The following is a 72,089-nucleotide window of genomic DNA, read 5'->3' as shown; positions in this document are numbered from 1 at the left end:
AAAAAAAATACCATGTCGATTTAATTCGAGTACGGTGATAAAATGGTTAAGCACACATATTTTACATTTTTATAAACTATGCTTTTCGAACTTGCAAATCCGACAACGAATATTACTAAATTGTAATTATTCCGAGTCAAGCAAATCATACTTGCAAGTCATTTAAACACAAATACAGTTTTAAACAACCTTTTTAACAACCAGGAGGAACCTCTTGGCTCGCGCCCCAAGAGTCTGCCTATTTCCATCTTTTAAAACCTAGGCAGACCCCTTCCCACGCCAATAGGCTTGCGCCCCAATGGGCCTGCCTGGCACTGTTCTGTCTCGTTTTGGTACTTGTCTAGGATGATCTCGATTACGGTTAATCCGAATATGTGACGGATCAGATTGACGATTTTGCATTTTATACTTTATCTTTTAAACACACTTTTTCAAGTAAATGGATCGTGTTAAGCATCATGACCCGAATTTGGTAAATGGATGTTTAATTTTTGTTTTCACATGCAAATCAATCTAAATCTAACTTTGAAATCAATTTCATGCTATGTGGATAAACAAACCGACTTAGAAAACTTTACCATGTTAGGTTAAACTTTTGGATGCGCATTCATGCATTTAAACCATTTTATCAACTTTTGCACTTAAACCACCACGATCGATCAGTAGAGGCCGCTAACGCGGGCGGGATCGGGTGTCCGATTAAAGGGCTTCCCAATACGTACCCTTACCCCTTACTCAGAACCTTTGGATAGTGGATGGACTTATCCAGGGCGTCCGAGAGTCATTTTAGGCATAGAATGCTAAAAGGGAGACGAGTCCTTATCTTTAGTACCTATGTCAAGCACCGCTTTTTGCCTTGATTGATCTAGGTATAATGTGGATTAGAACGGGTTCCAAGCATCCCATAAATGATTGGTGGCGACTCCGAACATCTCTAACATCGTTTCGAGACCTTTGCCGAGATGAAACCGACCAATCTAAAGTGATCCTGTCGAAAGCATTTTTACGCCGCCGAGCGTGGCTTTCAAAAGACCGCTGTATGTCCACAATTTGGCTTAGCGTGCAGGTGGCTCATGACTACGGACCGGCAGGCGGCATCGCGCCCGCATGCCGGCTTCTGGCCCATGTCCACAGAAACCGAGAAGGTAACATCTCCCAATTACCTTGGCCGGGTGAGAAGTGGGTGTTATAGCTTTGATGTCTTGGATTCATTAGTCCGGGTTTTTTTATGGTCTGGACTCATTGGTCCGGGGCTTTGGTGTTTTGGACTCATTGGTCCGGTGTTTTAGTTTTTTGTACTCATTGGTCCTTGGTTTTGATGTTCTGGACTCATTGGTCTTGGGTTTTAGTGTTCTGGACTCATTGGTCCTCCGGTTTGGCTTTTGCTTTTGCTTTGGTTTTGTTTTAGCATTGACTTTGAGTGAATATCACTTGGCATCGTTTTTGTTTTTTTGCTTTTGTGTTTGCATTTGGAGATCGACAGGCTTGGATGTATTCGTATTTTCCCATCCTTTGTTGTAGGATGGTGAAGGTTGAAGCGAGAACGTGCCTCGAGGTATAAAGTTGGTGCCTTGTGATGAAATATTTTGGTGATGGGATGTTTTTTGTGGGGAATGGGCTTGCTTTCCGTCATTGATCATAAATAAGGAGATGCTCCGAATTTGTTATATGGGTTCGTTATAAAATCCCTTTTTTTAAAAGCTTGTTCTAAATTGGGTGATAATGAAAGGTTTCTATTGCCAGACATGGAATAGGTAAATAAAATGGACACGGAGTTTCGAGTCCTCTGCTTACTCCGTACGGAACTTCACTTGAGTGTACTCACATCGAGTCGGAATGTGTTTGTTTTAAATCAATCTCAAACCAATGGTCGTGGTCAAAAGGAAATGGTAAAGGAAGAGAAAAAGATATATGAAAGTTGTGACTCATGGGGACAGCCCCCAGTTTGTCACTTAGGAATATAAGAACAGACACTAGGATCACAGACTCAGACTCCTAATCATAACTTTCCCTTCAAAGATTTCTTCTTCAACATCCAATGGCTTGATTGTTTAGTCTTGAGCATTGACCCATATTAGCACTTCACTCTCATTGTTGGGGATGATATGAAGACAATAGTCAATAAGATTTCCATGTCTTCTGTTTTAGCAGGGATTTTATTAAATGAAAACGTCCTACCAGGGAAGTTTCGAGGGGGTGATCTAACTCAATCGAATTGCCTGATGACAAGGCAATCGTATACCTATCAAAAATAACTAACAAAACTAAGTATATAGCTAGGGAAGTCAGGTCGATCTCCTCAGGGAGGCAAGATATCTGTAAAGAGTCCGTCTATTTGGTCACAAAATGGGGGGGGGGAGGTTTATAATTGATTTTCTAAACTAAAAGGTGTAAAAGAAAGAGAAGCAAGGAAAGTGCAGTGAAGACAGAAAATAGAGATAAACTATCAATAAAGAAGGGACATGTCACTACTTCGGTTCACTACGGTAGTCCAGTGACTCAACTGCAAATAGTCTAGATAAATTACTGTGAGACGGATATGGAAAGGTCCTTCCGGTCCACTTTCTACCCTAGATTCCCACTAACTTAACTTCCGTCCTCGTCAGGGTAGTCTACTGTTCATAGCAGGTCTATTTAGTCCAATCTTCCGATCCAAGATTAAATTTTACCAGATTCAAGGGTGACTCAGAAGCGTGCACTCAACTAAGTAGGTAAATACAGTTATATCGCTATGGGGACAGAGTCTCACAAATAATTCATCTAACCTATTCACTACATTGTCACATTTCTACCGTAGATCCCCTAATCCTAACATGAAACAATTTAGCTACTCATGCTATTATTATTGTCAAGACTAATAACAACGAAATAACTAATATTAAACATGATAAAACGATAATAAATGTGCATAAATGAATTAGGGTAGAAATTAAAGGGAACAAAACAAGTAATTAAAGTAAATAAATGAAAGATTAATATTAAAGAAGAGAGATAGATTACAATCGCAAGAATCCGGCGTAAAGAACAACTAAATTCGAGCGAGAAATAATCCGAAAGCAAAAGTTACAGTAGAGAGTTTTGAGAGAAGAGAGTGTAAAGCAGTAAACGTAACTCCTAGATGAATAATAGATGAAAAGATGCCTAATGACCTAATTATTGTGCGTTTAAATAGAAATAAGCTAAGTCCATAAGCTAAAAATAAGTTCACGGACTAATTAAAGCCCATTAAAGACCAAACCACTCGATCGAGCAGTTTGAAACAGCTCGATCGAGTACTTCTTCAAGCAATCTACTCGATCGAGTAGAAATACCGCTTAAACGAGTAACTCTAAAATCCAGCACTGTCGATCGAGTAAAAAAAACCACTCGATCGACCAACTCAGCCACAAAAACCACTTGATCGACCAAAATAAGTGGTCGGTCGAGTACTCTTCCTCTGAAACAGCTCAAACTCGAAGCCGACTGCTTCGTAGACCGTTCCTTCAAGCATCCCAATACAAGATCTCACTCTGAAAAATCCCGTCTCCTCAAAATGCATGCAAAGTAGGACGAAAATGGTACGATTCCACTACTTTCACATTCATTCCTACAAAACGGACAAAACGAACCAAAGTAGCCAATTCGGGGCATAATGCAATATAATTAGTAGAAAAGTACATGGAAATACCTGCTAAAATAGGCTAAAAAGACTATATAAAATGCACGTATCAAATCTCCCCAAACCGAACCTTTACTCGTCCTCGAGTAAACTAAAATGTAACTAATGGAACGGAAATGAAAACTCAGAGCTAGCTATAACTTGTCTACTGAAACTAATTTATTGCAACAAAAATCAATAGTTACAGCTATGCAGTCAATACACAAACGAGTTATGAGTTGTTCAGAAATATAGCCGACCTATCGACCTTGCCAGACCAACAAAATCGGACTCTCACGTGGTCACTCTTCTCTCATGAAGCAAAGGGTGAATTATATGTGAAAGAGAGAAAGAGAAACAGTCACTCACCTAACTGCGAGCTACATAGCATACATGCAACAAAAATGAAAGACAGTTCAAGTACTAATGCACACAATCCAACCAATAATGTCCGTCACAGCCGAGGGCTTACAATGATATGGGAATAGTGAGGTCCAGGTGAGAAAAGGTATAACAAATTATGGTAATGTGGAGGTAAAAGCGTCAAGCTAGTTCCAAAACAGAACCGGTTGCTTTCGGTCCAGTTAGTCTAGGTGATACGTGCATTTTTTATTGTCATTTTAGCCTATTTTAGCACGTATTTCCATGTACTTTTGTACTATTTATATTGCATTATGCCCCGAATTGGCTACTTTGGTTCGTTTTGTCCGTTTTGTAGGAATGAACGTTAAAGTAGTGGAATCGTACCATTTTCGTCCTACTTTGCATGCATTTTGAGGAGACGGGATTTTTCAGAGTGAGATCTTGCATTGGGATGCGTGAAGGAACGGTCTACGAAGCAATCGGCTATGAGTTGGAGCTGTTTCTGAGGAAGAGTACTTGATCGACCCCTTTTTTTGGTCGATCGAGTGGTTTTTGTGGCTGAGTTGGTCGATCGAGTGGTTTGTTTTACTCGATCGACAGTGCTGGATTTCAGAGTTACTCGTTCGAGCGGTATTTCTACTCGATCGAGTAGATTGCTTGAAGAAGTACTCGATCGAGCTGTTTCAAACTGCTCGATCGAGTGGTTTGGTCTTTAATGGGCTTTAATTAGTCCGTGAACTTATTTTTAGCTTATGGACTTAGCTTATTTCTATTTAAACGCACAATAATTAGGTCATTAGGCATCTTATCATCTATTATTCATCTAGGAGTTACGTTTACTGCTTTACACTCTCTTCTCTCAAAACTCTCTACTGTAACTTTTTCTTTCGGATTATTTCTCGGTCGGATTTAGTTGTTTTTTTACGCCGGATTATTGCGATTGTAATCTATCTCTCTTCTTTAATATTAATCTTTCATTTGAAAAATCCCTTCTTCTCAAAATGCATGCAAAGTAGGACGAAAATTGTACGATTCCACTACTTTCACATTCATTCCTACAAAACGAACCAAAGTAGCCGATTCGGGGCATAATGCAATATAAACAGTAGAAAAGTACATGGAAATACCTGCTAAAATAGGCTTAAAAGACTATACAAAATGCACGTATCAAATCTCCCCAAACCGAACCTTTACTCGTCCTCGAGTAAACTAAAATGCAACTAATGGAACGGAAATGAAAACTCAGAGCTAGCTATAACTTGTCTACTTGAACCAATTTATTGCAACAAAAATCAACAGTTACAGTTATGCAGTCAATACGCAAACGAGTTATGAGTTGTTCAGAAATATAGCCGACCTATCGACCTTGCCAGACCAACAAAATCGGACTCTCACGTGGTCACTCTTCTCTCATGAAGCAAAGGGTGAATTATATGTGAAAGAGAGAAAGAGAAACAGTCACTCACCTAATTGCGACCTACATAGCATGCATGCAACAAAAATGAAAGACAATTCAAGTACTAATGCACACAATCAAACAAATAATGTCCGTTACAGCCGAGGGCTCACAAATGATATGGGAATAGTGAGGTCCAGGTGAGAAAAGGCATAACAGATTATGGTAATGTGGAGGCAAAAGCGTCAATCTAGTTCCTAAACAGGACCATATAAGACCGCCCGATTCTCAACCGACTAAAAAAAATAAACACAAGTGCCCTTCATTCGGCACACAACTCACTAATCACATACACTATCTCCTAAAAACTATGGAATAAAACGGAGGAGTGAGACCGTCACAAGATAGAAATAGGCACATACGGTCTCAAAATACAAACTAGCTCAAATATTTTTTGATTTTCACTCCCTCGTTTCATGCTGTATACGTGAACTTCATGTTTTTCATTTTTTCGAATTTTTTGTTTTCTATTCACGTTTTCCCTTTTTTTTTCCAATTCTTTTTTTTTTCTTTTCTCCTTCCTTTATTTACACCAAATCCAATCAAAATGATACGGGCCAAACTGTAGACGGAAAACGCATACCACAAAAGACATACTAAACTAGCTTGACTAATAATAATTAAAAAAAAAACACCAAAAACACAGACTAATAGTAGTATTTCCAATAATAATCCATCCGGTTCTAGGTTTCAACATCTTACACCTGAAATTGATGATCCTCAGGTTGATATCCAGCTTGATGATCACGTTTTAGATGCCGATGGTGAAATCAGGCCGTTTCAATTGAGTAATGGCATGGAATCAATTGCGGAGGAAGACTCTGATGATGGGAGTGTATGGACAGAAGTTTCGCGCTCTGGGTCTGCTACATCTGATAGGGTAAGTCCTCTGAAATTGACTAGTGGTGATACTGATGCGGAATTAGATTTTTGGTCAACAGCGGTGTATTGTTACGTGCTGGGTGCTAATCCACCGTTCAAAGTTATTGATGGGTTTGTGAAGCGGGTCTGGGGATATACTGATTATGATCAAATTTCTTTCCATTCGAACGGTATTTTCCTGGTTCGTTTCAAAACCGAAGCTATGAAGCTACGAGTTCTGCAATCTGGGCCTGTGTTTTTTGATAACAAACCTGTAGTAGTTAAGGAGTGGACTCCTACTACTAAATTGGTTCGTGAGGCTGTTGATATGGTACCTATATGGGTTCGATTCTATGGCCTTCCTCTAAAGTTTTGGGGGAATGCGTTGATGAAGATTGCGGGATTGGTAGGGAAGCCAGTGCGTTGTGACAGTAATACTCAGTTAAAAACATTTATTGGTCATGCGAGAGTTATGGTTGAGGTTAAAATGGGTGGAGATTTGCCTGATGTGGTTGAATTTACTGATGAATTAGATGTTACTCATAGGCAAATTGTTCATTATGAATGGAGACCAACGATTTGTTCTGACTGTAAAGGATTTGGACATGTGGCGCGAGATTGCAGGAAGAAACAACAGCCTGGACCTGTGAGGAAAGTCGGGGTGCCTAAAGAAAGGGTGCAGCAACCTGTTGCTGTACCTGCTCCACCTGCACCAAACCCCCCAGTCCGGCAGTTAGTTGTGCAGCCTCGTTCTAAGCCTGTTCTTTCCAGAGGTTTAGTGACTCCACAACCAACTACTTTTACTCCATTTTCACCTATAAGGGTGCTTACTAAATTTTCAAGGCAGGGTGGTATGAGTACTGCAATGGGAGAAGAACTTTTCTGGAAGTATTGGAACATTCAGTTCAGTATAGGAAAGTGGTAGAGGAGGATATGGCTCGTCCTAGCACTTTAATTGAGAATGGGTAGCATAGGGTTTTGGAATGTGCGGGGTCTAAATAGTGTACATAAACATAAGGACATTAGATGGTTTTTACATTCTAATAATATTGGAGTTTTTGGTTTTTTAGAAACTAGAGTAAGAACAACTGCTATCAATAAAGTGCATCAGAGCATTGGGTCTCAATGGAATATGGTGCATAATAATGAGAGTCATGAGGGTGGTCGTATTTGGATTATTTGGGATGCTGGTAACTATGATGTGGTCGTGTTAGGGAGTGAGGCTCAGGTGATCCATACTAAAGTCACTTACCTTCCTACAGGTGTTGTTTGTTGGATGTCAATGGTGTATGGGTTCAATAGGCTGAGTGATCGTGCTACCTTATGGCATTCTATAAAAACTATGAAGAGTTTTATTAATGGGCCATGGGTTGTCATGGGAGATTTCAATAATGTTTTGGCAATGAATGAAAGAATAGGTTCTGAAGTTTCTACTACTGAAGTGAGGGAGTTTCAGGAGTGTGTGGATGTGTGTGGGTTGAATGACATCCCTGCTCAGGGGGCCTTGTTCACTTGGACCAATAAACAGGAGGTTGGGGACTTGAAATTTAGTAGAATTGATAGAGCCCTAGTGACTGATGAGTGGCTCCTTCATTTTCCTAACACCATTACTATGTTTCACCCTGAAGGTTTATTTGATCATTGTCCTTGTACAATGACAATGAACCCTGATATTGCTAGGAAAAAGAGCAATTTCAGATACTTTAATATGTGGGGCAAGGATCCTGGGTTTCTGAAAATTATTCAAGACGTTTGGAGTACTCCTTTGTATGGGTTTAAAATGTTTCAGGTGGCTAAAAAGTTGAAAATGCTTAAGAAACCTCGAAGGAGCCGAACTCGAAGCTTATCTTTGGTATTGAAACTTCTACAAAGGTGGCCTTGCTTCACCTGCATAGTGTGCAAGGTCAGCTGCACCTTGATCCTACTAACATTGGGCTTCAACAGCTAGTAAAGGAGGCTTCTGACCTTTACAGAGATAGGGAGGCTTCACTGAGGAGTTTTATGTCCCAGAAAGCCAAAGTTCTATGGCTCAGTGAAGGAGATGATAATACACACTATTTCCATAGTGCTATCAAGGCAAGGAGGATACAGAATAGGATTTTGGGGATCCATGATATGGAGGGTAACAATCATACTACTCTGGCTGCAATTGAGGAGGCGTTTATAAATTATTACAAGACCTTATTGGGATCTAACAGAAGGGTAACTAAGGTTCATAAGGGCACTGTTCAACAGGGGAAATTGGTAACTAGTGATCACTGTCATATTCTTACCTCAGCTGTAACTGAAAAGGAAATCAAGGATGCTCTTTATTCCATCCCTACCAACAAAGCACCTGGGCCTGATGGATTCTCCTCTCAATTCTTTAGAGATTCTTTTGATATTACTGGGACTGATATTATTGGAGCGGTGCATGAGTTTTTCTCTTCGGGAAAAATGCTCAAGCAGATCAACTCCACTACTATAACTCTTATTCCTAAGAAGAACAGGCCTAATACTGTGGCGGATTTTAGACCCATTGCGTGTTGCAATGTGGTCTATAAAATCATTTCTAAAGTGAATTGCACTAGACTTGCCACAGTTTTACCTGACATTATCAGTGAGACTCAGAGTGCTTTTCTTAAAGGACGGGATATTGTTGATAATATCCTCATTTGTCATGACCTGGTTAGATTGTACAAAAGGAAGGCTTGTTCTCCTAGATGTATGATGAAGGTGGATTTAAAAAAGGCATACGATTCTAGTGAGTGGGAGTTTATCAAGCAGATGCTGAAGGCTCTTAAATTCCCTGATCAAATGGTACATTGGATAATGGAGTGTGTTACTACTCCTTGGTATACCTTGTCTCTTAATGGTTCTAACTTTGGGTATTTACAAGGAAGGAGAGGGATTCGGCAAGGTGATCCTATGTCCCCTCTGCTATTTACTATTTGCATGGAATATCTCAGCCGGATAATGGGTTCTGTTACTAATACCATGGAGTTTACTTATCATCCCCTCTGTAGAGCACTTAGACTGAATCATCTGTGCTTTGCAGATGATCTTCTAATGTTCTGCAGGGGAGACAAGGCATCAATTATAACTATACTTCGAGCATTTGCCACCTTCTCTACAGCATCAGGGTTGGTGATTAATCGTGAGAAGTCTGATATTTACTTCAATGGTATGCGTAGTGATGATGTTCAGTATGTCTTAAGTGTATCTGGGTTCAAAGAGGGCCAGTTTCCTTTCAGATACCTTGGTATACTAATCTCGTATAAAAGAATGGCAGTGGGTGATTGTTCTAGGCTAGTTGAGAAGATTGTGCTGAGAATTCGTGGTTGGGTTGCCAGAAAGTTAAGTTATGCGGGCAGGCTTGTTCTGGTTCAGGCTGTTTAGTCTCAACTTCATAGTTTTTGGACTCGTATTTTTATCATACCTGCTACTGTGATGGACAGGATTAACCACATATGCAGGAACTACCTTTGGTGTGGGTCTGATGAGTTCCACAAGACACCACCAGTTGCTTGGGATAGAGTTTGTACAGCAAAAAAGTATGGAGGTCTTGGCATTGTTAATGGGAAAAACTAGAACATGGCTATGTTAGGAAAGTATGTATGGTGGTTAGCTGAGAAAACTGATCATTTATGGATAAGATGGGTTAATCACATGTACATCAAAGGCCAAAACTGGTTGGATTATTCTCCTACGGTTAGTTCCAGTTGGACTTGGAGGAAAATTTGCCAAGTGAAAGATATACTTAAACCTGGGTATTGTCAAGGCAAATGGAGTACTAATGCTGGGGTTTATACTGTTTCGGTTGGGTATACTTGGTTGCAGGGTAATCCTTTACCTGTACCATGGTATCCTGTTATCTGGAATATGCTTAACCTTCCCAAGAACTCCATCATAGGTTGGCTGGCTAATCAATGTCGTCTGTTAACAAAGGATAGGTTACTCAGATTTAACATCATTTCAGATGGATATTGTGATATGTGCTTAGATCATTTGGAGGATCATAATCATTTGCTCTATAAGTGTAGATTTAGTGCTTGCTGCTAGAGGCTGCTGGCAGATTGGTTGAATATTACTCTCCCTGATACTGATATTCTTAACTGGTGCATAAGGTGAAGGTGTCGATCCTTGATGAAAAAACATATCGTTATCACTGCTATCATGGCTATGGTTTATCAAATATGGACTGCCCGCAACATTTGCAGAGTGGACAACAAAATGGTCCATCCAAAGTTTGCGGTTAATAATGCTGCTGCTGTGGTGAAGAGTAGAGGACAAGCATGGAACTGGACGTCTAAATTTCAACGTTTGCATTGGATGCCTTGGATGTAATTCTAGCTAGTTTTATTTTCTGTCGGTATCAATGCTCTTGCACTTGGTGATTTTGTACTGTAAAATTCTAATTATTAATATAATTTTCACATTTCACCAAAAAAAAACTAGCTTGACTAGGCAGGCTCAGTTTGGGATGTAGCTAATGGGTCAAAAAGGCAAGTTTTGGCTTAAGTGGAGCTAAGTGGGTGAAAAGTATAAGAAAAGGAGATTTGCAAGCACCTCCCTGCATTTGACACCGACCACAAACCCGAATGTGTGCATTTACAAGAAATGGAATGTCATAAAAGTGCAAAAATGATAAACATACTATGTTGATGAATTGGCCACTTTTTAGAAACAGAAATGCTTAAGACAGTTCGAATAGTAGTCGGTTTGACCACGGGACTAAACGTTTCATCACAATCAACTCCCACCTGTTGAGACCTGCCATTGACAACAACTCGAGCTCAACATGGCATATTTAAACCGAAGACCCACCTTGATTTATGTGTCACAACCGAACCCTCACCCGTTCCCAAAAATCCAGTAGTCGCCCTCTAAGATCCTCATTGGAATCAAGCCATGAAGGATGAATTTGACGCATTACTTAAGAATGAGACTTGGGTTCTTGTGCCTCGACCACCTAATGTTAATATAACACGTTTTCTATGGTTGTTTAAGCATAAATTCAAGGCTAACGGTGATTTAGAGCGATACAAAGCTCGACTTGTTGTCAATGGCAGGTCTCAACAGGTGGGAGTTGATTGTGATGAAACGTTTAGTCCCGTGGTCAAACCGACTACTATTCCTACTGTCTTAAGCATTGCTGTTTCTAAAAAGTGGCCAATTCATCAACTAGACGTAAAAAATGCCTTTCTTCACGGAAAATTAGAAGAGACCGTCTATATGCATCAGCCACCGGGTTTTAGAGACCATAATCTTCCCGACCATGTTTTCCTACTCAAAAAGTCCCTCTACGGACTCAAGCAAGCTCCTCGGGCATGGTACCAGAGGTTTGCTAATTATGTCTCTAGTATCGGTTTCACTCATAGCAAGACGGACAATTCGTTATTTATTTATCACAAAAATGGAGATGTGGCCTATATTTTGCTTTATGTGGATGACATAATACTCACTACTTCAACTGTCAAATTTCGCGATGATGTACTTGCTCTCCTCCGGTCAGAATTTGCTATGACCGACCTCAGTCCTCTTAATTATTTCCTTGGGGTTTCAGCCATTCGACATGATTAAGGCTTGTTTTTACATCAAAGAAAATATGCTGAGGAGATAATTAATAGAGCTAATATGGCCTCCTGTAAACCAGCTCGTACGCCAGTCGACACGAATCCCAAGTTGGGAGCTAATTCGGGTAAACCCGTATCTGACCCTACTCTGTTTCGGAGTCTTGAAGGGGCCTTGCAATATTTGACATTCACATGCCCCGACATCTCTTATGCCGTTCAACAAATATGCTTATACATGCACGACCCTCGCGAAGCTAATTTTGGTGCTCTAAAACGTATTATTCGGTATTTGCGAGGGACCTCACACAATGGCCTGCACTTCAACGTGTCTTCTCCTACCACTATTACCGCCTATAGTGATGCCGACTGGGGTGGGTGTCCCGACACCCGACGGTCTACTTCTGGGTATTGCGTGTATCTCGGTGACAATCTCATCTCATGGTCATCTAAACGTCAAGCCACCATCTCCAAGTCTAGTGCCGAAGCTGAATATCGCGGAGTGGCCAACGTCGTAGCTGAGACTTGTTGGGTTCGAAATTTACTCCTTGAGCTACAATGTCCAATTCAAAAAGCAACGGTGGTTTATTGTGACAATGTCTCAGCTATTTATTTATCCGGAAATCCCGTAAACCATCAACGAACCAAGCACATAGAGATCGACATTCATTTCGTTCGTGAAAAGGTTGCCGTGGGTCAAGTCCAAGTCCGCCATGTTCCTTCACGTTATCAATACGCGGACATCTTCACCAAAGGGCTACCTAAAATTCTTTTTGATGACTTTCGGTCCAATCTCAGCATCCGTCCTCCTCTCGCTTCGATTGAGGGAGCATATTAGAATATCCTATGCTCATAATTGGGATATTCTTAGTAAATATCTTTACTGTTTCTTAGTCAATATTCTTTGCATATAACTAGGATATTATGTTACCTTAGTTAGTCCATGATAGCATAATCAAAGGAGATTTACACGGCTGATTGCTAGCAGCCTTGAGGAGATTGTTTGTATATTGTGTAAACTTTGTTATTGAATTAATCAAGGGAAATCACTTTCTTATACAGGGAGTACTACTCTCAATTCCTAATGAACTGGTCATGAATGTCACCAGTTATGGGCTCTAAATCTCAGAAGTTGTAAGTAGGTTGCCGATTTATCAGGTTAAGTCTAAACAGTCAGCTACATTTAAACAAAAACTCGTAGATTATGCGTATGACAAAGCTAATAACCGTTAATGAAAGTGAAAGGCTCAAGTAAAATGACAAATTAAAGTGCAATATCATCACGGAAATCAACCGTTCTGAGTCAACCTATATGCAAAAATAAACGTGAATATTTTTGGATTTTTGAAATTTTCTAATTTTTTGGTTTTTATGATTTTATGAAATAAATAAATACAATGCAAGCTGAAAAAAATAGAAACGTGAATGCAAAACAAATGCAAATGCAGACTCAAAAGGATGCAATACCCTCCCAAAACCAAAACGGACAACGCCCTCGTTGTCCTCCAGCATACATCAGTAGATATATACAGGGGAATGGGAATATACAACCAATAAAGAATGAAAAAACAATAAAATAAAAAGGAGACAGAAGAAATAAAAGAGCGAGAATAGACATACAAAACACGAACTTCCCCAAACGAGCCTGAAAACTGGGGAAGTGAGTAGACCAGCAGCTACTCGCCAGTCTCCTCTGTCACGTCCTCCACCGTCACAGTGTAGTCCGGATCCACCTCCTGCTATCTCCTCCTCCTCTGCTCAGCTCGAGCTCTCTCCGCCCCCGCCACTGCGTCCTCGTCCTCCTCCTCCTCGTTGTCACTAGCAGGCTCTGGGTACCCCTCAGCTGGGTACCGGTAAAGGGAAGGGTGTGGCCAACCCTCTGGGATCGGATGGTGTCGCCACATATGATACTCATATAGAGGGAACAAAGTCAAAGCTAAGTCCCGCTCCATACGAGCCTGTCTCTCTGCAATCTCAATCAACAAACTGTCACGGCGCCCTTGGTCCATGAACGAGGACGCCTCAAAGGGTGGAGGAGGTACAAAATTAGCCAATAGGATCGGCTATATCTGTGTCTGGTCAGCAGGCGCGGGAGTAGGAGTAGGAGTAGGAGTAGGGATCGGGGTAGGTGTGGCCATGGAAGTCTGGCCACCCGTGGAAGGTGTGGATCCCTCTCAGGTCTCAGGTCTACGCCGCTTCTTAGAAGTGGGTAAGGTAATAGGTGGTTGGATCGGTAGTTGGTACTCGAGTTAAGGTGGTGGTCGGGCCCCCCGTGCAACAGTAAGCAAAGGGACTAGACGAGGGAGAGTGGTGCAAGGTAGGTCTACGAACAAAGAACCACCAATCTTCCAGGTCCGGTAATCAGAAGTCAGCCAGGTCTGAAAGTGCATAGATGCTAGGCTCAGGTACCTATCTCTGTCTATGTACGGTAGGTCACGAGGTAAGGCATGGAGGAGAGAGCGGGCATGAACGGTGGCTATGCCACCGCAGACGATAGTGCCCGTGATCTTCTCTCCCTAAGCCTGTAAGTACTGGGCGGTCAAGTATGCGATGTTGAGGGTAAAGGGACCCTCGCAGTCGATGTTCAGGTAACCGCCTAAAATAGAGAGCTCGTTGTTTTTTATGTTGTTTGGCTCCTTTCGGCCAAAAATAGTACTTCCCATCAGTCGGAGGAAGTAACGAGCAGGGGGAAGATGGACTTGAGCGAGCTTTCGCTCGGGAAAGTTGGTCTGGGCCAAGGTCCGCCAAAGCTGACGGAGGACCTTCCTAGGGGAAACGGTGGCGCCTGTAAAAGGAAAGTCTGAGTCTAGTACCAAACTCCTCCAATGTCATAGAAAAAGTCAGGTTGAACAACCGGAAGGACACAGAAAAACTAGTGGGGGCAGCATCGTGTGCTCCGGAGGAGAAGGTGAAGGAGCTAAAGAACTCAAGACTCAGCTCCCAAAAGATATGGCCACTCATAGTGATAAGTCCGGCCATCCCCGTGCCTCGTAAAAGCTCACAAACCGGCTTATAGAAACCGAGCCTCTCAAGTGACGTACGGCAAAGGAAATGCGTAGGGACTAACTCGCAGTCAACTAAGTTATAAAATCTAACACGATGTACACCATTAACAAAAGTTACCTGCGGGTACTCAGGGTAAGAGTCAAGGGTTTCGTCCACTCGAATAGTGACCGTGACAGAAGAAACGCTTGGAGCAGGTGTAGCACGACCACGACCACGACCGCGACCCCGGCCTCTAGAACCTGAAGTAGAAGACCGTCCACTGACGGTACGAGGTACTAGGGCCGCTCTGAAAGCAGCAGGTGAGAACGCAACAGAGGTGCTCACCGTACCTGAGGTAGATGGTGTAGCTGCAGCAGAGACCGCCACTGAGGAAGAAAGGCTAGCAGAAGTGCTAGCAGTTGTGGCTGAAACGGGGCTAGCAGGAGCAAAGACAGTACCGGCAGGACTAACAAGGAAAATAGAAGCAGTGGCTGTGGTACTAGCAGATGCGGAGACGGTGGTGGCCGCAGGGACCACCGTCTCAGACAAGGATGGACTGACGGTCGAGCTAGTAGAAGGCATAGAGCTAGAGTCCATCCTAGTCAAACAGGGCAGGGGAAAATGATAAGAAATCAGCAATGAAACAGCAGAAATAATTGGTAATTTTTGACAGCAGAAAGTTACCCATAGACAGTCGGAAATATCGACTGAACAGCCCATATTTCCCAAATTTTTCCTCAAAATTTCGAGCTTAGGAGATAAAAAGTGATAGGGTGAAGGGTAACAGACAACAAATGAAGCGATAACAGCAGAAACAACCCAATGACAGGGCTGACGTATACCTATCAAAAATAACTAACTAAATATATAGCTAGGGAAGTCAGGTCGATCTCCTCAGGGAGGCAAGATATATGTAAAGGTTCGTTTATTCGGTCACAAAATGGGGGGTTTGTAAATTGATTTCTAAACTAATTACGACTGTAAAGGAAGAGAAATAAAGAAGAACAATAAAGGCAGAAAATAAGAATAAAGTGATCAATAAAGAAGGGACATGTCAAGATTTCGGTTCACTATGGTAGTCTTGTGACTCAACTGCAAATAGTCTAGATAAATTACTGTGAGAAGGATATGGAAATGTCCTTCCGGTCCACTTTCTACCCCAGATTCCTACTAACTTAACTTCCGTCCTCGTCAGGGTAGTCTACTGTTCATAGCAGGTCTATTTAGTCCAATCTTCCGATCCAGGATTAAATTTAACCAGATTAAAGGGTGACTCAGAAGCGTGCACTCAACTAAGTAGGTAAATACAGTTATATCGCTATGGGGACAGAGTCTCACAAATAATTCATCTAACCTATTCACTACATTGTCACATTTCTACCGTAGATCCCCTAATCCTAACATGAAACAATTTAGCTACTCATGCTATTATTATTGTCAAGACTAATAACAACGAAATAACTAATATTAAACATGATAAAACGATAATAAATTAGCATAAATAAATTAGGGCAGAAATTAAAGGGAACAAAACAAGTAATTAAAGTAAATAAATGAAAGATTAATATTAAAGAAGAGAGATAAATTACAATTGCAAGAATCCGGCGTAAAGAACAACTAAATCCGAGCGAGAAATAATCCGAAAGCAAAAGTTACAGTAGAGAGTTTTGAGAGAAGAGAGTTTAAAGCAGTAAACGTAACTTCTAGATGAATAATAGATGATAAGATTCCTAATGACCTAATTATTGTGCGTTTAAATAGAAATAAGCTAAGTCCATAAGCTAAAAATAAGTTCACGGACTAATTAAAGCCCATTAAAGACCAAACCACTCGATCGAGCAGTTTGAAACAGCTCGATCGAGTACTTCTTCAAGAAATCTACTCGATCGAGTAGAAATACCGCTCGAACGAGTAACTCTGAAATCCAGCATTGTCGATCGAGTAAAACAAACCACTCGATCAACCAACTCAGCCACAAAAACCACTCGATCGACCAAAAAAAGGGGTCGATCGAGTACTCTTCCTCTGAAGCAGCTCCAACTCGTAGCCGACTGCTTCGTAGACCGTTCCGTCACGGATCCCAATGCAAGATCTCACTCTGAAAAATCCCGTCTCCTCAAAATGCATGCAAAGTGATACGTGCATATTCTATACACTTTATTTGCAATTTTGGCACGTATTTCCATGCATAATTGTTAGCTTAAGGCTACTATTCCTTCGGAGGCAACTTCAGGGAAACTTGGAAGAAGGGAGTTCGGATTCACTCACCTTCGAATGCGTGCATTGGAGTGAACAGCTGATTTGAAGAGAGAAAGAAGCCACTACACAGCTCAGTCCAGTCGATCGACCATGCTATACAGTCGATCGACCGTTGAAGTTCAGCAGGAGCTACTATTCTGAATTGACCAGTCAATCGACCGTGCTCTTCAGTCGATCGACCAGTCTCCGAGCTGAGATTATTTCTTCGTGTTAGACTTTTAAAAGCCCAATTTGTAATTAACTTTTGGCATCGCTTATCAGTAGAACGCAGCTACACTTTTAGGTTATACTTTTCATTATTCAAGAACTCAGTTTTAGATCTAGTCTAGAGGCAAGAAAGAGGAACGACGGATCCCGAATTCAATTACTTTGTTCATCATTTTATTTTGTAAGTTTTATGCAAATTCTTCCTTCTTTAATTTCTTGTTATTTCAATTCTTGTTTTTACCAATTTAATTTCAGCAATTAAATTCTTACCTTTTGTCTTAAATTCAATTCAATCATGTCAAACTTGTTCCTTGTTATCAATTTTGCAATTGTTTTAGTTTTGATTATGCATAGCTAATTTCATTGATTGGGAACGAGGTGAACCATGGCGTAAATTAGGATTGCTTTGTTAGTATAAATTCCTCCGTATCGATCTTGTTGTCTTTTGATAAACCTTTTTACTAGATTGAAATATTAGTAATTAAAATTATCATTAGATTGGAATTTCCTTTGAGCGAAAGCTTTGAGAAATTCTTTGGAATTAGAAGACCGTAAGGTAATTTTGAGCATTGATCGAAAGGCTTGCTCATACTCCCTGAGACCGTATTATAGGACCTCTGCTACTTTACTGACCTGATCTTAGCCATGGTGAACCGAAGTTCCCGATCTTCTTTTTATCTTGTTGAGAAATTCTTATTTTAGCAATTAGGCAAATTAGTCAACCAATTTCAAAACCCCCCCATTAATTGTTACTTTTATAGACTGAAATATGCAAATAGAATTGATCTTGTCTCTCTGTGGTTCGACCCTTACTATCACTAGCTATAGTTTTAGTTTGGAATTATAAATTTAATTTTGATACAAAACGACGGTATCAAATTTTGGCGCCGTTGCCGGGGAGACGGTGTAATTCTGTTTGCTTTATTTTTAATTTATTTTTCTTGTCTCAAGGAACTTTGGTTCCTTGAGGCCGTTGCTTACCTTTGCTTCTAGTTTTTCTTTTGCACAGTTAGAAGACAGTTTTTTGAGAGGAAGGCTTGAGTACTCTCAGCTTTTCCAATATGGCTACGATATATGATAATCTTCAGCCAAAGGAGCACCACCTTCCAAAGGGGCACGTGTTACCTACCCCTACTACTGGTCAGTTCGAGTTTCGTTCCTCTTATATCGATTTAGTGGAGCGAAATCAGTTTGCTGGTCTACCAGATGAGGACCCCTTGAAGCATATGGAAATTTTCACAGACTACTGCTGTTCCATACCTATACCGACTGGGGTGACTCAGGATGAAGTAACGGGGGTAATGTTTTTATACTCCTTGAAGGATTCGGTGCGAGTTTGGTACCGTTACCTTGATAGGGTAGTAGCTGGAGTCACAGATTGGACATCTCTCGCATTGGCCATCTACACAAAATACTTCCCACTTGCAAAGACTGATGCTTTGAGAAGTAAAATCACAAACTTCCAGCAAGGACCTAATGAGGAATTTTGTGAAGCATGGGGACGTTTCAAGAATTTGGTTCGGTCTGTCCCTCACCACGGTTTTCAGCAATGGTACCTTTGCAATTTATTCTATAATGCTCTATATGATGATTACAAGGTCATCCTGGATGCAGCTGCTAATGGTAGGTTCCAAAACAACACCGGTCAAAATAAAGGTTGGAACACTATTGAGGAGATGGCAGTCCATAGAGCTGAGTTTGGAAGTTCACGTGGAAAGTCGCGGAAGCAAAGTGATGAAATGAGTGCCGTTGTGACACTCATAACTTCTATTACTGCTCATCTCGAGAAGCTCGAGGCCTCTGAAGCTTCCAAGGAAAGAGTTGAAATTCCTGTCCATAACTCAGACAAGACCGAGAAATTGAGAGAGACAATCCAAGTTCTTTTACTTCAAGTGGCGAAAATAGAAGCAGCTGGGATTGAGTCTACAAAGAATTTTGTCAAGCAATTGGAGAATATAGAGGCTAAGAAAGTCGCCAATTCTTTGAGCAAATGTGAAGGGCCAATTGAAACGATTAATGCCATTAATCTCAGAAGTGGCCTCTCTTATGAAGGTCCCGACAAGCCAAGAGGAGACTCGGGAAATGACGAAGAGACTAGTTTAATTTCTGGTGCAAAAATGAGCTCAATTGTCAGTACCTCTGGTCGATCGACCAACAACAACAGTCGATCGACTGGAGTGTCAGATAAAAAAGTTTCTGATCAGAAACTATTCACACCCAGCACAAGCAGTCGATCGACCAACATTATCAGTCGATCGACTGAAGCTCCTGACGAAATTAATTCTGATCAGGAACTATTCACGCCCAGCCAGGTTGGTCGATCGACCACTCCTATCAGTCGATCGACCGGGTCTCCAGTACAGGACGCAATTCCGTCAACTAATTTGCATGATTCTACACTCATTGATGATTTGACGGAGGTTTTAAATTTACGGAAGCCGAAGGTTACTGATCCTACGGCCAGTGTTGCAGTCCCGTATCCGGAGCGTTTAAAGAATACTAAGCTGGAGCGCAAGTTTGGTATGTTTTTGGAGATGGTCCAGAATCTCGAGGTAACGATTCCTTTCACTAATCTAATTACCCAGGTACCCTCTTACGTTAAATTTATGAAAGAAATTTTAAATCGCAAGAGAAATTTTCGTGATGATGGTAATGTTGCTTTTGTGGAAGAATGCAATGATCTTTCACAAATTAATATACCACCTAAATTAAAGGATCCGGGTAGTTTTTCAATTCCTTGCACTATAGGTAACCACGAAATTGGAAAGGCCCTTTGTGATTTAGGGGCCAGTGTCAGTGTCATGCCATATTCTATTTGCGAAAGGTTAAATATTGGTAGACTCAAGGTGACCGATATTACCGTTCAAATGGCAAATAGATCGACTCAGAGACCTATAGGAGTTCTAGAGGATGTACCCGTTCGAGTGGGTAAGTTTTTTATTCCTGTCGATTTCGTTGTTTTAGACATTGCTGAGGACAGTCAGATACCTATTATTTTAGGTAGACCATTTTTATATACAGCTGGGGCTGTAATAGATGTCAAACGTGGAATCATAACCTTAGAGGTAGGGAATGACACCATTGAGTTCAGTCTTACTCGCAAGGCGACTGAACCTGCTGATGATGATACGTGTTATTCCATTGATATTGTTGACAGGGCTGTTACTCGTAATTGGAGGGAATCCTTAGCCAAGGATCCCTTAGCTGATCTAACCCATTTAGATGAGTTTGCAGGTAATATAGCGGAGAATGCTGAGGAGCCAAATGCTTTGGTAGCCTCAATGGAAAGCTACGAGCTCACAGAGGAAGAAGATGAGATGCTCTTGAGCCTAGCCAACGAGAACTTGGTAAACACTTGCTATACCATTGAAGCTGATTCTGTCTGTGTTGTAGAGGTAAAGGTGCCTGAGCGTAAGCCACTTCCTCCCAATCTTAAGTATGTTTTTCTAGATGATACGGAGGAGTACCCAACTATTGTTAGTGCTAAGCTTAATGATGACCAGCTGTCTGCTTTGATGTGTGTGCTTAAGAAAAACAGAAAGGCTCTAGGTTACTCTTTGGATGACATTAAGGGCATCAGCCCTGATGTTTGTATGCACAGGATAGAGCTGGAGGAAGGCCACAAGCCTTACAGACAAGGTCAACGCAAGTTGAACCAAAGATGCAGGAAGTTGTTATGGTTGAGGTGATGAAACTACTCGATGCAGGTATTATTTATACAGTTGGCAACTTCAAGTGGGTTAGCCCAGTTCAGGTAGTTCCGAAGAAAGGAGGGACTACTGTGGTTAAAAATGAGAAAAATGAATTAATACCGACACGAGTTGTGACAGGGTGGCGGATGTGCTTTGATTATAGACAGTTAAATGCCGCCACCAAGAAAGACCACTTCCCCCTCCCTTTTGTTGACCAAATGACTGAAAGACTTGTCTCTAACAAATTTTTCTGTTTTCTAGACGGATATTCAGGGTTCTTTCAGATCCCTATTCATCCGGATGATCAGAGTAAGACCACTTTTACCTGTCCACAGGGTGTTTTTGCATATCGTAGAATGCCTTTCGGATTGTGTAACGCCCCTGCTACCTTTCAGAGGTGCATGATGGGGATTTTTTCTGATTACATAGAGAACATTATGGAGGTATTTATGGATGATTTCTCAGTTTATGGTAGTGACTTTGATCGTTGTTTAGCTAACCTTGATAAAGTCATGCAGCGTTGTATTGATGTTAATCTTGTTTTAAACTGGGAAAAGTGTCAGTTTATGGTCAATGAGGGAGTTGTGTTAGGGCATCTGATTTCTGATAAAGGTATACATGTTGACAAAGCAAAAGTGCAGGTGATTGAGCAATTGCCTCCTCCCGTGAATGTTAAAGGAGTGAGGAGTTTCCTTGGTCACGCTGGTTTCTATCGGCGTTTCATTAAGGATTTTTCAAAATTTGCTAAACCACTTACACAATTGCTCCTTAAGGATGCTGTCTTTGAGTTTACTGATGAGTGCCTTTTAGATTTTAACAGGTTGAAGGAGGCTCTAGTTTCTGCACCAATCATTCAAATTACTGATTGGGATCTCCCATTTGAGATTATGTGTGATGCCGTGATTATGCGATCGGTGCGCTTTTGGGACAAATGGAAGAATAAAGCTTTGAATGCCATATACTATGCGAGCCGAACTCTGGATGAGGCTCAAGTCAACTATTATACCACTGAGAAAGAGTTTCTAGCTGTAGTTTTTGCCTTAGACAAATTTCGGTCTTATTTGTTAGGTTCTAAGGTTACTGTTTATACTGACCATGCAGCGTTGAAGACTCTCTTACTTAAGAAAGATGCGAAGCCGAGGCTTTTGAGGTGGATACTCCTTTTGCAGGAGTTTGATTTGGAGATCAAAGATAAGAAAGGGGCAGAGAATGTGGTGGCCGACCATTTATCTCGCCTGCAGCTGACAGAAAGGGAGGATTCGTTACCTATTAATGATTATTTTCCTAATGAGAGTCTATTAGCTATTACTACTTTAGGGTCTTATCCACCTCCGTGGTTTGCTGATTTTGCTAACTTTGCTGTGACAGGTAAGATACCACCCGAGCTTTCTTGGCAGCAGAAGAAGCGGTTTGCTTATTATGCTAGACAATACTTTTGGGATGATCCTTATGTTTTCAAGGAATGCGCAGACGGTCTCATTCGGAGATGCGTGCCTCAATGGGAGGTGAAGGATATCCTAGAAGCTTGCCACTCTTCTGCCTATGGTGGTCACCATGGTCCGTCCAGGACTGTAGCTAAGGTACTCCAATCTGGTTTCTATTGGCCAACTTTGCATGCAGATAGTCGCAATTTTGTTGCTGAGTGCGATGCTTGTCAAAGATCGGGGAATACTTCCAAGAGACGAGATGCCACAGGTAGGCATTCTTGAGGTTGAGATTTTCGATGTCTGGGGCATTGATTATCAAGGAATTTTTCCGAGCAGTCAAGGTAATAAATATATCCTCGTAGCTGTAGATTATGTGTCCAAATGGGTAGAAGCTATTGCTACTCCCCATTGCCATGCGAAGGCCGTGATTAAGCTGTTTAAAAAGATTATTTTCCCTCGTTTTGGAGTCCCTAGGGTTGTCATTAGCGATGGGGGAATGCATTTCAAAGAGAAACAACTTAGTGCTTTATTGACTAAATTCGGTGTCCAACATCGTAGAGGTTTGGGGTATTGATGCGTGTCTAAAATATGATGTTTCACACTTTATTCTACACGCATTTCAGAGCTCAAATGTGCAATATATGCCAATATTTCTCTATTTTTCTCTACTTTCGTGTTTTTGTACTTTATTGCAGAAATGTGAAGAATTCAACGGGAAATCAAGCCAAGTCCGCCCCCGAGTAATCTGCATTGCAAATGACGTAAAGGAACTGCTTAAGGAACGAGCTTGGTGCGCAATCCAAGGCCCAAAAGACAAGTCCACGAGTTAAAAAAGTCAAGTAGCAGCTCATCCAGTCGATCGACCATTACCCTCAGTCGATCGACCAATGCTCGGTTCCGTGGTTCTTTTGTTTTTGAGGAGCAATCGATCGACCAAAGATTATCGGTCGATCGACCAGATTTCTATTCCAGACGTGAATTGAAAGACCGTGAATCTTGAAGCCCGTGAAGTTTAGGTTTAGGAAATAAGATGTTGCGTTGATTGCTATATAACGTAACATAAAACCATCAGTTTAGATATCAAGTTTTTATCCAAGTTCTTATCACAATACAGTACTTTCAGTTCTAGTTTATTTCGAGTATCTAGGGTTTGGGATATCGATTTTAGCATTGGATTTCTACCCTTGTTCTTAATCTTTCCTCTTAAATCTCGGTATTCATTTTGCCCTAATTTTAATTTATTGTTTTACTTTCATTATTGGTATAAAATTGATAGCTAGTGTCCCGAAAAGCCAATTATCGTATTGTCATTGTTGTTATTTACCTTAAGCATGAATTCAGTAATCGTTATGAGTTTTATTGTTGTTTTCATCTTTAGCATGAGTAGCTAATTCTTTAGTGCTAGGATGTAGGCGATTTATGGCGTAGGTGGCATTAGATTAGGGAGAACTGTCTCGCGTGTTGGTCGATCGACTGACATTGCCAGTCGATCGACTGACCTCGTAGGGTTTTATATTCGTTTTAATTGTTTTAATCTTGTATTTAACGAATCGAATGCATGCGACCAGTTAGATACCTATTTCGTGACTGACCCATTAGATCGAAAGGTAGGGGAGGTTATTAGACCATCAATTAATTCGACTAAACTGTGCTTAGATCGAAAGATAGGTATAGTTCGGACCATTAGTCACTTTTCAGGACGAAAGTCGGTATTAGTGGCATTAGGGACCTATAGCGAGATCGAGAGATGCTATTTGTTAAGAGTGGACCGAGAGGACCTCTTTATTTCCCGCCTTACCAGTGTTTGATTCAGACCGACTTAGTTTGCTGCCGCCGAAGCTATAAAGAACCGACCATCCTAGTACCCTTCTTTTATCTGTTTTAATCGTATTTTTAGTTTATTATCTTTGTTTGCTCTTAGTCTTAGATTAATTCAAATCAACCCCATAATAGTTACCTCAGACTGAACATAAATCAACTAAAGTTTACAACTGCCTCCTTGTGGTTCGACCCTGTTACCACTAGCCTAGGTTAGTCTTAATAGGAGATTATAAATTTTATCTTTGGTGCTCACAACGACGGGTATCAAATTTTGGCGCCGTTGCCGGGGAGGCAATAGTCCTAATTTTAGTTGTTTTTATTTTTAGTCTCTCTTAGTTTAAGGTACATCCGTTCCTTAAACTTTTCTTATATTCTTTTTGTAGTTTCTTCTTATGCGCAGGTCACAGGGTGGAGAATTAGTGCCATTGAACCCTGAGCTTGAGAGATCCTTGCGCGATTTGAGGCGAACACAAAGAGTATTACCGACAGAGGAAGAGCTGAGTACTCTGTCAAGCTATTACGAGAACGAACTGTTCAAGAAGACCCACGATCTTCACCCGTTTCCACTTCTTCAGCCGAGACAGTTACTTCTCCGGAAATTCCAGTCATGGCCGAGGAAGCAAGTACAGCTAGTTATTCTGAGTCGACAGCCGATAACTTATACAAGGGGTTTGAATTACCGGGAGATGCCAGGAAGTTCGAACCAAAGCCTGCCTATATTACTATGGTAGAGAAAAACCAGTTCGGGGGAGCCGCAAATGAAGATGCAGCTAAGCACATGGAGACCTTTATTGACTCTCGCTTGCTCCATTCCCCCACCACCGGGCGTGACCCAGGATCAAATTAAGGAGACCATGTTCATCTTCTCCTTCGTGATGCTTTGCAAGGGAGTGGTATAGAGACTTGGACCGGACTGCTCTAGGGATCACTGATTGGAATACACTGGCATTAGCATTCTACAAGAAGTACTTTTCTGCTTCAAGGACGATTGCTATTAGAGCTCAAATCACGGGCTTTAAACAAGGGCCAGATGAGAACTTCTACGAGGCATGGGTCCGATTTAAGAAATTGGTGCGAACTATACCGCACCATGGGTTCGAAAAGTGGAGTTTGTGCAATCATTTCTACAATGGGTTGTACGATGATCAGAGGGCCATTTTGGATGTTGCAGCTAATGGCCGATTTGCTGACAATTTGGGAGCAACAAAGGGGTGGAAGATCATTGACGATCTAGCTACCCACAAGGCCGAGTATGGGAATTCGAGAGGGAACCGGAGGAGAGAGCTGTTGAATCTTCCTCTGTTCTTTGCACTTGAGGCTCTCACCGCGAGATTTGACAAGTATGAGCTAGGAGGAGCTTCTAAAGGTGGGATATACCAAGTCAATGCTTTGTGCCGACGGTCCTTTCGTCTCGTGAAAGGTGTGGAGTTGAGGGCCATGTCTCGAAAAACCGCCTAGTCCCTTTGAATCTTGTGTTGCCTTTCAACACTATAGGCAGACAAACACCTACTACGAGCCACCGCATCCAAACTTGAGTTGGAGAAGCCGAATGTTTTGAATCCAACTCAACCTCCGCCACAAAAAGACCATATGTGCCTCCTCATCAAAAGCAACAAAGAATATCAAAAGCCTCCTTATGTGCCGCAAAGAAAGAACAATCACAAAATTCCGAATTTTCCGAGCTAAAGAATCTGTTGCTAAAGGAGTCCCAAGCAAGAGAGGCCGGGATGAAGTTACTAGAGAGCCAAATTGCTCAACTGGCTAGTAAAAGTAACACTCGAGCTCCCGGACACTTACCCACTCAACCCGAACAAAAGGAGACCCTAAATGCCATCACTTTGAGGAGCGGGTCCACCCTTGATGGTCCTGCCATGGTTGAAGATGCTGTGTTGAGAAAGATGAGCCGGAAACAAGTCAAGAGAAAGCTTCAACGAACAAATCAAAGAAAAAGACGTCCCAGGTATTCCAGTCGATCGACTGACATACCTAGTCGATCGACTGAAACACGAGTTACGGAGCTTAGAATCGTACATCTCAGTCGATCGACTGAGGAGAGTGGTCGATCGACTGAGATCGTTGTTGATGCTGAAGAATTTCGTCCTTTAATGCCAAATAACCTACGAGACCACTTGTTTCGGGTACCACAGATCCCAAAGATTTTAGGGGCGGACCGAGTGTTGATGGGTCGATCCCGCTCCGAGTTCGATCCGATGACGGTTAATGGGTCTCATTTGAGACGGTCTGAGGAGGGGTCTAGCTTCAACAAAGAAAAGGTGACGGACTTTCAGCCTAAGTCCAAGGATACCGGCATACGCGATTTAGAGGAGAGGGCTAAGGTACTCCTTACAGCCCCATATCCGGAGAGACTCGTGCCGACGAAGGAACAGGTATCTTTTAGTAAATTTGAGAAAGTTATTCGTAGCTTGAATGTTCGGGTACCCTTCCTTGAGTTAGTTAACCAAGTGCCAAAGATATACTAAATTTATGAAACAGTTGTTGTCAAAGAAAAAATCTCTTGAACATGTTCACATTGTTGCGTTAACTAAAGAGTCTTGCTCCTACTTGTCTCACACTCGCGCCCATAAGTTAGAAGACCCGGCAGTTTTTCGTTCCTTGCAAAGATAGGTACCTTTTTCTATCGAAAAGGCATTATGTGACTTAGGAGCTAGCATAAGTGTCATGCCTTTGAGTCTAGCTAGGAAGCTTAAGTTGACCAGGTTTGCAATAACTGAGATGACAGTTCAGATGGCTGACCGATCTGCGGTCGAGCCTATAGGAGTCCTAGAGGACATACCCGTCCAAATAGGGAAGTTTTTCTTCCCTGTTGTCTTTGTTGTCCTTGACATGCCTGAAGATGCCCATATACCGATCATCTTAGGTAGGCCGTTTCTGCACACTGCTGGTGCAGTTATTGATGTCGGTTTAGGAACCTTGACCTTCAAGGTTGGGAAACATTCTATCATTTTTGCCCAACCTGCTAAAAAGAAGGACGCCATGTGGCCTGTTACTTGTAATACGGTCTCTGAAAAGAGATCGTACTTTGTTCTTCCTGAATCGACTGTCCCTATTACTACTGCTGTGTTAACCACTTCGCCCCGGATTGGGAGCAAGAAGGAGGAAGAATCTGTTATTTTAGATAATGCAGGAGCTGGTTTGGGGAAGGAAGAGCCGTTGGATGCTCCAGCTGCGACAAAGCCTATCATTCAAAGAGGAGGTCTTGGATGCCTAAGCTATGGAACTGATGAGGAAGTGGAAGATGAGCCAGCCAAGGTGAGATGGTCTGATTTGAAGTCCGATGATTCCAAGGAAATCCTTGATTGGGGAGATAACGAAGTTGATCCATTAAGCTCTCCGACTGTCGAAGCTAAGAAGGGTGCAGCTGCTGAGATGAGCACCATTGAGGCTACCTCTAGTAGCCAGAAGCCGACGAAGTGGGCCATACCGTGGTCCTTCTTGATCAACTATTAGTTGATCAATCTCGTTACAAACTTCTCTTTATTTGCTTTGTTAAGACAATTTTATTGTTTTTTGTGTGCGCGAAAACTTCGCTTTTATTTTATTTGCTTAGGATTTTTAAGTACTTTAGACTTCGTTCTGGGTTTTGCGCAATTTTGGCGCGTACTATTGTGCATTTGCAGGTATTTAGAGCTTGTTAGCTCAAATCATTGAGCAATTACGAAGAAATAAGCATTTGCAGCAGTGTTTTCAGTCGATCGACTGGCCTATATGATCGATCGACTGAATTGCAGGTTCACAGGAGCTACTGTTCACGCCCACCTGGTCGATCGACTGATCTCCGTGGTCGATCGACCACTGCTGCTGCTATATTCGTTCACGACCTCTCCCCTGCTGTGTTTGGTCGATATGCGAACCTAAGGGAGTCTTCTACTCTACTTTATTTTCTGTCGAATTATCTATTTATTCTATTGCCTCATTTGTGCACAATTTTTACGCTTCAAAATTCTTTTCTTCGGTCTTATGCGTGTTTTTTAATTGCCTTTTCAGGTCCTTATTGGTAGCACTGCTGGCTACTGAAACCTCCTAGCTCACGCTGGTTTGGGGAGGTTTCCTTTGCTGCGCTTAGAATCTTGTGAGTTCCATATCTTTCCTTTATGTGTTGCTTCTTTATTTTCTCGCAAATTCCCATTTCTCTTTTCTTCACTACATGATTTTGCACAATGGGGACATTGTGCGATTTGGTTTGGGGAAGGGTTTTGCGTCGCATATCATTTGCTTGCATTCACGTTTAATTTTGTTTTGCATTGTTTATTTCATTTCTTTTATATATACAGAAAAATTCAAAAAAAAAAATTGAAAAATTTCAAAAATTCCCATAAAATGCACGTTTATTTTAGCATATAGATTGAGTCGGAACGGTAGTATTTCCATGATGATTTTGCATTTGCAACTGTTTTGCCTGAGCCTTGCTAGATTAACATGTTATTAGTAGAATCGTATAAGTGCATACCTACGAGTTTTCGTTGAATTACTTGCTGGACTTGAGACTTGACTTTGAAAATTGGCAAACTACTTATATTTCTGAGATTTAGAGCCTATAACTGGTGTCATCTATGACCGGTTTATTTAAGAATGTGAGTAGTACTCCTTATGAGACATGTTTCCTTAATTTGCATGAATATGAACTTGATCTACTTAATACCTGTATGCATTCGGTCTGTGGTTTGTTGACACATGTGGAAGAGGTTTCCTTTTCTCATTTTACCCATAAGCTTCACACTGCCAAAAATACCCCTTTTTGTCCCATTACTACATCCTACATTTAGCCTGTCCCTTGTCAAGCTAGTAGTCTGTGTTTTCGGATTTGTTACTCAATTTTGGTGGCTTATGCTCTGTTGAGACGATGGTTGGGAAATGAAATGAAAAAAAGGGAAGAAAGAAACAAAAGAAGAAAAAAAAGAGATGAAAAAAATGATTCGAAAAAAAAGAGAGGTTCTGTACTGTTCAAATGGGTCGATCGACTGCCACACCTGGTCGATCGACTGAGATTCGAGAAAAGAGATCAATTCGCATAATTTAATCCTTATCTTTTGGCGATTTTTGCTCCCATGTTCCATTTATATCCTATGGGGAGTTTTATTGATTTAATAGTTTGGAGATTGTGAGTTTTGTGCTTGCTATAGCACTGCTTCATTTGTTTATGAGAAAGAAGTTGGATGTTGTCACTTGGTTCCGTTTTGGTACTAGCTTGATCACCTGTACCTCCACTTTACCATAAAATGTTTTGCCTCTTCTCACCCATACCTCACATATCCCATATATACCTCGGCATGTGTCATTGGTCATCTGTTCGGTTGGAATGCATATGTACGGTTGTAGAGGTAATTTTCATATTTTATTGCTGGCATGTCCTCATAGGTCGTAGTTAGGTGAGAGTCACTACAAAATTACCTCTTTCTATCTTACAAATATATCACCTGTGCTTAATTGAGTGATTTGAGCGACCCGCGAGAGTCCAATTTGATGAGTCTCTATAGTCAAAGGTGCAGGGGTTTTTGACGACTTTATATTTCGTTTGCATGATTCACATCACTAATTGATTGTTGGTTGCGCATTAAATCGGTTTAGGCTTAACAGTTTGCATTTCGCTCTGAGATTAAACGCGTTCCATTAGGTCATTAGATCGAGTCTAGTTCTTGCTTGGGGACAAGCAAGGTTTGGTTTGGGGAGATTTGAAGCGTGTCTAAAATATGATGTTTCACACTTTATTCTACACGCATTTTAGAGCTCAAATGTGCAATATATGCCAATATTTCTCTATTTTCCTCTACTTTCGTGTTTTTGTACTTTATTGCATAAATGTGAAGAATTCAACGGGAAATCAAGCCAAGTCCGCCCCCGAGTAATCTGCATTGCAAATGACGTAAAGGAACTGCTTAAGGAACGAGCTTGGTGCGCAATCCAAGGCCCAAAAGACAAGTCCACGAGTTAAAAAAGTCAAGTAGCAGCTCATCCAGTCGATCGACCATTACCCTCAGTCGATCGACCAATGCTCGGGTTCCGAAAGCTACTTGTTTGAGAGGAGCAAGCGATCGATCGACCATTATCGATCGATCGACGATTTCTATTCCAGACGTGAATTGAAAGACCGTGAATCTTGAAGCCCGTGAAGTTTAGGTTTAGGAAATAAGATGTTGCGTTGATTGCTATATAACGTAACATAAAACCATCAGTTTAGATATCAAATTTTTATCCAAGTTCTTATCCCAATACAGTACTTTCAGTTCTAGTTTATTTCGAGTATCTAGGGTTTGGGATATCGATTTTAGCATTGGATTTCTGCCCTTGTTCTTAATCTTTCCTCTTAAATCTCGGTATTCATTCTGCCCTATTTTAATTTATTGTTTTACTTTCATTATTGGTATAGATTTGATAGCTAGTGTCCCGAAAAGCCAATTATCGTATTGTCATTGTTGTTATTTACCTTAAGCATGAATTCGATGTCGTTATGAGTTTTATTGTTGTTTTCATCTTTAGCATGAGTAGCTAATTCTTTAGTGCTAGGATGTAGGCGATTTATGGCGTAGGCGGCATTAGATTAGGGAGAACTGTCTCGCGTGTTGGTCGATCGATCGACATTGCATTGCCGATCGATCGACCTCGTAGGGTTTATATTCGTTTTAATTGTTTTAATCTTGTATTTAACGAATCGAATGCATGCGACCAGTTAGATACCTATTTCGTGACTGACCCATTAGATCGAAAGGTAGGGGAGGTTATTAGACCATCAATTAATTCGACTAAACTGTGCTTAGATCGAAAGATAGGTATAGTTCGGACCATTAGTCACTTTTCAGGACGAAAGTCGGTATTAGTGGCATTAGGGACCTATAGCGAGATCGAGAGATGCTATTTGTTAAGAGTGGACCGAGAGGACCTCTTTATTTCCCGCCTTACCTGTGTTTGATTCAGACCGACTTAGTTTGCTGCCGCCGAAGCTATAAAGAACCGACCATCCTAGTACCATTCTTTTATCTGTTTTAATCGTATTTTTAGTTTATTATCTTTGTTTGCTCTTAGTCTTAGATTAATTCAAATCAACCCCATAATAGTTACCTCAGACTGAACATAAATCAACTAAAGTTTACAACTGCCTCCTTGTGGTTCGACCCTGTTACCACTAGCCTAGGTTAGTCTTAATAGGAGATTATAAATTTTATCTTTGGTGCTCACAACGACGGGTATCAGGTATCATCCCAAAACTAGTGGTCAGGGTGAGATTTCTAACAGAGAATTGAAAGAAGTCTTAGCTAAAGTTGTTTCTAAATCACGGAAAGATTAGAGTCTTAAGTTAGATGATGTCTTATGGGCTTATAGGACCGCGTTTAAAACGCCAATCGGGATGTCACCATACCGACTGATTTATGATAAGACATGTCATTTGCCTATTGAGTTAGAGCGTAAGTCTTGGTGGGCTATTTGTGATTGGAATTTGGATCATAACCTCTCTCGTGAGAAACGCATGACACAGCTGAATGAGTTGGAGGAATTTAGGCTACTGGCCTATGACAATGCAAGGATCTACAAAGAGAAAACAAAGCGCTGGCACGACAAGAGAATCATCAAGCGCGAGTTCCATATTGGCGATAAGGTACTTCTTTTTAACGCTCGTATCCGTTTATTTCCTGGTAAGCTGAAATCCAGGTGGACCGGCCCCTATACGGTCACAGCAGTTACAAAGTTCGGATCAGTTGAATTGGAGACCTCTGTTGGAGAAAAGTTCAAAGTTAATGGCCAATATGTGAAGCACTATCACGGACCAGTTATCGGATAATGCAAAGTGAGGTAAAAAGGTCGTGCGGGACCTCTTAAACCAGCGCTAACCGGGAGGCAACCCGGATTGTAATTAATTGTAATTAGGAATTTTATTTTGTTAGTTCATTTAATTTGCATTTTGAGTTTTTTGTATTATTTATTTTCTTTTAATTTGCAATTTCTTGGTTTGGAAAATATGTGCGCCTTTGATAATTTTTGCAGGAATTTATTTTATGCAAAGTGCGTAGGTGGTTTACTGGATGTTTGTGAGAGAAAGACGGGAAATTATGATGGCAAAATGAATTTCTGACGATATTAAGTTTAATTGCCAGCGTTGGCAGTCGATCGACTAAGTTACTCAGTCGATCGACGACAAAAGGAACAGTCGAAGCTACGTATGCGGGCTTGGTCGATCGACTTGGCAATACAGTCAATCGACTGAAGGGAAAAGTCCAGAAGCTGTCTTAAACGAAGACTGGTCGATCGACCGTGTTAGGTGGTCGATCGACCACAGCGCGGGTTCAAAATGCATTCTAATAAGGGGAGTTTTCTTTCTTATCTCATTCATTCATTCATATTCCCAAAATCAGAAAATCAAAGGCAAACCCTGTTTTCTTCCCTTTTCTCGCGATTTCCCTGCAAATCCCGTCTTATTCTCGAATTTTCTTGCTTAAATCTTCAAGTTCTCGTCAAAGGTATGCTCTAATCTCATTTCCATCCTTTATTTTCGATTTGTATTGAAGTTTCATGCCAAATTTTCGAGCATTGTGCCTTTGAGACGGAAAAATCGATTTGGGAAAATCGATTTTGGGGATTGATTTCTTGTCATTTTTATGCTTTAATTGCTTGTTCTACCCTTTCCCCCTTGATTTTCGAAACTAATTAGCAACTAGGAGGTGTTTAATGCCGTTTTCCCCAAAATTTTGAAACCCTAATTTGATTTTCAATTTCTGATTTTGTTTCGGGTTTTCATAAATTGACATTGTTATGGGAAGCTTGTTGCTAATTTGTTGTTTGCAGGTAACAAAGATGACAAAAGGAAAGCAGCAAATGTACGAAGGGCAGTCGTGTCAAGGAGCTGCCAAACGACCTCGGGGTCCGCCGCTGATGATTGAGGACACCACGGATAGTCTACCTGACTATCCGCAGGTTATCTTTTCCACTTCTACTCAGCGTGCTAAGTTTGCTCTTTTTGCTGCGAAAATAAAAGTTACTGCCACCCGTTTTCTACACAAGCCTACTTTAGAAAAATTAGGCTATTTTAAGTCTGTTGTGTCCCTGCTAAATGGGACAGGAATGACGGGTCTTGTGGACATGGCTGAATTCACATATTACATTCTGACCCTCGAGTTCTTTTCGTCTTATGCTTTTGACTCAGCCTCTTTTGAGGAAAATAAGACTAGTGCTTGCATCTCTTTTTGGCTATTCAATGTCAACTACTCCCTGACATTAGCCGACTTTGCTGGATTTTTGGGTCTTTATTTCGAGGGTAGAACCTCGGAAACTTCTGATGTTCACTGAGTCATGTGGTCATGTATTAGTGACTTTTACGGGCCTAAGAGGATGGGCACTTCCGTCCACTTACCCCCTCTTCGTTATTTTCTACGGCTAATGGGTAACACCATTTTCGGCCGTAAGGATTCGAATAATGTGAATACTATTGAATTGTCGATTTTAGCGGGCTATCTGAACATTGAAAGTCGGACAGCCCGTATCTATAACATAGCTTATTTGACTGCCGCTCACTTTCAGACTGTAAGTGAGGGCACTTTGGCCACTATTGCTTGTGGCGGGTTGGTGACGCGTATCGCCAACCATCTTGTTCTACTCTTCCCTCGAGAGGAGGCCCCTCTGGACCCTGACCTACGCTTCATGGATCTTGCCTACGCGCAGTCCGTGAAGTGGATCGATAGTAGGAGTCAGTGGAAGATTGATTCTTTCATCTGCGACCCCATCCCTGTCCTAGGCAACCCTCCTATCCTGCCCCTCACCACTGTTTCGGGGGCAGCTCGCCCGCCCTTGCCTAGTTTTAGGCTCCCTATTGGGGCGGGTACTGCTACTACTAGCACTTCGAGGAGAGCTCGTGCCTCCTCTTCACAGGCACCCACTTCCTCCACTCCTGCTCCCTTCGGCTTCCCGGTCACTTTCCGTCCCCCTCCACCTACTGTTATCCCTCCGGTCATGGACCAAAGGGGGATGTCACGTGTGTTGAGTGACTTTTGCAGGAGCTTTGACCAGCACCGACTTGACACGGCCTTGGCCCTGTACCCAATTTAAGAGGAGTACGCCCGGGGAGGGATGCTCCCACAGGGTGCCTGGACTCACCCGTCCTTCTTTGTCCCTCCGGTGGGCGGTTACCCTCGACCTGCCAGGAGACCTCCTACTACTACTACTGCCGCTGCTGCTGCAGAGGAGGAGAGCGACTCGCGGTCCGGAGAGTCTAGTGGTGAAGTGTACGACGGTCGCAGTTAGATGCTTGTGACCTCCCCTGTTTTTGGCTGGTTTGGGGAGGTCGTCTTTTGTGAGTTTCCGAACCTTCTTTATTAGTTTCCTTTTTATTTTATTATGCTTTTATTTTTCCCTATTTCTGCTGGTGATTTGCTGCTGAGCACAATGAGGGCATTGTGCGTTTTGGTTTGGGGAGGGTATTTGCATATGTCTTTTGCATCTGCATTTGTTTTTATTGCATTTCAGCCACACGTTTACTGCATTTTAGCTTGCATTTGTGTCATTTCAAAAAACAAAACAAAGTAAAAATTGAAAAAATTCATAAAAAAATCAAAAATATCACGTTTACTTTTGCATATAGTTGAGTCGGATTGGAGTTTCTTAATGATGATGTTGCACTATTAGTCAAATATGTCATTCCTTGCCTTTTCACAGCTGCTTAGCAAGAATTAAAAGTGATTTATCAAATTTTGTTATGGAACTCATTTCGGGTAATTAGACTTGACTCATTACTTTTGGCAAACTACTTATACTTTCTGAGATATAGAGCCTTTAACTGGTGACATTCATGACCGGTTAATTTAGGATTGAGAGTAGTACTCCCTTCATTTCATGTTTTGCACGTGTATGAGTTTTGATTGCTTATTGCCTATACGCATTGGTTTGTGGTCGGTATTGCATGTTTTGAGAACTATTGTATCTTCCCCTTTCTCATTTTACCCCATTAACTCCACTATAAGCCATATCTGCCAGTTGCCCTTAACTACATCCCATACTTAGCCTACCATTGTGCCAAGCTAGGAAGTAGTAGAGGAATTTGTCGAATCATAAGCAGTTTTGGTTCATTTTTCTAATGTTGGAGTGAGTATTTATGAGAAGTGGAGGAATTGCAGGAGTGTCAGCCTGAAGAAAAACAAAGGAGAAAATCAGAAAAATGAAAAAAAAAGAGGATGTTCACCTGGGCAGAGAGCACTGGAATGCACAGGGTGGTCGATCGACTGCCATCACTGGTCGATCGACCACAGCTCAGAAGTTGAAAACAAAAAAGAATGAAAAGAAAGAAAGAAAAAATAATAATAAGAAATTTGAAAAAATAATAATTTGGTTGAATTGAGAACACGCCTCATGTGCTTATTTCATGAATTGGAGGTGTTTGTTTTGGGATATTGTGTTGCTTAATCTTTTAAAGGCATGGTTTATATTTCGAGTTGGAGGAACGGGATACGGTTTTTAATGGTTTGTTAGGTACTAGCTTGGCTCTTACCTTCACATTTCCATACTTGTTTTCCCCTTTCCTTCCCACTTAGCCTCACATATCCAAATTTTGCAATAATTCGGCATGTAATAGTCCTTGATGGTGGTTATGCGTGTGTACGGTAGCTAGAATCATTATTCATACTAGTAAAGCATACATGTTTTGTCGGTCGCAGTCTAGGTGAGAGTCTGTAATTTTATTCCCTCTCTTTTACATATATTCTTACCATTTGCCTTGCTGAGGGAAGAGTGACCCGGGAGAGTCCGAATTTATGAGTCTTTCAAGGTCGAACGCCCGATTTAATTCCATGATATGCATAAGTTTGTTCACTTGATTTGAGCTTTCCGGTAGTTGACTATGTGCATTAAACGGTTTGGCATTGACTTGTAGCTAACTCTGAGATATACTCCTTTCCATTAGGTTTTTATATGGGTCATAGTGCTTGCTTGGGGACAAGCAAGGTTTGGTTTGGGGAGATTTGATACGTGCATATTCTATACACTTTATTTGCAATTTTGGCACGTATTTCAATGCATAATTGTTACCTTAAGGCTACTATTTCTCCCGAAATGGTTTACTTTGCATTTTCTATGATTTATTGTAGGAATGAGTGGAAGTGAGCTCAATCAAGCCTAAACCGTCCTCCGGAGGCAACTTCGGGGAAACTTGGAAGAAGGGAGTTCGGATTCACTCACCTTAGGATGCGTGCATTGGAGTGAAGAGCTGATTTGAAGAGATAAAGAAGCCACTACACAGCTCAGTCCAGTCGATCGACCATGCTATACAGTCGATCGACCGTTGAAGTTCAGCAGGAGCTACTGTTCTGAATTGACCAGTCGATCGACCGTGCTCTTCAGTCGATCGACCAGTCTGCGAGCTGAGATTATTTCTTCGTGTTAGACTTTTAAAAGCCCAATTTGTAATTAACTTTTGGCATCGCTTATCAGTAGAACGCAGCTACACTTTTAGGTTATGCTTTTCATTATTCAAGAACTCAGTTTTAGATCGAGTCTAGAGGCAAGAAAGAGGGACGACGGATCCCGAATTCAATTACTCTGTTCATCATTTTATTTAGTAAGTTTTATGCAAATTCTTCCTTCTTTAATTTCTTGTTATTTCAATTCTTGTTTTTACCAATTTAATTTCAGCAATTAAGTTCTTACCTTTTGTCTTAAATTCAATTCAATCATGTCAAACTTGTTCCTTGTTATCAATTTTGCAATTGTTTTAGTTTTGATTATGCATAGCTATTTTCATTGATTGGGAACGAAGTGAACCATGGCGTAAATTAGGATTGCTTTGTTAGTATGAATTCCTCCGTATCGATCTTGTTGTCTTTTGATAAACCTTTTTACTAGATTGAAAGATTAGTAATTAAAATTATCATTAGATTGGAATTTCCTTTGAGCGAAAGCTTTGAGAAATTCTTGGGAATTAGAAGACCGTAAGGTAATTTTGAGCATTGATCGAAAGGCTTGCTCATACTCCCTGAGACCGTATTATAGGACCTATGCTACTTTACTGACCTGATCTTAGCCATGGTGAACCGAAGTTGCCGATCTTCTTTTTATCTTGTTGAGAAATTCTTATTTTAGCAATTAGTCAAATTAGTCAACCAATTTCAAACCTCCCCCCCCCCCCATTAATTGTTACTTTTATAGACTGAAATAAGCAAATAGAATTGATCTTGTCTCTCTGTGGTTCGACCCTTACTATCACTAGCTATAGTTTTAGTTTGGAATTATAAATTTAATTTTGATACAAAACGACGGTATCACAAAGTAGGACGAAAATGGTACGATTCCACTATTTCACGTTCATTCCTACAAAACGAACAAAGTAGCCAATTCGGGGCATAATGCAATATAAACAGTACAAAAGTACATGGAAATACGTGCTAAAATAGGCTAAAAAGACTATACAAAATGCACGTATCAAATCTCCCAAAACCGAACCTTTACTCGTCCTTGAGTAAACTAAAATGCAACTAATGGAATGGAAATGAAAACTCAGAGCTAGTTATAACTTGTCTACTTGAACTAATTTAATGCAACAAAAATCAACAATTACAGCTATGCAGTCAATACGCAAACGAGTTATGAGTTGTTGAGAAATATAGCCGACCTATCGACCTTGCCAGACCAAAAAAATAGGACTCTCATGTGGTCACTCTTCTCTGATGAAGCAAAGAGTGAATTATATGTGAAAGAGAGAAAGAGAAACAGTCACTCAACTAACTGCGACCTATATAGCATGCATGTAACAAAAATGAAAGACAATTCAAGTACTAATGCACACCATCCAACCAATAATGTCCGTCACAGCCGAGGGCTCACAAATGATTTGGGAACAGTGAGGTCCAGGTGAGAAAAGGCATAACAGATTATGGTAATGTGGAGGTAAAAGCGTCAAACTAGTTCCTAAACAGGACCATATAAGACCGCCCAATTCTCAACCGACTGAAAAAATAAACACAAGTGCCCTTCATTCGGCACACAACTCACTAATCACATACACTATCTCCTCAAAAATATGGAATAAAAGGGAGGAGTGAGACCGTCACAAGATAGAAATAGGCACATACGGTCTCAAAATACAAACCAGCTCAAATATTTTTTGATTTTCACTCCCTGGTTTCATGCTGTATACGTGAACTTCATGTTTTTTATTTTTTCAATTTTTTTTTCTTTTTTTCTCTATTCACGTTTTTCCTTTCTTTTTTTTCCAATTCTCTTTTTTTTTCTTTTCTCCTTCTTTTATTTACACCAACTCCAATAAAAATGATACGGGCCAAACTGCAGACGGAAAACGCATACCACAAAAGGCATACTAAACTAGTTTGACTAGGCAGGCTCAGTTTGGGATGTAGCTAATGGGTCAAAAAGACAAGTGTTGGCTTAAGTGGAGCTAAGTGGGTGAAAAGTATAAGAAAAGGAGAAAATTTGCAAGCACCTCCCTGCATGTGACACCAACCACAAACCCGAATGCGTGCATTTGATAAGAAATCGAATGTCATTAAAGTGTAAAAATCATAAACATACTATGCAAGGAGTACTACTCTCAATTCCTAATGAACTGGTCATGAATGTCACCAGTTATGGGCTCTAAATCTCAGAAATTGTAAGTAGGTTGCCGATTTATCAGGTCAAGTCTAAACAGTCAGCTACATTTGAACAAAAACTCGTACATTATGCGTATGACAAAGCTAATAACCGTTGACACGTGCATTTTATATTGTCTTTTTAGGCCATTTATGCACGCATTTCGATGCTATTATAATAGTTATTTCTACGAATATGTCCCCGAATTGCGTACTCTGGGATTTCTTGTATTAATTGCAGGAATATGCTTAAAGATGCGGAATTGAGCGTAAAACCGTCTTCCAAGCTTGAATTTAGGAGATAAGTATATTTGGAGCTTAGGAACTTGTTGGAGCTTGTGTCCTCCACAAATTAATGTGATAACATTTATAAAACTCTTATAGGTTCACAAGAGTATACTTCGTATTTTATCAGTTGATTAACGATTACTTAATAACGGTTGGCTTGCTAGAAAGTTTGACGTTATTATCATACAGATGGCGGCGATCAACTGGTCCCTAAAAGTCACACCTAAAGGATGTGTTTGAGAGATGTGATTGTATGAAAATATAATAACATTGATGCCTGGCTAAAAGGTTAGTCCATGTATTTGACTAAACAGTTAGTCAATGTGTTGATAAGACGATTATTTAATTTAATTAAATAATATTAGCTGAGACGAATTAACTGTCAATTCGTAAATTGAATATAATATGTTATATTTAATTAATGTATATAATGTTGGCTTGAACGAATTAAGATATTAATTCGTAAATAAACGTAACCAGTTATATTTAATTAGCTAATTATAAATATGCGATATTTATAGTTAAAGTATATATTATACGATATTGTCATAATAAATTATTACAGACCGGCATTAATAAATCGACTGCAAGCTGTTGTATGTAGACTTATTAATACGGAATAAATTAAATGACAATTTATAAATTATACACTTTATATACATTTTGTAAACTACCAAAAATAAGAAGATATAATCACCTCATTTTGGTAGTTGAAAAAAACCGAAAATAAGGAGATTATTCTCCTCATTATTTCGGTTGATTTGGCCGAAAATTAGGAGAAAAATATCTCCTCTTTACTTCTCTTATTTCGGTTATAATAAGAGAGGGGGATATCATTTTTCCTTAACCTATTTTTTTAACCTAGGATTCTCTCATCAAAACAAAAACACAAAAACCCTAATTAATTAGTAAATTGGGGATCGATTCTAGCAAAAATCAAAAGGGCATTTCTCATATCATCTTGGGTGCAACGATTAGGCGAATATCAATTTTGATATTGTTCTTAGGCCGAATTTGCAAGGACCAAAGGTTGATTATTTATCCTCTACTATTTTGTTTATGTAATTTATTTTATGACTCGTATTCATTATAATAATTTCGTTATAATCCTTATAATTAAAGGAAAGTATACCGATAATTCCCACAAGTGGTATCAGAGCCAAGGCCACGAAATTATTTTTTGATAATTTTCATAATTGAATTAAACAAAATTTCGAGAAAAGAAAAAAAAAATCGGTCGTGTAAAAAAAAAAAAATTGTCGTGTAAAATTTTTTTAGCCGATTGTTTTTGTTTTTTTTTTTATGATTATTTCCATTTTGATTCATTCATTTTGTTGTTTTAATAAGTTAAAATGATTATATCATGAATTTGTAGATGTTTGATTTAATGAGGATTAAATTAAAATGTAAATTGAAAATTTTCATTGTTGATAAATTGTTTTTGCTATATAGTTTTGGCATAGAAATTAATTTAATGATATTCAAATCAATTGTGATGAATCATATATATACAGATAATCGATTTTGTCATAATTTGGATATTCATTTTAAGAGGTTAAATTGAATTATGAAGTTTGAATCCATGTTTAAATTAATAGATGATGTTTATGTTAATCATGTTATATTAGCAACATTAAACAATTTGTTCATCTTATTTTTTTTTCGATGAAAAGGGGCTGCTGTTTTTAGCCGAGAGCTTTACAAGAAAAAAAAATTCTGTTTTTAGGGCTTTATGCCGCAAAATGCCGAGAGCTGGAAAAATAAAAATAAAATTGTTTTTTTTATTCGGTTTCTGAGGAATTACCGAGAAGAAAAAAAAAATTTCTGTTTTTGTTTTTTTTTTTCTTTTGCCGAGACCATAAAAAAAGGAGGATTTTTTTGTTTTGTTTTGGCCAATATTGATTATACATTAAATTAATAATGTATGATTAATTGTTGTGAAGAAGTTCACAATTTTAGATACCTAATTATTTTAAAGAAGTTTAAAATAATGTTGAATAATTCATATTACAAGTTTAATGTGAATTAAGATTAAAATTAATGTGAGTAATTGAGGAATTGTCACTTAATTTGATCATTTAAATAGGTGGTTTGGATAAATTAATCTACATAATTAAGGAATTATGTCTTCAATGTTTAATTTTTAGTTGATGCATTTTTTTTTTGTTGAATGAATCGTTGAATGGTTTTATTTACGTATTTTTGCAATCGGTTGTAATTTGTAATACCTAGTGTGGCCTTAGTTAAATTATGTTTTCGTAATGATGAAAACATAATTTTTAATGTAATTTGAGATCTCGAATCTCCTTTTATTTTCTTTAAGTATTATGTTTTGAAATTAGAATGTAAATAGGTTTATTTTGTAATTTTAATTATAATTTTAAAGAAGACTAAAGATGGAGATTGGAGCTCACTCCCGCTACATGGACCAAGATGGAACATCAAGACAAGCTTCTCGGGTCCAAGGATGGATTCCAAAATTGTATTTAATGTTCAATTTGGTAGATAGGCCACACTAGGACTTTATTTTTGTTTTACGTTTTACCGTTCTTATTGCTTTTCATTCACATGATAGTTAGTGCATCATATTTCGCCTAAACCAAACCACCTACTAAAATGCATGAAAATTGACTCATATAGGTTGAATGTTAGTTTTCATCGACATACAGATGTCACACTTTTAAGCCATCACCTTAGTTTGTTCATTCTCGCATGCTAGATTATTAGTTCACTTAAAATGAATTAAAATAAAGTTGATGGGATCTTCCTCTAAAACTGAAATTGAGACTAGTCTTTATAAGGGCAAACAACTATGAATCCCTTCTTCGTCGGTAGGCATATAGGACCTTACTCTCCATATGACCCCTTCTACGTTGGGTAAGTAGTTTGTGTTGACTTAGTTTACCTCAACATTATAATCCGAAGAGTTTCTCGTGATTATGATGGACTAAAGATAGAATTTACAGAAATTTATCAACCAAGAATTCTAACAGTAGAATTATCCAAAAGGTTAGCTTATCAATTTACAGATAATTGAGTCTTGGGATCATTTATATAATTCTTGAGGGAGGTCAATTGTATAAATGCTTGAGTCTTCGCGTTATAACAGTATTGCATTAGACTTAAATCATAACGATGAGTATGCTTATTATATTTATTCTTCTTTTCCAAGTGTAGAATACGTTTATTTTGATAATACTGTTACAACAAATGGTTAGAAATAACAAAATCCCAATGCCAAGTGCCACACTTGGACACGAGTCCTAGCTGAAAGCTTTTATGGACCACATGAATCAGTTCACACGTCTGAAAAATGACGGGTCCAACTTTGCGGACTGGGAGGCATCATTGCGGAATGTTGCCATTGCTGACGGTAAGCTCAAGTGCTTAGCTGAGCCAATACCGGTAAACCCAGGCCCCAATGCAGGAGTTAACGAGTCACTTGCCTATAGTGACTTCGTCATGGAAGCGGGTGCGATAAAGAACGTACTCATCTTTGCAATGGAAACCAATTTTGAGAAACGCTTCATTGCCAAGGTGCAAACAAGATTTTCACCACGCTCACTAATGAGTTCTCAAAAGCACCAAGAATCATTATTTATGAGCATACCTGTCGCTTCTTTGATACGAAACTCCAGAAGGGCCAACCGATTAGCCCACACATTCTCAACATGATTGAGAATGTCGAGAAATTGGAGGCACTTGATTGCAAAATCAGTGAGAGCATAGTCATTGACCGTATGCTTCATTCACTTCATGATGGTTTTGCCCTTTTCAGGGCAAATTACTACATGAATGACATGAAGAAAAGTCCTCATGAGCTACACTCACTTCTCGTACAGACCGAGAAGGATATGAAATTGAGTGGGAGCCTGAAACAAGATGTTCTCATGATCTCCAACAAGAATAAGGGTAAGGGCAAAGCTCGCGGGGACCTAACTGTAGGTAAGCCAAAGTTTAAGAAGCCAGGAAATGGTAAGAGTGGGCCTGGTGAGATAAGTGGCTCACAAGGCAAGGCAAAGAGCAAGGGCGGTGACATTGAGTGCCACCATTGTCACAAGACTGAACATTGGAGGAGGAACTGTCCCGTATACCGTGAGGACATAAAAGCAGGCCGCGTCACTCCTGTTGGTATGTCATCTTATATTCATATGATTGAGATTAACCATGCAAGTTTCGGAACTTGGGTACTTGATACTGGTTATGGTTCTCATCTGTGTAATCATTTGCAGGGCCTAAAAAACATCACACCTCTCGGAAAGGGTGATGTGGACCTGCGAGTCGGGAATGGCGCTAGAGTTGCTGCAGTCTCGAAGGGAACATACGTAATCCAACTCCCTAGTGGTTTTGAGTTATTTTTATATAACTGTTACTATGTACCCAGTTTGTCTACGAACATTATTTCTGTTTCCGTACTCGATAAAGACGGTTTTGCATTTTCAATAAAGGATAATAGCTGTATTTTCTCTTTTAATAAAATGATTTATGGCAAAGCAGTTTCCATGAATGGAATTTACATCTTAGATCAAACTACAGATATATTACACGTGAATAATAAGAAATTAAAGATTGGTGACAAAGATCAAACCTATCTATGGCATTGTCGAATGGGACACATAAATGAAAAACGTGTAAAGAAACTCGTCGAGAATGGGACTATTCCCGCATTCGATTTTTCTACTTTTGCCACGTGTGAATCATATCTCATTGGCAAAATGACTCGAATTTCCTTCAAAAGTGTTGGAATGCGCGCAAGTGACCTATTAGGACTCATACATACTGACGTATGTGGACCTATGTCAATTACCGCTAGAGATGGCTATAGATATTTTATCACTTTCACGGACGATTTGAGTAGATACGGATATGTCTACTTAATGAAGCATAAAAGTGAGTCCTTTGAGAAATTCAAGGAATACCAGAACAAGGTTGAGAACCAACTGGGTAGAAAGGCTAAAGCACTCCGTTCAGATCGGGGTGGCGAATATCTTTCAAATGAGTTTGATCAACACCTTCAAGACTGTGGAATCGTTTTACAGTTAACTCCACCTGAAACACCTTAATTAAATGGTGTGTCCAAACGGAGAAATTGAACTTTTATTGATATGGTTCGATCCATGATGAGTCACACGGTAGTACCTGATTCATTATGGGGTTTTGCTCTTTTGTCAGCTGCTCTTATACTTAACCGAAGTCCGACTAAAGCTGTCGACAAGACTCCATATGAAATGTGGAAGGGAACGGTCCCTAACTTGTCCTTTATTCGGGTTTGGGGCTGCGAGGCTTATATCAAGCGGAGACACGAGGATAAGCTCGGCCCGCGATCGGTCAAGATATACTTTATTGGTTATCCAAAAGGAACGTTTGGTCATTACTTCTATTCGCCTACCGAACAACGAGTTTTTGTTGCGGCTAGTGCAAAGTTCTTAGAGAAAGAATTTCTCGAGAACAAGATAAGTAATAGAACCTTCGAGTTGTCGGAGATTCAAGAACCAACAACCGAGGAACAGATAGAGGAAGTTGTTCCTCCAACTGATGATATGGTTAATATTCCTCAGGAACCCAAGAGGTCGGGTAGAGTCTCTAATCCTCCAGACAGATACATTGGTATGGTCGAGGAAAATGACGTTTTGCTCCTAGAGAGTAATGAACCCGCTACCTATAAAGGTGCCATGACCTGTTCCGACTCAAAGATATGGCTTGAAGCCATGCAGTCCGAGATGGACTCCATGTATGACAATGACGTATGGGATCTAGTTGATTTACCTAATAAGGTAAAACCTCTACAGTGCAAATGGCTTTACAAAATAAAGCGTTTTGTAGACGGGCAACCAGATACCTATAAGGCACGACTAGTGGCAAAAGGTTTCACTCAAGTGCACGGATTGCATTATGATGAAATTTTTGCACCCGTTGTTATGCTGCGTTCCATTCGGATTATCTTAGCGATTGCCGCTTTTCATGACTATAAAATTTGGCAAATGGATGTGAAAACCTCCTTCTTAAACGGTTATTTGGAGGAGGAGTTGTACATGGTGCAACCTAAAGGTTTCATAGATCCTGAAAATCCTAAGAAAGTGTGCAAGCTTAAGCGTTCCATTTATGGACTTAAGCAAGCTTCTCGGAGTTAGAATCATCGTTTCGACCAGGTGATAAAAGAGTATGGTTTCACTCGATCGGTCGAGGAACCATGCTTATATATCAAGTCGAGTGGGAGCAAGATTGTTTTCTTGATATTGTATGTCGATGACATACTCTTGATTGGGAATGACATTCCTCTCTTATCTTCGGTTAAAGGATGGTTGAAGAACCATTTCCAGATGAAAGATCTGGGTGAGGCACAACGCATTTTGGGAATCCGCATCTACCGAGATAGATCATGACAGATGTTATCACTGAGTCACGAGTCTTATTTGGATAAGATTCTTGAAAAGTTCAGCATGACCAACTCCAAGAAGGGGAACCTTCCAATGACGTCTGGGATGCAGTTGAGCAAGTCTCAGTCACCCACGACGCCTGAAGGAATTGAGTGCATGAGTCGTGTTCCTTATGCATCAACAATAGGATCAATCATGTATGCCATGATATGCACACGTCCAGACGTGGCATATGCATTGAGTATGACGAGTCGGTACCAAAAGAGTCCAGCTGAAACACACTGGATTGCTGTTAAAAACATCCTTAAGTACCTACGGAGGACTAAGGATAGGGTATTGACTTATGGAGGAGATACTAAGCTATGCGCAATCGGTTACGCAGATGCTAACTTCCAAACGGATCGAGATGACTCAAAATCTCAGTCCGGGTTCGTCTTTACTCTTAATGGTGCTGCGGTCAGCTGGAAGAGTTCCAAACAGAGTGTTGTAGCATATTCTACTACTGAATTCGAGTACTATGCCGCTTCAGAAGCAGCAAAGGAAGCTATATGGATGCGTCAATTCTTAAAAGGACTTACGATAGTTCCTAGTTCGAATGACCCGATCACCATCTATTGTGACAATAGAGGTTCCATCTTCCAGGCTAAGGAGCCTAAGTCTAGCAACAAGTCTAGACATGTACATCAGAAGGCTCACCTGATCCGTGACTACGTGGAGCAAGAGGAGATAGTGATTGACAAGATAGCTTCGGATGATAACATCGCGGACCCTCTCACTAAACAGTTGAATTATGATAAGCATGAAGGGCACGTTATTTCCATGGGAATTAAACGTGTTCCTGAGTTGTAGTAGTTGATTATGGATTTAATACATTATCTTTTTCATATACTATTTATAACTTCATCGTTTTAATATAATATTTTTTTTTTCATGTGGATTGTACTAACAACATTGAACGCCACAAAGTGAACTGAATTACATTATATTTTTTTTGGTCCGTTATCACCCATATGAGCTGATAACTCTGGCTATTATATTGTGCAGTCGATTGATGGTGGGTTCAACGAGCCATATGTCAATAAGTTGGCTGATCGATCACAAATATGGGTTATAACGATACCTCGCAGGACAATTTTTGTGACAACGTAATGGAGTCCTAAATGTTAAAAACATTCGGTGCTAGGTCGTGGATTGGACGTTCATTGTGTTCCTCGAGTCGATTCTTTTGACTATCGACTGTCTCTTGAGATTAAGGCAGTTTTTGGGTGACTTTGGTTTCTTTCTCATGGTCTGCCGTAACAGGAGACTAAGTAGATTTTTTCTGGGTCATTTCATACTGTGCTTACATCTGCAGGATTCGAGTTGAAGAAAATATCCAACCTCTATCAGGTTTAGTTATTTCTCAGGGCCACTCGAGGAGTTGTAACTGAAATGCATGGCCATGCTCGAATGATGATTCGTTTATCAGTTAAGTTACTCTCTAGTCGGGGAAACCACTCTTGATAAAGATCACTTGTAAAATACGACCTTTGTGAATACGGATTTTGCAAATTGTTTTACATTGAGTGGGAGAAATTTTAGGATATGAGAATCGGTTATCGCACGTACACTTGTGAGGAAAAGTGGGAGTCTGTTGGAGCTTGTGTCCTCCACAAATTAGTGTGATAACATTTATAAATCTCTTATAGGTTCACAAGGGTATACTTCATATTTTATCAGTTGATTAACGATTACTTAATAAAGGTTGGCTTGCTAGAAAGTTTGACATTAATATCATACAGATGGCGGTGATCAACTGGTCCCTAAAAGTCACACCTAAAGGAAGTGTTTGAGAGATGTGATTGTATGAAAATATAATCACATTGATGCCTGACTAAAAGGTTAGTCCATGTATTTGACTAAACAGTTAGTCAATGTGTTGATGAGACGATTATTTAATTTAATTAAATAATATTAGCTGAGACGAATTAATTGTCAATTCGTAAATTGAATATAATAGGTTATATTTAATTAATGTATATAATGTTGGCTTGAACGAATTAAGATGTTAATTCGTAATTAAACGTAACCAGTTATATTTAATTAGCTAATTATAAATATGTGATATTTATAGTTAAAATATATATATTCTACGATATTGTCATAATAAATTATTACAGACCGGCATTCATAAATCGACTGCAAGCTGTTGTATGTAGACTTATTAATACGGAATAAATTAAATGACAATTTATAAATTATACACTTTATATACATTTTGTAAACTACCAAAAATAAGAAGATATAATCACCTCATTTTGGTAGTTGAAAAAAACCGAAAATAAGGAGATTATTCTCCTCATTATTTCGGTTGATTTGGCCGAAAATTAGGGGAAAAATATCTCCCCTTTACTTCTCTTATTTAAGTTATAATAAGAGAGGGGGAGATCATTTTTCCTTAACCTAATTTTTTAACCTAGGATTTTCTCATCAAAACAAAAACACAAAAACCCTAATTAATTAGTAAATTGGGGATCGATTCTAGCAAAAATCAAAAGGGCATTTCTCATATCATCTTGGGTACAACGATTAGGCGAATATCAATTTTGATATTGTTCTTAGGCCGAATTTGCAAGGACCAAAGGTTGATTATTTATCCTCTACTATTTTGTTTATGTAATTTATTTTATGACTCGTATTCATTATAATAATTTAATTATAATCCTTATAATTAATAGGAAGTATACCAATAATTCCCACGGAACTACCGTTTTGGTGATGCGCATAGGAGTAAGGAAGTTTAGCGGACAAAGGAAGAGCTTCAAACTATTACGCCTAATTTGAAGAGCCATATCTCGAGTTATATAACTTATAATCAGGTGATTCTAAATGGAGGTGAAATCTTATCCTCTTAGCTTTCCAACACCGTGAAAATCACTTGATTCGGACAAGTAACGAAGGAATGGCAGCCGTTTGAAGTTCAGTGCGCAAAGCAGGAATTACGCGCTGAGCTCCATCGAGAACTGTACCTATTCGATCGACCCCTTTAACCTCTCGATCGAACACCCCAAGTGCTCGATTGACTACACTACTTCTTGATCGACCACTTTAAGTTCTTGATCGACCAACTTATACAAAAGACCACTCGATCGAAAACCTTTGATGGAGAAACTACTCGATAGAATAATTCTAAGTTGTTCGATCGACTAAACCAAGTCTGACGCAGCATGGACAAGTCGAGAATCTTAATTATCTTATGTTAGCTTATCTTAGAATAATATCTCTACTATAAAAAGAGATAATTAGGTCATTAACTGTATCTCTTCCCTGTTACTTTAAACATCCCCTTTACTCAGTTTAGCAGTTATTCTCTCTTATTTCCGGATCTGAACTATGTAACATTCTTCTCCTTTCTCTCTATCTTAATTCTAGTTTTATTATTCTTTGCATCTTTTTAATATCTACTCTTTTATCATCTTATTCCCTTAATCCTTGTTGTTAATTTAGTTCATGTTATTTAATTTCTCTTATCCTAATATCATGATTTCGTTAATTATTGCTTTAGTTATTATTAGTTTCATTATTAATAGCATGTGTAGATAATACCTTTGCTAGGATTAGGGGAATAAATGAATAAATGATTTTTGCTAATTAGGTTTGTGGATCCGACGCTAAATCATGTCTATGTTGTTAATCACTGCATATAATAGCAATTAGTTGTTGAGTCGATGCAATTAGCTAATTGATTTGGTAAACCATGACTTAGATCGGAAGATTGGAAGAGGTGAGACCTGTAGTGAACATTAGGATACTTTAGTGAGGGCGGAAGCTAAGCTAATAGTGTTTTAGGGTGAATTGAGACTGGAAGGAGATATTCATTACCCCTTAGACTGATTTTATGACCTGTCTGTGACCTTAACTGCATTTATCTGATATTCATTGAGGACCCGACATCCTAGTACCTTCCTCCTATTGTTTTTCCTCATATCTTTCCCTTGCCTTTACTTAGTTTAGTTAGTAATCAATCTAAACCCCCAACTGTGACACCTAACAAACTCAAATTAGCAAGTAGAAACAATAGCCTCCCTGTGGAGATCGACCCTATTTACCGCTAGCTTCAGTTAGTAGTATTAGGTTTTATTTTTGATACTAAACGACGACATCAAAATTTGGCGCTGTTCCCGGGGAGGCGACGCTTTTTGCTTGCTTTATTTTTGTTTGTCTTTAGCCTCAAGGGATTTATTCCTTGAGGCAGTTCTTATCTTTTTCTTTAGTGCTGTTTTGATAGGTGTATAGGTCTATAAGACAGATTTCTGAGAAAGATTATCCGAGGGAAGGCTTGGGTACCTTCGATTCTTTAGCGAAGATGACGTCCGTCTCCCAACTTATAGCCCGTTTTGAAGCTCCAACCGCCAGAACTGACAATTGGGAGAGGAAAGAGTCTTGGGGTTGTGGAAGTCACCAAAGTTTTGCTCTTCCTAAACCGGTGCCACCACAACCGCTGCAACAACAAGGTCGTCAACAACCTTGTTATGCTAACCCACCGCAACACATCCCTCCTGCTGAAAAGAATGATGGGTTCGAGAAATTGTTCCCAATTGCAAATATCTTGGTTTCGAGTGTGGAAAATCCAAAGCTCAAGACATCCGTCTTGAGAAGTTGTAGGCCCAAGTAAATGTACTGATCGAAAAGGTTGAGCTTATTGAACTGAATTCAATGATAGGGGCATTTGCACTAACGGCACGGAAGTCTTATGCGGAAACTTAAATCCATATAGAGAAGCTACAGACTTAGCTGAATCAAATAGCTGCCGAGCAAGCGTATGGGCGACAGGAAATGGTATATGTAGTTCATACCGAGGGCATCTCGTCTTATGAGGTACCCAATACGCCTATTAGCGCCGATATTGAAAATACAAGGGTCAATTCCATTGTTCCAGAAGCTTATTGCGTTAATTTAAGAGCTGATATAAGTAAAGAGCTCGATCGAGACCCTGCCAGCGCTCGATCGAGAGAATATGGAGGGAATGTGTTCGATCGACACACTGCTGGAGGTCGATCGAACGAAGCTGGAAGGGATTATCTCGATCGAACAGACACACATATTGTTCGATCGATCACTGCTGGGTCTCGATCGAACAGTCACAAAGTCTGTCCGTTCGAGCACTGCTGAAATAGAAGATCTGGATCGAACAATCGAAGTGACTGTTCGATCGAGCAATATGAGTGAAGAAAGATCTCGATTGAGTACTCTGCTACCTCAATCGAATTGCCTAGCCATGGACAACACTGATACGTCAATAATGCCTATTCCGAATGACGATATGAAGGAGGATACGGTCAAATCCTATCCTATTCAAGTTCCTTTTCCACGAAGGTTGTTACTGCACCGCGAATTCCTGGATCTTATATGGGTTTTTAACGTCGGTGAGCATTATAATGAGCTTATGGCCCAGGTACCCTCTTATGCTAAATTTATTAAGCAGACTTTATGTTGTTAGAGGGATGCTAGTGTTATTGAGACTGTAGCTATGACTGAAGAGTGTTGCACACTTCTTCAGATTGGGACCCCTTCTAAGTTGTCTGACCCAGGTAGTTTTTTCATACAATGTCATATAGGGACCCAATTAATCGACAATGCTTTATGTGACCTTGGTGCTAGTGTCAGTGTGTTACCTTTGTCTCTTTCTAAGAGATTAGGTTTGACTAAGTTTAAGCGTACTAGCATTACTGTACAGATGACCGATCGTTCTTTATCACGGCCTAAAAGAGTTTTGGATGATGTACCTGTCAGGATAGGGAAATTCTTTATTCCCATTGATTTTGTTGTTTTAGATATACCAGAAGACCGTCACACTCCCATTATTTTGGGAAGACCATTTTTGCACACCGCTGGTGCAATTATAGATGTCGGGGCTAAGACACTTACCTTTCAGGTAGGGGGAGAGGATTTGGTTTTTGCTAAGTCTAATGCATATAGGGAACCCATGCGAGCCATACCCTATGATGCTACCCCTCCTATAGAGTCCGTCGAGATACCATATGATATTCCTTATGAGTCACATATTGCTGCTGTTATAACACCTCCGCCCCAGTTTGGGAGCAAATTGGAGGAACATTACTTTGTTTCTCTTTTTACAGGTATTGACAGGTTCGAGGACCCGGGAGGTGAGATGGGTGCTCTCATGTTGAAGTCTGGAACTGCCCAGATAGATGACCCAGGAGGAGGCTTTGATAAAGTTATGCCGTCTAGGAAGCTGCTGTGTGCCAATGTCAAAGATTGGGATCCTGATGATTTGGGAAGCTATTGTTCTTCCGTTGCCATGCTGTGGAGGCCGGAAGTAGATTTGACGATTGCTGAGGCTACCGCTTTGAGTCAGAGGCCTAGTAGGGGCAATTGATTTGTGCTATTGGTTGATCTAAAAGAGGGTCGAGCTGGGACCTTCTAAACTAGCGCTACCGGGAGGCAACCCTGTAACACCCCCATTTATTCAGGAGCCTTTAGCTAGACATTCCCAAATAAATAGAACTGTTACCATCTCGGTTTCCCGAGGTAGTGAATAACAAAGTCCAACTCACCAAAGTACTTTAAATTAAAACTTAATGATTACATGTTTATTACAACTTAACCAACTAAAACTTAATATAAAATAATTACAACTCGCAGCGGAAATAAATAAAGTGATTAAATATTCTATGTGGTATAGACTTCTAGATAGATGGGCCATTCCTCACGCATTCCCATAAGCTCCCAAGTCAGCTAATCTTTAGTACCTGTCAAATCTACTCCCCATTAAGGTTCACCACAGGTGTTCACGAATACACTGTCAACCACGAGGTTGAGTAGGAATAACCAACAACAAGTCAAAGTGAAATGATATGATATATAATGCCAAAACAACTGAGCTCATCACCCGAAACACCCATTCATCCCGCCAATCCCTGGCCCGGGGTATTCATCATTCCAACCGAAGTTGAAGTATTCACCATCCCAACCAAAGTTGAGGTATTCACCATCCCAACCGAAGTTGAGGTATTCATTTATACACCATGCCAGTTATAAAAACCATCTCAGACACGAGCCGAGGTATCCAATGCAAACGAAATTCCAATATAAATAATCAATAATAAACAATCCAACGATATATAATCCACATCCATTAATCCATCCAATTTCACAATACTTTTATAAATTCTACAAACCAACAAAGACAATACGAGTTGGGTAGTTATCCTACCTAATCATCAATCCAATAATCCAACAAAAGCAATCAACTAGAATTATTATAATTTTATATTTTCAATTTAATTATTTACTTCCAATGAATCCGTTCAACCAATTCCGTCACCTATACAAAATATTATAATTTTCAATTTAATTATTTCCTTCCATTTTTATTTAATAATTATAAATTATATTCATTATTCAAATTAATTAATTATTATTATTAAAGGTCTATGATATTAAAACCCGATTCAAATTCAATCCCGAGTCATCCAAATAAAACCCGTCTTAAACAAATAACCAAATACCCAAAACACGTGAAAAACACAAACTACCAATGACAAACCACGTTAATACAAAAACCCACATACGCACTTATTACAGACGACAAAACCGCATCCGACACCCATCCTTTAACCGCCTTCTCCCGGCACTACCAACCACCAATGACACCACCATCGCCTGACTCCTCTTGCCTGCACTAAGACGAATCCCGACATCCTCCTACCACCAGCTAAACCGCCCAGAACAGACCACACAACCTCGCCCTAAACACTACCACGAAGCTACCTATACCGAAAACCCGACATATACAAACTCACGTATAACTACTATTTACGACAACCACCACCACACTAAAGACGACCACCGACCTCAAAAGTGTCCTATAACCAACCACCAGCAGCCACCCATGACACAACCACACTACCCCAACCACGTCATATCCACGCAACAACAAAACCCCATACACGATTGAAACCGTGTTCAACCAACCTCTTCAACCCGCCGCTAAAACAACCCATTACCGGCCTCCACACAAACCTACACCACATATGACCACCACCACTACCACAAATGGTCCACGGGGATCCCAGAGGCAGCCCCACACTCCCCTCGACCCATCTAACCGCCACCAAAAACACCCAACAACGACAACAGCACACACGCATACCCCTTCCCCTGTTTTCCCCTGTTTCTCGTTCCTCCGGCCACCAACCGCACAAACCACCACCAACGACCATCCCAAAGTGGTCGACTAACCACCCTGAAACCAACCCTAGCCACGCCTAGGTCAGTCACCACTGAAAAAAGGGTTTTTAAACTATATAAAACGTGTTAACCACCACCCACAACAACCTATTTATAGTCGGTCAAACACCCATCCCTATCGGTCAACGACGGTCAAACTGACGTCCGGTCAACCCCCTTGTGATCCACGGTCATAGTGACGGTCTTAGCTAGTCTAGAGGTGGTCTAAATTGCGATTTATATAAGTTATAAAATCGATACATTAAACTATAAGACGGTCTTACCTTTATCGCTTAATTGCTCCTTCCGTCTCTTAAATCTCCTCCTTCTTCTTTTATGAATTACTTTTCAGATTTATTAAGTATTTATAGACTAGGTTTAGGGAGTATATGAGACCAATTAGGAAATTACTGTCTTTTTTAACTATTATAGGAACTACCAATTTATTATTATTTTATTATTAAATCCCGCTTTAATTCCCGACTACTACTCATAATAGGCCTAATATATTAAGCCCATTTATTCACAACACACGGCCCAAGACTTATTACTAGCTAAACCCAATTCCCGATCTGCTTATTTATTTATTATTTAATTAACGTCTTTCTCACAACTATTATTAGAAATCTTATTAATTAATTATTTAAATTACATAAATTATTCTCATTAATTATTAAATTACGGGGTATTACAGTCTTCCCCCCTTAAAATGAACTTCGTCCCGAAGTTCACCCACAACTACTATCGCAATACTACGCATCATTCAACATAATCAATTATAAAATAAACTAATTATTAAACTCACTTAATTATTATAAAATCGTATCATACTTATTAGAATGTATCACAAAACTAATTTCCAAAACATAAGAATGTATTGTAAGAATAAACTTAAAATATGAGGTGTCACATTCTACCCTCCTAAAAATAAACTTCGTCCCGAAGTTTCGGAACTAATATTACTTTATTAAAACTACTAACAACTTAATACTTATATAAATAACAAGAGTCTAATCCTCTCACATAAATACTAGTTACCCTTCTCCCCATTCCCTTGCACCGTACTAGCTGTTCCAAATGTTTTTCCACCATTACTCTAATCACCTCCATTGCCTTGTCTATTGTTAAAACTTCTCTGGTTACTCCACTGTCCCGAATTCCTATTACTTCCAATACTTGGCACTGGGGTTTGATAAAGCCTTTGGTTTCCCACTCCATAACCTCTATTTTCGTTTCCATAACTGTTATTTTGATTACCCTTAAATAACCTACAAGACACGGCCTTATGACCCATCCTTCCACACCTGAAACATTCACCTCCACTCAGCCCACTGAAATAAGATTGGTCTCCTCTACCACTGAAGTTTCCCCCAAACGACGCTCCTCCTGATGCATAGGACCGAAACTGATTTGTATTCTGCTTCTTACTTTCTCCTACACTCCCACCCGTAGTCTCTGTCTTTCTTTTCTCACCCTTCTTGATGCGTGTCATTTATATGATGTTTTACATCTCTTTTTACACGCATTTCAGAGCTCATTTGTTTAGTTTATGCTACATTTCTCCCTATTTCCGTCTACTTCTGTATTTTGTGCTTTATTGCAGAAATGTGAAGAATTCGACGGGAAATCAAGCCAAATCCGCCCCCGAGTAATCTGCATTGCAAATGACATAAAGGAATCACTTAAGGAACGAGCTTGGTGCGCGATCCAAGGCCCAAAAGACAAGTCCACGAGAATAAAGAAGTCAAGTAGCAGCTCATCCGGTCGATCGACTAGTCCCATCAGTCGATCGACCAACTATCGGATCCCAGAAGCTACTGTTGCTGAGGAGCAGTCGATCGACCAGCCTGAGTAGTCGATCGACCAGATTTCTTTACCAGACGAGAATTAGAAAGTCGTGAATCTCAAGGCCCGTGAAGTTTAGGTTTTAGAAATAAGTTGTTGCGTCTATTGCTATATAACGTAACACCAACATCAAGTCTATTATTGAGAATTTTAGATCAGAGAATTTTACATCAAGTTTTAGCATTAGGTTTTCATTCAAAGTTCTTTATCGAATAATTAGGGTTTGGAATTATCGTGAGCATCGAAATTCGGTTCTTATTAATCAACCTTTCCCCTGCAATTCGGTATTTCTCCTGTTTACTTTCAGTTCACGTATTTTGCTAATAGATTAGAATTGATAGTTAGTGTTCCCAAGCCAATTATCGTTTCATCATCATTGTTATTTACTTTAAGCATGAATACAGTAATCGTTGTTAGTTTTATTGTTGTTTTTACCTTCATCATGAGTAGCTAAATAGTTAGTGCTAGGATGTAGGTGATTTATGGCTAGGCGGCATTAGATTAGACACGGACTGAACCCGCGTGTCAGTCGATCGACTGACATTGTTGGTCGATCGACTGACCTTGTAAGGTTATCTTTCGTTTTAATTGTTTTTAATCTTGTATTTAACGAATCGAATGCATGCGACCAGTTAGATACCTATTTTGTGACTGACCCATTAGACCGAAAGGTAGGGTAGGTTGCTTGACCGTCAATTAATTCGACTAAACTGTGCTAAGATCGAAAGATAGGTATAGTTTAGACCATTAGTCGCTTTTCAGGACGAAAGTTAGTATTAGTGACATTAGGGACCTATAGCGAGATCGAGAGATGCTATTTGTTAGGAGTGGACCGAGAGGACCTCCTATTTCCCGCCTTACCTGTGTTTATTTCAGACCGACTTAGTTTGCTGCCGCCGAAGCTATAATGACCTGATCATCCTAGTACCCTTCTTTTATCTGTTTAAATTCGTATTTTAGTTTATTTTCCTTTTATTGCCATTAGCTATAGAACAATTCAAATCAACCCCCATAATTGTTACCTTAGACTTTCATTAGACAACTAAAGTTTACAACGCCTCCTTGCCGGATCGACCCTGTTACCACTAGCCTAGGTTAGTCTTAATAGGAATTATAAATTTTATCTTTGGTACTCACAGCGACGGGTATCAAATTTTGGCGCCGTTGCCGGGGAGGCAATAGTCCTAATTTTAGTTGTTTAATTTTCAGTCTTTCTTAGTTTAAGGAACATCCGTTCCTTAAACAGTTCTTATATTTTGTTGTAGTTTCCTCTTATGCGCAGTCACGGGGTGGAGAATTAGTACCATTGAACCCCGAGATTGAGAGATCCTTGCGCCAGTTGAGGCGAACACGACGAGTATTACCGACAGAGGAAGAGCTGAGTACTCTGTCAAGCTATCACGAGAACAAACTGTTCGAAGAAGACCCACAATCTTCACCCGTTTCCACTTCTTCAGCCGAGACAGTCACTTCTCCGGAAATTCCAGTCATGGCCGAGGAAGCGAGTATAGTTAGTTTTTCTGAGCCGACAGCCGACAATTTATACAAGGGGTTCGAGTTACCGGGCGATGCCAGGAAATTCGAACCAAAACCTGCTTACATCACTATGGTTGAGAGAAATCAGTTTGGGGGAGCTGCAAATGAAGATGCAGCTAGACATATGGAGACCTTTATCGACTACTGCTGCTCCATTCCCCCACCAGCTGGCGTGACCCAGGATCAAATCAAAGAGACCATGTTCATCTTCTCCCTTCGTGATGCTTTGCAAGGGAGTGGTATAGAGATCCTGGACCGAGCCGCTCAGGAAATCACTGATTGGAATACATTGGCGTTCTACAAGAAGTACTTTTCTGCTTCAAGGACGATCGCTATTAGAGCCCAAATCACGGGTTTTAAACAAGGGCCGGATGAGAATTTCCATGAGGCATGGGTCCGATTCAAGAAGTTAGTGCGAACCATACCGCACCATGGATTTGAAAAATGGAGCTTGTGCAATCATTTTTACAATGGGTTGTACGACGATCGAGGGCCATTTTGGATCTTTGCACCAATGGGAGATTTGCTGAAAATTTGGGAGCAACCAAGGGGTGGAAGATCATTGACGATCTAGCTACCCACAAGGCCGAGTATGGGAATTCGAGAGGGAACCGAGAGGAGAGCTGCTTTGAATCTTCCTCTGTTCTTGCACTTGAGGCTCTCACCGCAAGATTTGACAAGTATGAGCTAGGAGGAGCCTCTAAGGGTGGGATATACCAAGTCAACGCTATTTCAGATGGTCCCTTCCTTTGTGAAAGGTGTGGAGTAGAGGGCCATGTCTCGAAGAACTGCCCTAGTCCCTTTGAATCTTGTCTTTGCCTTTCAACACTACAGGGCGGAACAACACCTACTACGAGCCACCACATCCAAACTTGAGTTGGAGAAGCCAGAATGTTTTGAATCCAACTCAACCTCCGCCGCAGCAGCAGCCATATGTACCTCCGCATCAAAAGCAACAGCAATACCAAAAGCCTCCTTATGTGCCGCAGCAGCAACAAACGCAAAATTCTGAGTTTTCCGAGCTGAAAATCTGTTGCTAAAGGAGTCCCAAGCAAGAGAGGCCGGGATGAAGTTGCTAGAGAGCCAAATAGCTCAGTTGGCTAGCAACAGTAACACTCGAGCTCCTGGGCACCTACCCACTCAACCCGAGCAAAAGGAGACCCTACATGCCATCACCTTGAGGAGCGGGTCCACCCTTGATGGTCCTGCCATGGTCGAGAAAGCTGTTGAGAAGAATGAGCCAGATCCGAGTTCAAACAAAGCTGTAACGAATAAATCAAAAAAACAGCCGTCTGCCAGGTATTTCAGTCGATCGACAGAAGTACCTAGTCGATCGATCGAAACACGGGTTACTGAGAGCTTAAGAATCAGTGCAAACCTTGATCGATCGATCGATGAGAGTAGTCGATCGACCCATATCACTGCTGATATTGAAGAGTTTCGTCCTTTAATGCCAAATAATTTACGAGACCACTTGTTTCGGGGTACCACCGTCCCGAAAGTTTTGAAAAGCGGACCCGAGTCTTGATGGGTCGATCCCGGCTCAAGTTCGATCCAATGACGGTTAATGGGTCTCATTTGAGACGGTCCGAGGAGGGGTCTAGCTTCAACAAAGAAAAGGTGACGGACTTCCAGCCAAAGTCCAAGGACGCCGGCGCGCGCGAATTAGAGGAGAGGGCTAAGGTGCTCCTTACAGCCCCATATCCGGAGAGACTCGTGCCGACCAAGGAACAGGTATCCTTTAGCAAATTTGAGAAAGTTATTCGTAGCTTAAATGTTCAGGTACCCTTTCTTGAGTTAGTTAAGCAAGTGCCAGCATATACTAAGTTTATGAAACAGTTGTTGTCAAAGAAAAAATCACTTGAACATGTTCATACTGTTGCGTTAACTAAAGAGTCTTGCTCCTACTTGTCTCACACTGCGCCCCATAAGTTAGAAGACACAGGCGGTTTTTCCGTCCCTTGTAGCATAGGCACCTTTTCTATCGAAAAAGCTTTATGTGACTTGGGAGCTAGCATAAGTGTCATGCCCTTGAGTCTAGCTAGGAAGCTTAAACGACCCAGGTTTGCTATTACGAGATGACAGATCCGGATGGCCGACCGCTCTCTGCGGTCGAACCCATAGGAGTCCTAGAGGACATACCCGTCCAGATAGGGATGTTTTTCTTCCCTGTCGACTTTGTTGTCCTTGACATGCCCGAGGATGACCATATTCCCATCATTTTGGGTAGGCCATTTCTGCACACTGCTGGTGCAGTCATCGATGTCGGTCTAGGTACCTTGACTTTCAAAGTGGGAAAACACTCTATTGTTTTTGCCCAGCCGGCTACGAAAAAGGATCCCATGTGGCCTGTCACCTGTAACACGGTTTCTGAAAAGAAATCGTATTTTGTGCTTCCTGAATTGCCTGTCCCTATTACTACTGCTGTGTTAACCCCTCCGCCCCAGACTGGGAGCAAGAAGGAGGAGAAACTTGTTGTTTTAGACATCGCAGGAGCTGGTTTGGGGAAGGAAGAGCCGTTGGATGCTCCAGCTGAGACAGAGCAGATCGTTTCAAGAGGCGGTCTTGGATGCCTAAGTTATGGGACTGACGAGGAAGTGGAAGATGAGCCGGTTAAGGTGAAATGGGCAGATTTGGAGTCCGACGATTCCGAGGGAATCCTTGATTGGGGAGATGACGAAGCTGAACAGCTGAATTCTCCAACTGTCGAAGCTAAGAAGGGTGCAACTGATAAGATGAGCACCATTGAGGCTACCTCTAGTAGCCAGAAGCCGACGAAGTGGGCCATACCGTGGTCCTTTTTGATCAACTATTAGTTGATCAAATTCGTTATAAACTTCACTTTATTGCTTTCGAACTATTTTTTATTGCTTTTGTGTGCGCGAAAACTTCGCTTTTATTTTCGTTTGCTTAGAATTTTTAAGTGCTTTAGACTTCATTCTGGGTTTTGCGCAATTTTGGGCGCGTACTATTGTGCATTTGCAGGTAATTAGAGCTTATTAGCTCAAATCATTGAGCAATTACGAAGAAATAAGACGCTGCAGCAGTATTTTCAGTCGATCGACTGGCACCATTGGTCGATCGACTGAATTGCAGGTTTACAGGAGCTACTGTTCACGCCCACTTGGTCGATCGACTGCCTCTTTAGGTCGATCGACCACTGCTGCTGCTATGTTCATTCACGACCTCTCCCCTGCTGTGTTTGGTCGATATGCGGTCCTAAGGGAGTCTTCTACTCCACTTTATTTCCGTCGAATTGTCTATTTCTTCTATTGCCTCATTTTTGCACAATTTTACGTTTTAAAATTGTTTTCTTCAGTCTTATGCGTGGTTTTTAATTGTCTCCTCAGGTCCTTATTGGTAGCACTGCTGGCTACTGAAACCTCCTAGCTCACGCTGGTTTGGGGAGGTTTCCTTTGCTGCGCTTAAAGTCTTGTGAGTTCCCAAGTCTTTACCTTATGTCTTTGTGTTTTTATTTCCCTTTTTCTCGCAAATTCCCATTTCTCTTAGCTTTCATTACATGATTTTGCACAATGGGGACATTGTGCGATTTGGTTTGGGGAAGGGTTTTGCGTCGCATATCACTTGCTTGCATTCACGTTTACTTTTTATTTTGCATCGTTTATTTCATTTCACATATTTATCAAAAATTGAAAAAATTTGAAAAAATTCCATAAAATGCACGTTTATTTTAGCATATAGGTCGAGTCGGAACGGTAGTATTTCTATGATGATTTAGCATTTGCACCTGTTTTGCCTGAGCCTTGCTTGACTTACATGTTATTAGTAGAATCGTAAATGCATATCTACGAGTTTTCGTTACATTCTTGCTGAACTTGCGACTTGACTTTAATAATTGGCAACCTACATCATATTTTCTGAGTTTTAGAGCCTATAACTGGTGACATTCATGACCAGTTCATCTAGGAATGTGAGTAGTACTCCTTATGAGGCATGTTTCCTTAATTTGCATAGTTATGAATTTGATCTACTTAATACCTGTATGCGTTCGGTTTGTGGTTAGTTGACACATGTGGTAGAGGTTTCCTTTTTCTCATTTTACCCATAAGCTTCACACTGCCAAAAATAACCTTTTTTGTCCCATTTACTACATCCTACATTTAGCCTGTCCTTTGTCAAGCTAGTAGTCTGTTTTCTTGGGATTGTTACTCGTTTTTGGTAGCATTTACTCATGTTTGAGATGATGGTTGGAAAATGAAGGAAGGAAAGAAAGAAAAAAAAAATGAAAAAAAAATGAAAAAAAATGATTCGAAAAAGAAGAAAAATAGTGTCATGTACTGTTCAAAGCAGTCGATCGACTGCTCCTGTTGGTCGATCGACTGAGTGTCGAAGAGAAAAAGAAAAAAAATAAAGTCAATTCGCATAACTTATTCTTATCTTTTGGCGATTTTTGCTCCCATGTTCCATTTATATCCTATGGGGAGTTTTATTGATTACTTCTATTTTAGAGATTGTGAGTTTTGTGCTTGTTATGGCACTGTTTCGTTTGATTATGAGCAAGAAGTTGGATGTTGCCATTTGGTTCCGTTTTGGTACTAGCTTGATCACCTGTACCTCCACTTTACCATAAAATGCTTTGCCCCTTCTTACCCATACCTCACACTTCCATAATTATACCTCGGCATGTGTCAATGGTCATCTATTTGGTTGGAATGCATATGTATGGTCATAGAGGTCATCTTCATAATTTATTGCTGGCATGTTTTCATAGGTCGCAGTTAGGTGAGAGTCGCTACAAATTTATTCTTCCTATCTTACATATATATCACCTGCGCTTATTGAGTGATTTGAGTGGCCCGTGAGAGTCCAGTTTGATAAGTCTTTACAGTCAACGGTTCAGCAGCCTTTTAACGATTTTATAATTCGTTTGCATGATTCACATTACTAATTGATTGTTGGTTGTGCATTAAATTGGTTTAGGCTTTACAGTTGTCAATTCGCTCTGAGATTGAACTCGTTCCATTAGGTCATTAGATCGAGTCTAGTTCTTGCTTGGGGACAAGCAAGGTTTGGTTTAGGGAGATTTGATGCGTGTCATTTATATGATGTTTTACATCTCTTTTTACACGCATTTCAGAGCTCATTTGTTTAGTTTATGCTACATTTCTCCCTATTTCCGTCTACTTCTGTATTTTGTGCTTTATTGCAGAAATGTGAAGAATTCGACGGGAAATCAAGCCAAATCCGCCCCCGAGTAATCTGCATTGCAAATGACATAAAGGAATCACTTAAGGAACGAGCTTGGTGCGCGATCCAAGGCCCAAAAGACAAGTCCACGAGAATAAAGAAGTCAAGTAGCAGCTCATCCGGTCGATCGACTAGTCCCATCAGTCGATCGACCAACTATCGGATCCCAGAAGCTACTGTTGCTGAGGAGCAGTCGATCGACCAGCCTGAGTAGTCGATCGACCAGATTTCTTTACCAGACGAGAATTAGAAAGTCGTGAATCTCAAGGCCCGTGAAGTTTAGGTTTTAGAAATAAGTTGTTGCGTCTATTGCTATATAACGTAACACCAACATCAAGTCTATTATTCAGAATTTTAGATCAGAGAATTTTACATCAAGTTTTAGCATTAGGTTTTCATTCAAAGTTCTTTATCGAATAATTAGGGTTTGGAATTATCGTGAGCATCGAAATTCGGTTCTTATTAATCAACCTTTCCCCTGCAATTCGGTATTTCTCCTGTTTACTTTCAGTTCACGTATTTTGCTAATAGATTAGAATTGATAGTTAGTGTTCCCAAGCCAATTATCGTTTCATCATCATTGTTATTTACTTTAAGCATGAATACAGTAATCGTTGTTAGTTTTATTGTTGTTTTTACCTTCATCATGAGTAGCTAAATAGTTAGTGCTAGGATGTAGGTGATTTATGGCTAGGCGGCATTAGATTAGACACGGACTGAACCCGCGTGTCAGTCGATCGACTGACATTGTTGGTCGATCGACTGACCTTGTAAGGTTATCTTTCGTTTTAATTGTTTTTAATCTTGTATTTAACGAATCGAATGCATGCGACCAGTTAGATACCTATTTTCTGACTGACCCATTAGACCGAAAGGTAGGGTAGGTTGCTTGACCGTCAATTAATTCGACTAAACTGTGCTAAGATCGAAAGATAGGTATAGTTTAGACCATTAGTCGCTTTTCAGGACGAAAGTTAGTATTAGTGACATTAGGGACCTATAGCGAGATCGAGAGATGCTATTTGTTAGGAGTGGACCGAGAGGACCTCCTATTTCCCGCCTTACCTGTGTTTATTTCAGACCGACTTAGTTTGCTGCCGCCGAAGCTATAATGACCCGATCATCCTAGTACCCTTCTTTTATCTGTTTAAATTCGTATTTTAGTTTATTTTCCTTTTATTGCCATTAGCTATAGAACAATTCAAATCAACCCCCATAATTGTTACCTTAGACTTTCATTAGACAACTAAAGTTTACAACTGCCTCCTTGCGGATCGACCCTGTTACCACTAGCCTAGGTTAGTCTTAATAGGAATTATAAATTTTATCTTTGGTACTTACAGCGACGGGTATCACTTCTCTTTCTTCTCCTTCTTCTCTTCCTGTAACATATCTGCAATCCTCTCCGCATGCCCAGCTCGCTGATAAACATCATCCATGGTACTTGGCTGACCAGCTGCAAGCCTCTTCTTAATAGTGGTTGTTAATCTCTTTTCAAATCTAAGTGCCAACATCTCATCACTAAAATTCAAATCAGCTACATATTCTGACAATTCCATAAACCTTTGTTATAATAAGTCTCTCTTGTCATCTCATCACATCTTGAAAGAATCAAATTCAGCTCTCATCTTACTCCTAATATGTTCTGGCACAAATACAGCTCTCATAGTTTCCTTAAAACCTTTCCAAGTGATAAAAGGTTCCTCACTCTCCCTCCAAGCTTCCCTTAAGACCTCCTTACTACGATTCCACCACAAACCCGCTTTTCCCCTCAAATAGTAAGCTGCTTGATCTACTTGCATCTCCGCAGGACATTTTAGCAACTCAAAAGGTTATCAAACTCCCTATGCCAATCTCCTAGTAAGGATGGTTCACCTAATCCATCATACTTCGTCGGGTTGTGCCTTGCAATACTAGCACTCATTTTTGCTGGATCCTGAACTGACCCCTTAGCCTTCAATGCCGCAGTCAAAGCCTCATTCATGGATATCAAACGGTCAATCTCCTTTTGGTACATGTTAGAGGGTGTAGGTGTATATCTCTTTGGAGGCATGGTTCTATAAAAGCAAAACAAGACAACATAAGTTTCTACCCGAGGAAATAATGGCTCAATATTTTTAAATATTCTATACTTACAAAACAAGGTTTGGTCAATTCTATCCTTTGTCACCCCTCTTTAGGTCCTCCTATCATCACTCCTACCTCCCAATTATCATAAGTTAGGAATCGACAAAACATTCATATTAAACTTTTGGTAAACTCGCATTTTTTTCGGAATCAACGTCAAGCTGTAACTTTCAAAAATCACCATTAAATAACCGTTACATTCTACATTGAGTTTTTATACTTTCCAGAAAATATAAAGAGTTTTCAAATCATGAGAAAACGAATCAAGTCCAAATCTCGAACGACCATTTTATAAAGATTTTTACAATTCAGTGGGTCCAAACAGAAACCGATCAGCAATTTGCCAAAACCTTGGGTCAACTTGTAAAAATCACTATTAATTGTAAAAAATTTACCTTGCCACGCTCCTTATCAATTTGGACACATATTTGAATCTTTTAAACAGTGGAGTTAGAATTAAACAAAAATACTAAGTAGGTATTAAATGAGAAATTTTGCAAAATTGTTTGTCGAAAACATAACTGCACAGGAACATTCTGACCACTGTCTACTAAATTATTTATTTCTCCCAAACGATAAAACTTTTAAACATGAAACTAACGGCATTGGTAAGCTAACTCCCTGGGTTATTAGTCATAAATATTTCAATCATGTATGATGAACGGAGGTCAAATGGGAGCTAAATCTAATAGAGGTAAAATCTGACGGAATAAAGTTCAGCTCTAGGTTCCTTTCTACTAGGTCACAAGCCCTTATTAACACCCTTCTACCCCTATATCAACACAACTTGGTCGATAAACTTTCACACACGACTAGTATATACTCTAAAGAATTAATATCACAAGCTTAATCATTTCATAATATATTTTAAATAACATGGCTTTGGGATTCACACAACCGCATATCACTAGACATGATTCTACTATCACACAACGTTCAACCATATAATCAATATTAATTTATAATTACTTTCATGCTCATGATCAAAACAATTCAACATCAACTCTTCATTTTATTCATTCCACACCCCTTAAAATCAAGGTTACGTCCCGTAAACTCGGTCATCAATGAAAACAATATTCAAACAAAGCAACCAAAACTCCTACGACAAAATAAACAATATTCATTTTAAATTACCCCACTCTTTAATATCTCTCAAGGGAAACCGGTTCAAAACTGAAAGGGCCAGAAGTTTGGTGTGAGGGGGCCCCTAACTCATCCCAAGCCTTAAGTGGACTCCTAACAGTTTCTATCCGGGTTCATTTTATTAGACTCATCCTATGTTCATTATTATGTTCATTGGTTAGGCCTGAGGATCGTTTTGCTCTGATACCACTTTGTAACACCCCCATTTATTCAAGAGCCTTTAGCTAGACATTCCCAATTAAATAGAACTGTTACCATCTCGGTTTCCCGAGGTAGTTAATAACAAAGTCCAACTCACCAAAGTACTTTAAATTAACACTTAATGATTACATGTTTATTACAACTTAACCAACTAAAACTTTATATAAAATAATTACAACTCGCAGCGGAAATAAATAAAGTGATTACATATTCTATGTGGTATAGACTTCTAGGTAGATTGGCCAAGTCCTCACGCATTCCCATAAGCTCCCAAGTCAGCTAATCTTTAGTACCTGAAAAATCTGCTCCCCATTAAGTTTCACCACAGGTGTTCACGAATACACTGTCAACCACGAGGTTGAGTAGGAATAACCAACAACAAGTCAAAGTGAAATGATATGATATATAATGCCAAAACAACTGAGCTCATCACCCGAAACACCCATTCATCCCGCCAATCCCTGGCCCGAGGTATTCATCATTCCAACCGAAGTTGAAGTATTCACCATCCCAACCAAAGTTGAGGTATTCACCATCCCAACCGAAGTTGAGGTATTCATTTATACACCATGCCAGTTATAAAAACCATCTCAGACACGAGCCGAGGTATCCAATGCAAACGAAATTCCAATATAAATAATCAATAATAAACAATCCAACAATATATAATCCACATCCATTAATCCATCCAATTTCACAATACTTTTATAAATTCCACAAACCAACAAAGACAAGACGAGTTGGGTAGTTATCCTACCTGATCAGCAATCCAATAATCCAATAAAAGCAATCAACTAGAATTATTATTCTTCAATGAATCCGTTCAACCAATTCCGTCACCTATACAAAATATTATAATTTTCAATTTAATTATTTCCTTCCATTTTTATTTAATAATTATAAATTATATTCATTATTCAAATTAATTAATTATTATTATTAAAGGTCTATGATATTAAAACCCGATTCAAATTCAATCCCGAGTCATCCAAATAAAACCCGTCTTAAGCAAATAACCAAATACCCAAAACACGTGAACAACACAAACTACCAATGACAAACCACGTTAATACAAAAACCCACATACGCACTTATTACAGACGACAAAACCGCATCCGACACCCATCCTTTAACCGCCTTCTCCCGACACTACCAACCACCAATGATACCACCATCGCTTGACTCCTCTTGCCTGCACTAAGACGAATCCCGACTTCCTCCTACAACCAGCTAAACCGCCCAGAACATACCACACAACCTCGCCCTAAACACTACCACGAAGCTACCTATACCGAAAACCCGACATATACAAACTCACGTATAACTACTATTTACGACAACCACCACCACACTAAAGATGACCTCCGACCTCAAAAGTGTCCTATAACCAACCACCAGCAGCCACCCATGACACAACCATAGTACCCCAACCACGTCATATCCACGCAACAACAAAACCCCATACACGATTGAAACCGTGTTCAACCAACCTCTTCAACCCGCCGCTAAAACAACCCATTACCGACCTCCACACAAACCTACACCACATATGACCACCACCACTGCCACCAATGGTCCACGGGGATCCCAGAGGCAGCCCCACACTCCCCTCGACCCATCTAACCGCCACCAGAAACACCCAACAACGACAGCAGCACACACGCATACCCCTTCCCCTGTTTCTCGTTCCTCCGGAAACCAACCGCACAAACCACCACCAACGACCATCCCAAAGTGGTCGACTAACCACCCTGAAACCAACCCTAGCCACGCCTAGGTCAGTCACGACTGAAAAAGGGTTTTTAAACTTTATAAAACGTGTTAACCACCACCCACAACAACCTATTTATAGTCGGTCAAACACCCATCCCTATCGGTCAACGACGGTCAAACTGACGTCCGGTCAACCCCCTGGTGATCCACGGTCATAGTGACGGTCTTAGCTAGTCTAGAGGCGGTCTAAATTGCGATTTATATAAGTTATAAAATCGATACCTTAAACTATAAGACGGTCTTACCTTTATCGCTTAATTGCTCCTTCTGCCTCTTAAATCTCCTCCTTCTTCTTTTATGAATTACTTTTCAGATTTATTAAGTATTTATAGACTATGTTTAGGGAGTATATGAGACCAATTAGGAAATTACTGTCTTTTTTAATTATTATAGGAACTACCAATTTATTATTATTTTATTATTAAATCTCGCTTTAATTCCCGACTACTACTCATACTAGGCCTAATATAATCAGCCCATTTATTCACAACACACGGCCCAAGACTTATTACTAGCTAAACCCAATTCCCGATCTGCTTATTTATTTATTATTTAATTAACGTCTTTCTCGCAACTATTATTAGAAATCTTATTAATTAATTATTTAAATTACATAAATTATTCTCATTAATTATTAAATTACGGGGTATTACAAACCCGGAGTTTAAAACATTTTATTTAGTTTTGTTGTGTGATTTAATAATTAGCCTACTCGACTATAGACTACGAACAATTTATCTTTCTCGATTTTCGGTAGTACTTTTTTTTTGTGGTTGCTATTTGCGAACTTGCAGGTACTCTTGCATTTTATTCTTGATTTTAGCCAACCTGTTGCTGCAGGCTGTGACCTCCCTTTTTGTTGGCTGGTTTGGGGAGGTCCATACTTCCTTCTTACGCGCTTAAATGTGAGTCCTTTAGCTCCTTATCTCCTTTCATTTCCTTTAGTTTGCATTTTCCTTTCTCCTTTATGCTGCTGCTGTTGTTAGTTGTTGAGTACAATGAGGACATTGTACAGTTTTGTTTGGGGAGGGTAATGCATCCATATCTTAATGTCTGCATATTGTTTTTATTGCATTTCTGCTATCACGTTTAATTTTTCCGTATGCATTATTTTTTCATTTCAAAAAAAAATTAAAAAACCCATAAAAATCAAATATTTCGAAAATTAAAAATAAAATCATATTTATTTTTGCATTTTAGGTTGAGTCAGATTGGAGTATTACTATGTTGTAAATTGTTTCTTTGCTTAAGCCTTGCAATTTATCACACCTTTTAGTAAAGTTCAAAGTAATATCTCGAATTTTGTTTCAAAATTTGTTGAACTAGTAGACTTGATTTGAAAATTTTGGCAAACTACAATAACTTTCTGAGGATTAGAGCCTTATAAACTGGTGTCATTCATGACCGGTTTCATCTAGGATTGTGAGTAGTTTACTCCCTGCATGTCGTGTAATATCAAATGCACAAGTATAATATTTAATTGCATATTGTCTGTATACATTCGGGTTTGTGGATGGTATTACAAGTTTGGAGAATGCTTGCAAAATCCCATTTTATTCATTTTACCCATTAACTCCACCTTTAGCCAAAATTGTCAGTTGACCCATAAACTACACCCAAATTTAAGCCTACCTTGCGTTGAGCTAGTTTTGTGTTGTTTATTGTGGTACATGTGCTCTTGTATCGGTTTTGGTTCGTATTATTATATCGGAGTTGGTATTGGGAAAAATTGGAGATTTGGAGTTGGAATTGGTTTTAAATGGAAGTTAGCTGAATATCATGAGAAAAAAAAAAAGAAAAAAAAAACGAAAAAAAAAGAAGAAAAAAAAAAGTTTAATTGTATTCCCGCGCTCTATTCACATATTTTTGGGAATTGTGGGTTATTCATAAGCTAATTATTTTTGGTTTCCGACTCTTTTATTTGCTTCTAGTGAGTTTTATGCCACAGTTCCGGCATTGTACTTTATTTTAATTGAGTTAGATGTTGGGATGTTGTTAGATGGTTTTAATAGGTAGCTAGCTTGACGCTTTACCTTCTCTTCCATAATTGTTTTTGCCCCTTCCTACCCATAGCTTCACTTATCCAAATTTTGCAAGTATTCGGCATGTGATAGATCTTGAACGGTTGAAATGTATATGTACGGTAGCTAGAATTACTTATCATACTATATTGCATGCAAGATCATGTTGGTCGAAGTCTAGGTGAGTGACTTTTACTTCTTTCTCTCTTACATATAATCTACTTACCATTTGCTTTGATGAGAGAGGATTGACCCGGGAGAGTCCGATCTTAAAAGTCTTGCAAGGTCAAAAGTTCAACATCTTTTTGAAGTATGTATAAATTCGTTTGCTTTGACATTTAGCTATTAATAGTTGATTCATATGCATTAAATGGTTTAAGTCGACGGTTTTCAGTAGTCCATGTTTTGCTCCTATCTATTTAGTCCGTATTAGCTGCATTAGTTTGCTTGGGGACAAGCAAAGGTTTGGTTTGGGGAAGTTTGACACGTGCATTTTATATTGTCTTTTTAGGCCATTTATGCACGCATTTCGATGCTATTATAGTAGTTATTTCTACGAATATGTCCCCGAATTGCGTACTTTGGGATTTCTTGTATTAATTGCAGGAATATGCTTAAAGATGTGGAATTGAGCCTAAAACCATATTCCAAGCTTGTATGTAGGAGATAAGTAGATTTGGAGCTTAGGAACTACCATTTTGGTGATGCGCATAGGAGTAAGGAAGCTTAGCGGACAAAGGAAGTGCTTCAAACTATTATTGCCTACTTTGAAGAGTCATATCTCGCGTTATAAACCTGATAATCAGGAGATTCCAATTGGAGGTGAAAGCATATCCACTTAGCTTTCCAACGCCGTAAAAATCACTTGGTTCGGACAAGTAACTAAGGAATGGCAGCCGTTTGAAGTTCAGTGCGCAAAGCAGGAATTACGCGCTGAGCTCGATCGAGAACTGTACCTATTCGATCGACCCCTTTAACCTCTCGATCGAACACCCCAAGTGCTCGATTGACTACACTACTTTTCGATCGACCACTTTAAGTTCTTGATCAACCAACTTATGCAAAGGACCACTCGATCGAAGACCTTTGATGGAGAAACTACTCGATCAAATAATTCTAAGTTGTTCGATCGAGTAAACCAAGTCTGACACAACATGGACAAGTCGAGAATCTTAATTATCTTATGTTAGCTTATCTAAGAATAATATCTCTACTATAAAAAGAGATAATTAGGTCATTAATTATATCTCTTTCCAGTTACTTTAAACATCCCCTTTACTCAGTTTAGCAGTTATTCTCTCTTATTTCCGGATCTGAACTGTGTAACATTCTTCTCCTTTATCTCTATCTTTAATTCTAGTTTTATTATTCTTTGCATCTTTTTAAGATCTACTCTTTTATCAACTTATTCCCTTAATCCTTGTTGTTAATTTAGTTCATGTTATTTAATTTTTCTTATCCTAATATCATGATTTCGTTAATTATTGCTTTAGTTATTACTAGTTTCATTATTAATAGCATGTGTAGCTAATTCCTTTGCTAGGATTAGGGGAATCAATGAATGAATGATTTTTGCTAATTAGGTTTTTGGATCCGACGCTAAATCATGTCTATGTTGTTAATCACTGCATATAATAGCAATTAGTTGTTGAGTCGACGCAATTAGCTAATTGATTTGGTAAACCTTGACCTAGATCGGAAGATTGGAAGGGGTGAGACCTGTAGTGAACATTAGGATACTTTAGTGAGGGCGAAAGCTAAGCTAATAGTGTTTTAGGGTGAATTGAGACTGGAAGGAGATATTCGTTACCCCTTAGACTGATTTATGTGACCTGTCTGTGACCTTAACTGCATTTATCTGATATTCATTGAGGACCTGACATCCTAGTACCTTCCTCTTATTGTTTTTCCTCATATCTTTCCCTTGCCTTTAGTTAGTTTAGTTAGTAATCAATCTAAACCCCCAACTGTGACACCTAACAAACTTAAATTAGCAAGTAGAAACAATAGCCTCCCTCAGGAGATCGACCCTATTTACCGCTAGCTTCAGTTAGTAGTATTAGGTTTATTTTTGATACTAAACGACGGTATCAACCGTCAATGAAAGTGCAAGGCTCAAGTAAAATGACAAATTAAAGTGCAATATCATCATGGAAATCAACCGTTCCGACTCAACCTATATGCAAAAATAAACGTGAATATTTTGGATTTTTGAAATTTTCTAATTTTTTTGTTTTTATGATTTTATGAAATAAATAAATACAGTGCAAGCTGAAAAAAATAGAAACGTGAATGCAAAACAAATGCAAATGCAGACTCAAAAGGATGCAATACCCTCCCAAAACCAAAACGGACAACGCCCTCGTTGTCCTCCAGCATACACCAGCAAATATATACAGGGGAACGGGAATATACAACCAACAAAGAATGAAAAAAAATAAAATAAAAAGGAGACAAAAGAAATAAAAGAGCGAGAATAGACATACAAAACACGAACTT

At 39.8% G+C, this 72,089-nt stretch overlaps 2 non-coding genes across 2 annotated transcripts; both read right to left on the bottom strand.

Annotated features, from left to right (window-relative positions):
* Positions 1 to 18,754: 18,754 nt before the first annotated feature.
* On the bottom strand, positions 18,755 to 18,863 carry LOC141645179 (small nucleolar RNA R71). Its single transcript, XR_012544765.1, has one exon. It is a non-coding gene; the product is annotated as a small nucleolar RNA R71 (small nucleolar RNA).
* Positions 18,864 to 57,445: 38,582 nt separating this feature from the next.
* Positions 57,446 to 57,552, bottom strand: LOC141645212 (small nucleolar RNA R71). The gene has a single exon (XR_012544796.1). It is a non-coding gene; the product is annotated as a small nucleolar RNA R71 (small nucleolar RNA).
* Positions 57,553 to 72,089: the final 14,537 nt, after the last annotated feature.

Source organism: Silene latifolia, chromosome 2 (assembly GCF_048544455.1).
Source record: "Silene latifolia isolate original U9 population chromosome 2, ASM4854445v1, whole genome shotgun sequence".
NCBI lineage: Eukaryota > Viridiplantae > Streptophyta > Magnoliopsida > Caryophyllales > Caryophyllaceae > Silene > Silene latifolia.
Note: the sequence above shows the minus strand (reverse complement) of the source record. Positions and strands in the feature narration are given on the sequence as shown.